The sequence below is a fragment of the Phodopus roborovskii genome, unplaced genomic scaffold (genome assembly GCF_943737965.1).
Source record: "Phodopus roborovskii unplaced genomic scaffold, PHOROB, whole genome shotgun sequence".
Taxonomy (NCBI): domain Eukaryota; kingdom Metazoa; phylum Chordata; class Mammalia; order Rodentia; family Cricetidae; genus Phodopus; species Phodopus roborovskii.
The window spans coordinates 15,731,587-15,803,675 of NW_026126511.1; the positions used below are offsets into that span (position 1 = coordinate 15,731,587).

General features: G+C 40.7%; 1 protein-coding gene across 1 annotated transcript; it reads left to right on the forward strand.

The window, feature by feature from the left end:
* Positions 1–16,811: 16,811 nt before the first annotated feature.
* Ednrb (endothelin receptor type B) lies at positions 16,812–42,339 on the forward strand. The gene is made up of 7 exons (XM_051195254.1): positions 16,812–17,554; positions 36,249–36,361; positions 36,493–36,697; positions 37,931–38,080; positions 38,927–39,060; positions 39,836–39,944; positions 41,786–42,339. Exons 1-7 carry the CDS (start codon positions 17,072–17,074, stop codon positions 41,918–41,920), a joined length of 1,329 nt encoding a protein of 442 aa, XP_051051211.1. The 5' UTR covers positions 16,812–17,071; the 3' UTR covers positions 41,921–42,339.
* Positions 42,340–72,089: the final 29,750 nt, after the last annotated feature.

Below are 72,089 nucleotides of genomic sequence, written 5' to 3' on the forward strand. Positions count from 1 at the left end.
ATTTTCAGGGGCTAGCAGAGCATCTACAACTCAGGGGTCAGTAAGTATGTCATGAGGAAATTAACAAACAATTGTCTGTAACAAGGACAAATAGCAATGCAGCGTACATTGCCAGAGAACATAGAGCTGCACATAAGAATTATAAGACCAATGCACTAGCGTAACATAAAAGTGTCTAAGGAATAGTGTTGTATGACTTTGTTTATGTATAAATAGATTAGCTACTCTATCACACTTAATCTGCACAGTATTTCTTAAAAGTGGGTATCTTGAAATACCTTTAATGCCCAAAATAGAATCATGCATTACTTCACTGAGTCTTCCCAAAAACTTGATGGAAAAGGGTACACACAGGACACCAAATATCAGAGAAGTTGGATAAGTTTGGTAATATATGAATTCAGGGAACCAATTTCATTTCTACTCACAAGAATAAATGTTTTCCAAGCTAAATATTAAACTCTACACTATCTGTGATATCGACAGGTATTTGGGTGATGAGCATGGGTTTTTAGTATTATACCATTGTTACAGAAACAAATAATTCCAAAAAAGGATATTTGAAGAGCTGTCAAAATAGGCCATGTCATCACCATTTCTTAAATATACATGGATGGTGCAAAAGGGATATTTGTATGCTTCACCATTTGGCAAAACATAAAGGCTTGTCTCTCTGGAGTGATGCGTCCTTTACTTGGTCTTGACAGATTTATGGCTACTGGTTGCCTTCCAAAGTTCCCTTTACTTCCTGGATTATTTGATTATTTTAATCATAAATAGAGCAAAACTATATTCAAAATTCATGCAACTAAAACACTGAAGTTGAGCTGTGTCTAAAAAAAAAAGGAGACAGAGAGAAAAAATGCAATTCACTTAGTATTTTTGGTCTGAGCTGTCATTATTGCCCTTCCACAAAGTCTGTCAAGGAAAGCAAAGAAGCTGAGGGTGGATGAGTTACGCTGTGTCATCTCAAGTCAGGTCAGAGCCCCTGAGAGAGTGAGATTGGAGGTGGATGGATGAGGTCTCAAGTTTCAGCTCTGCCTTTCATTACTTATGCACAGACTTACTTCCCTAAGACTCAATGGTCTCACCTTTAATGATATGTGAGCAAATACCAAATTTACATGGGTTTTATGGGGGTTTTTTTATCCATTTTTCATGTCAACAACAGTTTTCCCCTCCCTCCTCTCCTCTGTTCTCTCCCCACCCCACCCCCACCTCCTTTGTACACCCCCCCCAACCCCTCCACTCCTCAGAAAGGGGAAGGCCTCCAATAGGGGATTCAACAAAGCCTGGCATATCAAGTTGAGGCAGGATTAAACTCCCCCCACCCCTGCATCAAGGCTGAGCAACGCATCCCACCATAGGGAATAGGTTCAAAAAAGCCAGTTAATGCACCACGAACAAATCCTGGTCCCACGGCCAAGGTCCCCACAAACAGACCAAGCTACACAACTGTCACCCACTTACAGAAGTCCTAGGTGGGTCCCCTGCAGGCTCCCTAACTGTTGATCTAGAGTCCATGAGTTCCCATGAGCTCAGGTCAGCTGCCTCTGTGATTTTAATAAACTAGAACATCAAAGAGTTAATCTTGGCATGGGGGCTCACTACCATAATTCAGCACTTGGGAGATTGAGGTAGCGGCATTCCTATGAATTCAAGGCCAGTCTATTATACAGACTGTGTTGCAGCTCAGTCTTGGCTAAATTAAGTCCCTGCCCCAACAGAACAAAAGAGGCAAAAGTATAAGAAGTTAAGAGATGTAAACACTATTAAAATTCCACTCAGTATGTTGAGACTATTTGTATTATTTCTGTTATTGCTAAAATGGATTATCTTAAATAAATCACAGGAGTCGGTGTAGATTTGCTCTGATAGACTCAGTCACGGACAGACACTGCAATTCTGGAAAAGAGAAGCAACTACCTTAGGTTTCCTGTTTGCTCTGAACAGTCTCTGCATACCTTTGCTGCTATCATCCTGTCGTGTGTGAAGGTCTTCAGCCTTCCTCTTCAGAAGCAGTGTTTGGAGTGCTGCAGCCCCTCCCCCACCCCATTCCCACCCCTGATACTCTTGTGTGCATTCCCACCATGCCCTCCACTGACTTCTTCACTTTTTCTCTGATGATGTAACCCACCTAGAAAATTACACTTGAATCAAATTGATTTATGTCATGACTCTTATTTTATATATAAGAAACCGAACTGAATCTTCCGGGACACAGCTGCATAAAACACAGTTTATGAATTAATATCTCATGCTGCAGAAACCTATGAAAATTATTTCATAATATGAGCTACACTAGCCAATGTTTCTAACCAGAGAAAAGTATTAATATCGAGAGTCATACTCAACAATAGCATGAATAAATTCACTTTAAGTGGTCATAAGCAACGCATCTTACATTTTAAAGACAGAAATTCTGTATGGTCTATTTTCTTTTTCTTTTTTTTTTCTCTATATTTTAGAATATGGAATATATAGAAGATGCTCAGAAACATTACAAATTCCCAACAGGCATATACTTAGGATAAACACCAGCCATTTAAATAACCCACACCATCCAATAACAAAAACTGTGTGGTACTAAATTGCTCAGAAGTCTTAGAAGCTAAATCATTAACCATAGCAAAGATCTTACTCTAAGTATGTTCTGGGAGGGCCAATAAGCCAGCAAAATGATTGTCAGTCAGGGATAAAATCATGATTAGCTATGACTCAAAAGCTGGAATTACTTACTAGATTCCACATATTACACAGATAGTTATTTCATATAAGCTCATCTTATAGGAATATATACTATTCTGTGTTTTCTTCATTCAAATGTTTGGTTTTATTCAACTTTTATTAGCAAAGGGCAACTTACTGTTGTACTTTGTATCTGGAAAAATTCACTCTTTGTATACAGTGTCACAACACCTATATAATACATGTTGGGAATTCAAATTTGACTTGTCAGATAACAAGAGAATTGACATCTAAAAGTTGGTACAAACCTTTCTAGGAATTGTCACAGGTTCATGATGAAATGTTCCATCTTCCTGTAGACCAAATCTACACATGGTGATGTTTTCTATACTGAAATGTAGCACGCCAGGATTCCGTCTCCTCATTTTATCAGGCGCAGTACTGGTAGCCTCCAGCAGAAAGCACTGAATTCAGACTGGACAAGATTTCCATTGCAGGTAAAAAGAACAAAACAAGACAAACGAAATAGAACCTTCAAAGAAGAGAAGAAGGCTCTTGATCCCAAGTGTGAAACTAATTGCAATCACCCTAATTGATTCTCTTCAAGGTGGTTCTTTGTTTTCCTATCAGCATCTTAGAATAAACTATCAATTTATTCCTAGAGGAAAACACCCTCACATCTAACATGAAACCAAATCCTCCAGCCAACAGCAAGATACCAAAATCTTACTGCGTCATTGAAACTGGTAAGAACCAAGTGGCGTAGCAACCATCGGGGAAGCAGTCTGACACAACCCGTCAATGGAATTATGAGAAAACAGCTGAGAACACTTTAATTGACCTTTTCTGAGGTATGTGGACTATGTCTCCCACACTGTTTTAACCCGACCATGTTTGTGGATATTTTCAGTATGACCACTATACCTGTAAGTAATTCTAGGCTATGGGAAGAAATGGTCTGAGAATGAATGCATTCAGCCACTACTTACTAAGTGCAGGGTGATTACTCTGAAATGATGAGCACACCTGTATATATTTACTGGACCTGATGATCATTTAACCTTCTTGCTTTAATTGCTTCTTTATGTACCTATTGTACAACGTTGACTTATCTGTCATATTAATTTCATCTTATGGTCTCCTTACTATGCTGTTGTGCAAAAAACTTAAAACTAAGTAGAATCTTCTTGCAATTCATGGTATTTTCATATAGTGAATGACTTTGAAAAGGTCACTGTGAATAGTCTATCCTAGAGTAGATAGAGAGAACAATGTGACAGGGAAAGGAGTGAGGACAGTTTCACACCTATAGGTAAACTCTCAAAAGTCTCCTTATACATGAATGCATATGAAATTATGTGGAATTGAGCAATAATTTTACTAAGAACCTGAGCATCAAGGAAAATAAATATTACACAGAGCACATGACATGTGTTCTGTAAACCAGAAACCAACCACCATATACTATCTTTGATTCAGGGCCTGATGCCTCCAAGAGGGAAATTCTGAGAAAAAAGAAACTGAAGTTATTATGAAAACTCTCTCAAAAATCACAAAGAAAATCAGGCATTTATTCCTGCATAACAGAAACAGTTGGTCAGGGTAGAACTTTCCTTAAATTATAAAGGAACTTCATAACTTTCCTAGTAATTGATATATTGCCGTCGTTTACCTAATGCCTCTTCCTCTCACCCAAATCAGTGTCATTGCTAATTAACTTCTTCTTGTGACCCTGTTGGAGAAAGTGTCTTCATTTTCAATTTATCAAATAAGCACTGAGCTATAAATAGGTGGATATTTAAAAATGAAATAACATGGCTTCCTAATGCAAAAAAATCATTAATGTGTGATATATTTTTATTGTTTATGGAAAGTCAGACTTTAGTTTACATTTACTTTTAATTGTGTAATTTCTACTAGGATATCAAATATTTAGGAATCCATGTTTATACATGCATATACATGGGAGTACATATGTTATAAATATTTATATATGATTACGTAAAGAGCAAACCACTTTACAAAAACGGAGTGTCTTTTCTTTCGATCTAAGTTTGAATCAATTCAGTTTTGTAAACAATGGTCTGCAACAATGTTTCCAACTCTTTCAAGGATGTTAATGCTTATGATGTTAATATAGTTCATAACTTATATAATGTAACAGTAGTTTTCATTTCATATCATATATTGAGACCACACATGATGACACAAAGCTTCCATGAAGCCAGTACTTTAAAAATGGTTCTCTCGTTCCTTGTGAACATTTGTCTATGTGTATATATGTTCAGTCCAATTAAATTCTGATAGGTTTTTACTATTTATTTCAATAACTGTATCAGTTATGTATTTGTGCATAAAATTTACACAAAAAAAAGAATAATTTAAAATTTAGCAGACTTTTATCAAACACATTAGTCTCTCAGGTCACAATCAGAAGTCCTGTACCTGAGTGATCTGCCTCAGGGGTTGTCACTGACCTGTGGACTAGGAAATTAGTCATAGGAAGCTTGAGTCAGCCTTGAGGATTCGCTTCCAAGTCCACATTCATCATGGGCCCCTTCATCATTGGATTTTAGCCATAGGCTTTGGTTAGTCCTCAGAAATACCATCTCTTCAGGGATAGCCCTGATAGGACAGAAGAACACCCTCAGATTATGGTGTATGCAAAAAATGAAGAAGAAGAAGAAGAAGAAGAAGAAGAAGAAGAAGAAGAAGAAGAAGAAGAAGAAGAAGAAGAAGAAGAAGGGGGAGGAGGAAAGAGACAGGGATGGGAACAGAGAAAAGACAAGAGAGAAGATATAAAGTATCTTATGAGCAAAACCTGGTATCTGCCATGTCCCTTAGGGGCGTTTGTCTTAACAAAATGAGATAAAAACAATTTAAGAGAACTCTACAATTGTCTGAGTAAGAAAGAGTTACTGAAGAGGATTAGTAGTTAAGTAGGTTGTTAATTAATGAAGTTCTCATCCTTGCTTTCTGGACCAAACAGAAATTGCTTTGATTGCAATGTCTGTGAGAAGACCTACTGACAATAATCTGGAAAAGGGGAGGAGGAGAGAGAGGAGGAGGAAGTGGAGGAGGAGGAAGAGAAGAGGAAGAGGATGAAGAAGAAGGAGAAGGGGAAGAGAAGAAGAAATAACAATCTGGCTGTATGTGAGCTGTTAGGAAAACAAGCTGAAATTCTCTTCTCTAACATTAATGTGACATTGGCCAGCAAGTGTTTAGATGCTGCCTTTCAAAAACAGCATCTGGAGACTGGATTCCTATTTCTTTTTGGCTTGCAAAAATCGCATTTTGTTGCTAAATATAGGACTATGTATAATAGACATTTAGAGTTGGGTCTTTACCTTATAAGGTTAAAGTAGGTGTGGGACTGTCATAAAATAGATAGTGCTACAAATTCCACTGGCATCATTAACAAGATCCAGCTGTGCATCTTAGACGCCTCAAAGATCAACTTGTAGGCACTGTGTGCATTTAGCCAAGTCTCATTATTTCTGAGAACATTTCAGAATTGCTAACAGTTCTATTTTGGCATATAACAGATGTATCAACGAATGCTGAATTTTTAAAAATAACATTTTGAGAGTACGTTTGAAAATTCAGTGAGTTACAAGCTATTAAGGTTTGTGACATGATGCTGATCACAGGTCATCACTAAGAGATGCGTTATCAACAACACTCCAGAACTTTGTACCAGAAACCATTTGTTCATCCCAACACTGTAGTCTTTATGTTAAAAGAATAAGGGGATGAAATCCTGTTACATCGTATCTTTGACTGTTAGGTAAGGTTTGGTGCTGTGTATTTGGTTCCTTGGTTCATGTACTACAAATATTTCTATATATATATTACATCTTATTCATTTATCTCTCTCTGTGTGTATGCACACATGAGCACATGTAAATGCGTGTGTGCGGAGGACAGAGGACAAATTGTGGGAACCAATCCTCTCCTTCCACTATGTAGGTCCTGGGGATCAAACTCAGGTTGCAAGACCGGGATCAGACACCTTTACCTACTGAGCCATCTTGTCTCCCCTCCGTGAGTATTTTTAATCGTCAAAACAAGTCTCAGTTTGAGTCCGAAATACATTTCTTCATATTGCACCAATAAGACATTTGCAGGATTATTTCTGTTGTCAGTCACTTCCAGAAATTTGTTGTCAGGAGCAACATAACGACAAGGACAGGAAATAAATCATTGACCTCTTGACCTTCCTCAAGGTCCTAAAATTTAACATCAGATGCTCGGCTGAAATTGCCGATTCCTGAAGTACCAGTGTTACTTCCTGCCCTGCTTCAGCTTTCCTTAGTGGCCGAAACTTCCATGTATCTGACAACCATAGAAATTAAGTTGCGGTTTGGAAGATGGATTTTGTTATTGTCAAACTGAGCATTAGAAATATCTTAGGAAATACTCAGGAGTCTTAGATAATGTGATGAAAATGCTGCTGAGAAGTGACATTTTGCCTTCCCTTCCTATCCCTGGAACAAATTCATCGTCTCCCTGGGGTAAAGGTAAGAATAGCATTATTTTCAGACAAGGTTTTCTATTGACTGGGAGGAGCCTTGTTATGTCTGGAATTCCAGAAGAAAAGGACAGTTTTGGTTTTTAAGCAAATCTATTGGCATTTATATACTTTGGATTAAATAACTTAAATATGTTGTTTTTCAGAGCTAATTTTAAGCCAAACACGTTGTTGATGTTTCCAGTGACATCTTCAGGAAACACATTCTTCTTGAAAACAAAAGCTCTTAAAAAACAGCATGTGCTTCAACTAATTCTACACCAAAAAAATAAAAATAAAATAAACACCCCACCTCACTATTCACACACACACACACACACACATACATACATACAAACACACACACACATGAATAATAACCACCTTGTGATGAACTAAAGGAATTAAATGTGTCCATAGAATAAATGATCAGATCCTGTCACTGAAAATATAATAACAATACAGAAAAATATAACATTATATAACACATATACTGTAAGAATGACAATCATTTGAATTTTATAAAATATTAATTGCTTATATATTTGAAAGCATGAAAAAGGTTAAATGCACCTAAATAATAGTAATATTTTTCTAATACATGTATTACTACAAGATAAGAGTTATTTTTGAAAATACATTAGTAACACTTTCAATAATTATCTAAGAACTCATTTTCTAAAATATTTTCCATTTAACATGACAATAAGAAACTCAGTCTTACATGTTCAAACTTATAGTTATTATACTCACTTAAAAACATAAAGGCTAATCAAAGGATTAGGAGACATGAAGCTGTCAGTGTGTGGATGACTTCATCTCACACTTCCCGGCAGTGACGATCACTCACGTTTTCAACTAAATCGAAGTCAGAAAGTTAGAGAAAACATGGAAGACTGCTGTAAACATATCCATATCATGTTCCTAGTTACCAGGTTCACCTATTCTCCAGGTGTATTTTCACATCAAATAATTGTGGTTTAGTTTTTAAATTTTAAAAATTTTGTTAAAAGAGGGAATTTGTCTTAGATTGGTCTTGAGTACTCCCTCCCTGTCTGTCCGTGTCATGGTCACAGTCACTAAATAAGACTTCCTCAGTCTTCAGAATCCCAGATGGGTTTACTCAAACTCTCATGTAAAACCTGGTTTCTCTGAGACCTTAACGGAGAACAAAGCAGGGTAAAGTTCCATAGCTCAGCTACCAGCCTACCTCTACCATAGAATCTGAGCTTACTTTAGCTTCCAGATATGAAAATTCAGTGCACCTAGTGTTCTTCACCTTCTGACTTCTATATTCAGGAGCATAAAACTAAGTAATTGTGAACAGTCTTTTACAGACAATGGATAGATGATAGATAGGTAGATAGATAGATATTATATATACATAAAATCCATGTGAATGGATGGATCTCAGTGGATAGCTGAAAACATATGAAGTGATTAATTTTTAATATCCTATATATTATCTGCCATTTAAAAAAAGCCAACAATGATGTTCACCAAACCCTCACCCCAATTAAGCCTCTCATTCTGAATCCCTTCCTGTTGCCCCTGGCATTTTCCAAATTAGTTCTAGGAAACTGCAATCGATAATTTTTAGTTTTGCTGACCAAGGGGGACACCAATGGAAGTCCAGTACACATATGGGTGTGGGCCCTTTACCTTTCCTCACTTTAGGATAGTCAGAAGTGTTAGCTCTTAAGATTACCATAGTCACCAAAAGGTGATGAGATTCCCCCATCTAACTGCAACACAGCACCAAGCCATCTGCCAGCATCATGCATTCAACACTCATGCCTCCTACCCTCAAGCCAATGTTTATCAACACTACAGTAAAGGATGCAACACACTCAAAGATTCCTGTTTCCTGGACACTGCCTGTCATAGGAAATGGCATCCTAAGCCCACCACCTAGACTTCATGCTTACTTGTCTTCACCTGGTAATTGGAAATCAACCATCAGCTTTCATCCTACCCAGGGTCTTTCAAACCTCATCTCCCATGAGTCCCTTGACCCTGCTGATTCTCCTTGATCTCTTTTCAGTTTTTGTAGCATGTAGATGGGCACAACCCATGCTCATGTCCTCGGAATCACACCTACAACAATCTCTGAATATGTAGCTAGATCTACCAACATGCTCATTTCACAGAAAATGGGAGAGTAATGGGACCATGGATCTCCTATTCTCTTGCCTACCCAGAAGGAATCTAGATACGAGTTGTGAACTGCCCTATAGATAGCCCATGTGGTCAGAACATAGTACCTGGTGGTGAGGATAAGTGATGTTCCAGCAGTCGCCTTAGGAGCTCAAGCAGACTGCCTTAGTTTCTTTTCCTATTGCTGTGATACAATGCTGTGACCAAACCAACTTAAGGAAGAAAGGGTTTATTTCAGCTCACAGTTAGGGAGGCACAGTCCATAACAGCTGAAAAGTCAAGAAGCTTGAAGCAGGTGGTCATATGACATCTGCCACCAGAGAACTGTGAAGTCACTGTTGCTACTGCTTAGCTTGCAATCTCCATCTTACACCATTCAGAGAAATGGTCCCACATACAAATGAGACAGTTGACAACTGTCCAATGCAATCTAAAAATCTTCTCATAGCAACTCTCTTCCCAGGACTAAATTCTGTCAAGTTAGCAGCTACATTTAGCATCTCATGGGTCTGCTACACTCACACATCAAGAAGTCTGTAGTTGATTGTATCCTTAGAAAGATCACTAAAAAAAACAAAGCAAAAAACAAACAAACAAAAAACTTCAGTATTCTTGACCAAGGGGGATATAGGTTTACTTAACATTGTTAACTTTTGCAACCTCATTATAACTATCATCTGATTCTAGCCATCAATCATCTGCCCACCTGCCTGGCATCTGTTACCACCCTTCTGGTATCCCCAGATACTGAGTTTGGGTATCTCCAAATGCACAATCCCATCTTCACTTGAACAGTCTCTGCTAGAACCAGTGTCTACAGTGGAATCCATTTTTGTTGGCCCATTCCTACCCTGACAATTCTCCTCACCTACCCTCACCTGCCCTCAAGGGCCAGGATGAGCCCATTTGTTTCAAAGTGTGGAATTGCAGCCATAAGAAAACCAAGAGCAGAGATAGTGAGAGAAGAGGAGGGGATTAGGCTTCACAGCTGTCCTGCATCCTCAGCTCATCACAAAGTCAAGCACACTTTGCTGTGCACTGCAGTGTCCCTTCTCATTCAACCACCAGCTCCTTCCTTTCCTCGCCTGTTTGAGTTCCAAAGGGAAGGAACAACAAAGATTCATAGTAGTGTAATTTACATTATACTTTACTTAGTTGAAGTCGGTATTCTCCATTTCATTACGGAACTGAGGGAAGAGCAACAAATCAGTTTCTTAAACCCAAAACCATTTGGAGAGTTTTATGATTTGACTTTTTTGCACTTCCCTGTTGACGGTACTCTAAATTACTTAATTTCTAGAAAACAGTTTGGCTTGAGTATAAATAATGTGTCTTATTGCTGTGGCAAACTAATTGACAAAAGCAGCTTATGGAAAGAGGAGTTTATTTTGGCTTACGGTTTTGAAGGGACACGGTCGGTAGTATGAGGGAAAGGATGGAAGTAGGAATGTGAAGAGTCAGAGGATACGGAGTCTGCAATCCGAAAGGAGAGAAAAATGAAAGTCCATACTCAGCTCACTCTTTCTTTTTCTTTTATGTTCAATTCTTTTCACTTGCAGAGTGGCACCACCCACGTCCAGGTAAGGTAGGACTCTTCCTTTCTAAGTAAACATCTCTAGAAACTCTGGAGAACATTAGAGTGTGTCTCCAAGGTGACTCTAAATCCACACGCCAATTAACCATCACACAGTTTGACTGAAAAAAAAAAATGAATGATGCCATTACTTTTCATCATCAGTGTGCAATCATTGCACACCGTACCAGATTACATAAGGAGAGTTTCATACTTAGAATATACCACGCAGATATTCAAAGGTTTAGACACCCTCCGGATTCCCCATGGCCGAACCCTGCCTGCCTTCCTATGTATAGGCTACTTGGTACCTACCACCTCAGCAGCTTTCCTCTATGGCAGCCTTGTGTCCCCAGGCTGTGCTCAAAAGAAGTGGGTCTGTAGGTACTTCCCGGGAGATGGTAGTTTCATTTGGATAACCTAGGTGCCGATGAAGCCACTTCAGAATCACTTTCTTCACAGGCAATGCTAGCTCTTTTCTCCAGGCCAATTTCCTGGGCATGCACATTAAGGAGACCAAAAACAATCTAATGACTGGAACAGCTATGAAAGCGCCAGCAGTTCCTTCACCAAGACAAAGGTGTACCATTGCTCTGAACTACTCATTTTAGAGGGCTGTAGAGCTCACTCTTCATACAACGCACAGTTCATACAACGCACAGCCAGGAAAATCCGTGTTTCCCCTTAAATTTTGGTTCAAGTAGTTCTGTACCCCTAGAACTAACTCCAAACCATGAGCAGAAACCGTCGTAGTGGGGAAGCAGGCCTCAAACTCCCATTCCTCCTTCTTCAGTCCTCTGAGTGCCAAGATCACAGCATGCACCACCACTTCTGGCAGGAGGCAGACACTGAAGGCCAAGGCCTCCATTATTAGTGCTCATTGAAATGTCTAGCTGGCTAAATACAATTGGAATAAGGAAAATAAGCCTGCTGTGGAAATTCTACTTGATGTCTCCTAGGATACTCCATTCCGTACTGCAATGAGCTCTTCCTTTCTTTGGGGGAAAAAAAAAAAAAAAAAAAAAAAAAAAAACAGAGTTCTATTCACCGCTAGTTATTTACGCCGAGTCTCTCTATTTTTTTTTTTTTTTCCTAACGTCAAATGCTTCACACCTCTTCAACCACTTCTGATATCAGAAGAATGGAATGGGGAAAGTAAAAACAAAAGAAAATAACTTCAGATACTCATTGCAAATGGCACACTACGTGAAATAATGTCCCCTTGTTGGTGCTTTACTTGCCATTGAGTTGTTTGGACCTCAAATTACAACAGTGTTTTCTCTACAACTAAGTAATATAAAGTTTCATAGATGCCCTGTGCACGCACTCACACACACAGGAAGCTCGAATGCGCTCACACTGGAATTCTGGATGTTTTTAATATTGTGTGAAAGAGTTCTCCCAACAGTTTTAAGTCTATAAACCAAGTCATACATTACTTTCTTTTACTAAAATTTAGGCAAAAACATGGTACAGAAAAAAAAAAAACAAGAATTATTTAAATACTACAACAAATCATTATGTTCTAATTGAATTTACATTAGAGCCTAAAGTCGCTGAATTATAACGTATTTTAAATTATTTAAAAAACAAGTGTGGCTTTTCTGATTTTAATATTTCCTGGAAGAAGAAAAGAATAGATTGTGCTCTGCTCCCTGTAGTTAATAAGCCTGCCAAATCTTCATTATATTGGAAGCATAGACTGTAGCTAGCAACCGATTTCACTAACAAATTTTCAAATCTTATACCCTCTTATATACCTCTAATTACAAGCCATGTCCCAACTATAAAATCTGATTGTGTGTATAAAATAAATCAACAAGACAGAAACAATGCCATATGAATGACTTAACAAAAATAATGCCAAAACCCAAGGATTCAAATTTTGCCATTTGGCAAGAATACATACAATTTTAAAGGGGACACTAGAATGCATACCGTAATTGCAGCACTCAGGAGAACATGACGCCTGGTATACACACTTATAATTCCAGCACGCCATAGGAAAGATGGATGATCCCAGGCCGGAATACAGAGGGGGCAGTGCCCATGCCAGTTGGGCTATATACCAAGACCCACCTGGCAAAACGGATTAGTGTGTGTATGTTGGTGGCAGGGTGTACACATTTCTCAGCAGTCTTTAAATTGCCTGTAAGAAGGCTAAGTGAGTAAAAGCTCTTACCACTAAGACTGGGTGAACACTGAGCTCAAGCCCCGGGATCTATATGGTGGGAAGAGACAAATGATTCCTGGGTTTGTCCTCTGCATATGTGTCCACACATGTAAACATGCATAAAATTAAATTAAAACGTAATTAAAAAATATTCTTTAATTTGTGTACTTGTTCTCTCTGTTGTTCACAAACTGTACCTTAACTAACAATTAGACCAACACAGCTACAGAAACTTAATAGAAAAGAAAGGAAGGAAAGAATGGATAGTGATGCTTTTTGCTATTGGTTCATACAGTGACTTTAAATCTTTTTCCCCCCTTCTCTTACTGCAACTGCCATTTGATCATTGGCTCTGGCCCTCAGGGAATGTGTGAAGAAGCAATTGAGACAATACTGTCTGCTCTTTTCACACACCTTGTCCCTCAGCACCCATGACTTAGAGAGTTCAAAACTGGTTTCAAAGAGTACATCCATATCAAGAGGATGATATGAAGGCACTAGCTTTTTTGTGGCTAAAAGGTGTTTTCCTTTCTTCTCTCACCAGGGGAAAATGTTTGCCTTGAGCTAGCTCCCTGTGGCAAACCGCTTTGAAGAACAAATTCTGAAGAGCACGAAACCTTGTTTTCAGCTCCTACTAGCTGAAGCATTTAAAGGAGATATTGGGGCATTGCCCATCACTGACTTCCTGACTTTGGGAGGTTGTCTTAGCCTATGTGAATCTAGACAAACACCCTAGAAGACTGTCTTCATGAAAGAGACTGTAAAAAGATTTCACACAGAAGTAGTCTCCTAGAATGAATGAGTCTTCTTCCATAAACACGGCTGGATCAACTCCAAAAGTTTCAATAGTTATTCTTAAACTTTGGTATATTTCACTCAATATGCAAATGAAACTTTCACAGAACATGCAAGCTCACTGATAAAGTTAGTAAAAGATAGCATGTAACGATGCAAAGAACATAGTAACCCATGTCTGCAGCAGTGCAGTCCAATCCACGAGAAGAGGAAGATGGTGAGGAGGAGAAAGACACTTGGTAGACGTTTGTTCCTGCCAGTAGATTCCAATGCTCAGGGCCTCCCCTTTACTACCCTAACCTCATTTTAATTTGCAGTTTCTGGTAAATTCCATTCACTCTGCTGTTTAAAAATAATTCCCAAATTATTAAACGACAAATCCCAGAAAAAAGCCTCATCCAATAAAGCTAATATTCCCCTCCATTTTACACACTGAGAAACCAAGGTTTAATTTCTTGTGACTTTGTGATGATCATTCATGGGGATCAAATATTTAACCTTTACATTTCACATAATTACACTTGCACAATAAAGCTAAATATTTAAGGTTAAATTTCAATTAAACATTACCAATTCTATTAGTTTTCATTCTGATTATAAAACGCCCTGACCAAAAGCAGCTTAGGGGAGGACAGGGTTGTTTGGCTTTCAATTCCAGGCTCAAGGCCATCACTGAGGCAATGCCAAGGCGGTATCTCAAGCCGCCAATCATGCCACATCCCCACATCAGAAGCAGAGCTGTTTGCCTACTATAAGCATGCTTTCTGCCTGTGATCAACCAGCTTTCTTCATTGTGTGCAGTTCAGAGCTCAGCCCATGAAAGCAGGTGTACCCACATTCAGAGTGGCTCTTCCCAACCTCGATAAATACCTCAATGAGCTCCCCAATAACACGTCCACGGGCCAATCTAGGTATTCACTCATGCAGGGTTCCCACCCAAAGAGATTCTAGGTTGTGGCCAACTGACATCTCAAGTATCCAGGGTAACTATTAAATTACATTAGCAGTCCAGGAAAAGGGCTATAAAAACAGGGGATAGAACTCAGTGGGAACAGGAACATTCTCCGTTGCATGAAGGACACCGTGAACAGAGGTGCTGAGAAACAGAGAGAGGAGGAGACAGAGCCACCAGGTAGTCCTGAGCACAGGGACAAAGCCTCGGGTTCAAAACTGCCCTTTGTGGAGTGAGTTGGTCACATCCTCACCCACTCATGGAATCCCTTGTGTGATCAACACTGTGTCTTGTCACTAGAGTCCACTATGAAGGACGCCAACGTTGCCCTGTCATCACTGAGGCAGAGGAATAAAAATTTGTCTTCAAAACAGCCAAATTTGGGGTTAGCACTCACACCCAGACGATAGTTCTCTTTCCTTAAACCTCGCTCATAATCACCTTCTTAACTGTATTCCACTTTTAAAGTTAACCTCTTAAAATAGACACCCGTGTTCTGCGTCCAGCTTCACGGGAAAACATTTGATAGGAGCCAGCCATCCAAGATCTGGGTCCTAGCTGCACAGCGAACTAGCTGTGAAACAAAAACGGCCACTGGGAGAAGCCCCAGGTAACTAGCTGTGAAGTCCCTGGTCAGTAGGAGAAACTTCTAAATGGGATGGCTTCTTTTGCTGTTTACACGTTTACACTTCACAGGCGCTGCAGAATCTTGCTGACAGCATAGTAATGCACCCGCATCTCACCTGGTACCTTTGAGCAAACTTGCAGATCAGTAGCAACCCCTTCTGTGCCTTAAAGGCCGAGCTCAAGAGTGGGCAGGAAGAATGTGTTTCATTGCTGTCTGGTAAAATAAGCATCAGTTTGAATTTGCGAGTCTGCTTCCTGATTATTTTCCCGATCCCCTTCAGGCACAGCAGAAAGAGCCCCTGATGACACTTCAGTACCCAGGAACAGCAACACTTGCACACAATGAAGGAGGCCTTTCAAACCTCGCCCTGGGCAATCCCTCCAACCGAGGAGAAAGGACCCTGACCCTTTATGTTGATTTGAAACTACGGGACAAAACAAGGAACAAAAGGCAACTGCCCCAGATCAAACATTTCAAGTATCACTATGGGACATTTCGGTGAGAAGTCAGGGTATTCCGAGTCAGGTTAATACAAAGCCTTGCCCTAAACTCCAGTTCCCAGAGTGCCATGGGATACCTTAGGATCTCAGCTAAACGCCAAATAAACAGCTTCGTGTGGGACACAATTCCGAGCCAGGACTCCAGTGGGCAGCTGAGGCTGATACTGTCCAGGCATCGCCCAAGGGGGAAGGTTGTGGCAAGGTCGCTCAGAAAACTCGGGAGGAGTCTGGGGTGATTGATGCTGGGGAAGGGATGAATGAATAAAAAGTGTTTGTCTGGGGACAGCAGAGACCCCAGTGAGCTGCTGCTCTCAGCCTTCCGGGCAGAGCCAGAGCTGCCTACAGCTGAAGGAGCAGCTGGGATCCTGCTGCGAGCCTCAAGCCCCCTAGGCGGTTCGAGGACAGGGTAGGAGGTTCCCTGTTGGTGGTTGAGCCTGGGGCTTCCAATTCGTGCGAGGTAACTAACTGTTCTGGTTTAATGTTGAAATTAAAAAGTGTGAGATTGGACCTTGCTCTGAGGATTCCCGCTCAGTTTAATAGTTTGGGGACTTTAAAACAAGTAAAATTACGCACACCAGCGATTCACACTGAGATTGGGTTAGAAAGCGACTGAGTGAAGTCACTCGAAAAACACAGAAGTTGGTGCTGACATTCTTTCTCTCAGTTGGTGCTGAGCGCATTGGCGCTTGCCCTTGGCTGCTAGGTGCCTTCATTCTGGGTCCTGAAGCTTTGCTTCTTCCAGTGTTCTTTCCCTGGGACACCCAGCCTCCACTGTCTGGAACACCCCTGCCGGAATGCTCCGCCCCACCACGACTTGTCTACTGCAGGGCCAGGAGCTGGGGATTAAAACACAGCGAGCAGGGTCAGGAAGGAGACTGGATGCGGGCGAACGGGTGGCGCGCGCCCAAGTTCCCCATTGGCGCGCAAACTTAAGCTACTGCTACGCGGGTAGGGTAGTGGCGACAGGGCTAGTGAGTGTTTGCAGAGGCGTGGCCGGCGTAGCTGACAAAAGTGCCCTGTCTTCGTTTCCCTGTTGGTCTGCAGACTGAAAGCAGCGGAGCGGCTACCGGGACTCCCACTGGAGCAAGCTGTAACATGCATCCCCCGGCAAGTCAGTGCGGACGCGCCTTGGTGGCGCTGCTGCTGGCCTGTGGCTTGTTGGAAGTTTGGGGAGAGGAAAGAGGATTCCCACCTGCCCAAGCCACACCGTCTCTTCTGGGGACTAGAGAGGTAATGATGCCACCCACCAAGACCTCCTGGGCGAGGGGTTCCAACTCCAGTCTGACGCGTTCCTCAGCACCTGCGGAGGTGACCAAAGGAGGGAGGGTGGCTGGAGTCCCGCCAAGATCCTTCCCTCCTCCATGCCAGCGAAATACTGAGATCAGCAAGACTTTTAAATACATCAACACGATTGTGTCCTGCCTCGTGTTCGTGCTGGGCATCATCGGGAACTCCACGCTGCTGAGGATCATCTACAAGAACAAGTGTATGCGAAATGGTCCCAATATCCTGATCGCCAGTCTGGCTCTGGGAGACCTACTACACATCATCATCGACATCCCCATTAATGTCTACAAGGTAAGGCACCGGATCTGAAGGGCTGGAGGTGGGATGAGGTGGGGGGGGGGATGCGGCACCACCTTTAAATTATCAGGGAGGGCTTTCTGAAGGACACTACTCCTCTCTCTTCCTAGTGACTATTGAACCAGATTTTTGTTCTGGGCTTTTTCTTAGCCTCTGACGAGTGTAGCTTTCTGAGCAGTGACACTGTTATTATCATTGGAAAGAAGAATTGGGGTTCCAACCCCAGGCATCCTGAACCATGGACTCTGGAGAGTTGATACAGTTATGCATTTTAAAAAAACTCTTTCTGTGTAACTATGACAAAATTTAACGTTGGAAAAGTACAAGTCCCGATGTCAGCCTGGCTAGGTATAGCCTCCTTAAATTATGGTCCACAAACTGAGAGTTGGTCAAGAGTGCAAATCTTTTCCCCAAACAGATGATGTGCAATGATTCATGGGCAAGGTCATTGTAGAGAGCTTTGTTTTGAGGACCCAGAAAGTAGGGGTCCAGGCAGGGTTTAGGAAACAAACGGCTTCGATGAAAGTGGCCCAGACTGGTAAGGGAAATGCCAGATCCTTGCTGCATCCCTCTCCATGAAATAAATGGCCTGGGCCAAAAGCTGAATTACATGTGTTACTTCCTTTATCCACTTCAGCAACCCACAAATAGACAGTTGTTGCCATTTTATAGGTGACTAATAGAATGCTCAAGGCACACTCCACCCACCCACCCCCAGGTGGAGGTGGCACTCAGGGTCCAGGATGTCAGGTCCCCAAATGTAGGCCTCCTGACATTATCTCCGCCTAGTTCATGGACAAGACAGAGGAGAACTCTGTGATAAGGTTTATAAAACGTTCAGTCGTTGACATTGCTGCGATTTCCACAGTTATCGGAAGGAATGGGCTCAGAGAACACGGCAGGACATAAGTAAGCATCTAGCGCTGACTCTGGGTAGTTTTGGAAGTCAGGGCACATCCTAGTGCCCGGGGCTCTCATTTTCTTCCACTCCCCAGTAAGGCTTCTAGTGCCCACCTACAGGTGAATTTGTGATGCTAACAACAACTGTCTAGGTGAAAGGGCCAGAGACGCTAGAGTTGTGCAAACATGTATCAGTACTTCCCATTGTTAGCAATAGAAAGCCACCCATAAAGGCAACTGCAGCATACAGGAATGAGACTGTAGTTGGTGGACGTGCTGAAGGCCGGCCCTGGCCTCCACACATGGAAAGATAGTATTAGGTTGGAGAAATTCATGCAGTGTGCTACATGGGTCTCTGGGAAGCCTAACCCCAGTAGCCACATTTTAAGGGAATTCCAGGCATTTCTGAGGCTTAGAGATGGGACATAGATTAGGATCCAGCCCCTGAAGGGAAGTGCTAGTAGAAATACAAAGAGAAATGGCTAAAAAATCTGGGAGAGCAAATGCTTTTGACAAACTCTGAGGGTTTGTTTGCCTGGAGACACATAGCCTAAAAAGTTCCTTAGGTGTAGCCACTACTCCCGTGGGATCAGCAGCAACCCACTTACTTCTCACAGAGTGGCAAGCTAAGTCTTTCCATGGTGGCTGAGGGAAGCATTTCAGTTCAGCTCTTCAAAACGGAACTGAGATGCTTTACAGGGCAAAGTGTAGGAAATTTTAAATTGGCCGAATCAAGATTCCTCTCCAGAGAGGGCAGCATAATCTACTTCTGCTAGGTATGCACAGAAAGCCAATGGAAGTTCTTTTTGGAGCAGCCTCGATTGACCTACACGTTTAACCAAATCAGAAACCTCCTGACATCCACCAGCCATTGCATGGTTGTGTGGAAGGCAGGGTTGAGAACATTTTCTTCCCTTGTGTTGCCAACAGACCAGATATACATTGACTCTTCTTAGACCACTCTACTTTCGATCTGGTAAAATGACTAGTTCGATAGCCCTGAGAACATATGACTGGGCATGCAGGTTTCCTTCCAAGTCCCTCTATTATTTCCCTGGGAAGTCACATCCTTTACCCCGAAGCTAGTCAATGTACTAAAGCTGTGTTTTTACTTCTGAAACCAACTGATGAGTCATTATAAAACTAAACAGTTAGTCATCTAATTCTGTCTGAACCTTGGGTCCCACAGCTATGAGTGTCAACATGAACTCCTACAAAGCCTACCTTGTTGCCTTTGGTGTAGTTTGAGGCAAAAACAGTGGCCACTATTTGTTGGTCACTAATTAAATTACAGGATGGGTTGCTATCAACCCTGGTTTAAATCACTGATGAGGTGAAGAAGTAACTTGCCTGGTATCACACCATTAGAAAGTGATTACTCTGGACTTGAATCTAGCTTATCTGGTCTTAGAGCCTGTAAGCTTCCCTAATACACTATATCAAGAATGCTAAAACACAGCATGTCTTCCTCCAACCTGTGCTTCCTTAGGGTCTCAACCTGAGTGCACAGGTAGAGTTGTGACATTAAGTAAGACACAAGGCAAACATTTCCAGAATGCATTTGAAATGTCACAATTGTAGTCTGGGAGTCCTCATCGGATAGTCTATAATATACACTCCTAGTGGATGCTATTGTAAAGGCTATCTACCAAAACACTTAAGACAAGTTAAAAGTCATTATATTCCACTAAATAATTATGGAAGCATAGTAACTTTTTAAAAATATGTATTCAGAATTCCAGGTCACTTGGTATTATCATTCCTAAAGAATAACTTTAGTGAACCATGACTGCTGTTGTAAATGCTTCCCAAGGTGAGAGCTTTGAATTGCTAAACAAGTGGTCTTTTAGCTTTTGACAGGTTGTTAAAAACTCTTTGGAAATCCAATATATGCAATTTTGGAGGAGTCAGAGTCCCTCAGCCCTTTCATTGATATTTCCTAACAGCACAGAAGTGTCTTTCTGAATCTACTGCTTTCATCTGGAGGTCAATAAATACAGCGTAAGATAATGCTGACAAACCACAGATCACAGTTCTGTCAATCCTTGAAGTCATTCTAAAATGTGGGCAAGGTTTTGCATGAATTCTGGCAAGGAGCTGACAACCTTGGGAAATCTGCCTGCCTTGCTACACCCTGAATGCATCTCTACAGAACAGGGTTTCTAGAAACTTTTGGTTGGAACCATTCTGCTCTGTGGTGTCCTTTATCAAGAGGGCCCTGTGCTGAATAAGAGGGAAGAGTTTCAGGACACTGAGCAAGCTGAGACTATTAGAGACTTCAGCTGAGACTACGAAAGGCTTCAAACACTCATGTAAATTATGTGTGAAACAATAAGTCCTTTGAATCCTTCCCATTGAGATGCATGGGGTCTGTGCTTACATTCCAGAACACAAAACAGCTGAAAACATGGAAAATCCAATCATCCACAGTGTATATTTTTAAATGACACAAGGATAAGATAGCAAATGTCATATGAATTTGTAGATAAATAAGTAGACAGATAACATCTGGCCCTGGGTCTAGTGCATAGTAAGCAAACAACAAAAGCTATCAGAATGTTTGTGTTTGTATATTAAAATAGGAAGGGAAGTTGATGTTTGAAGTGTTCTTTTTTTTTCATCTTTTGTCATTATAAACATGACTATAAACATCACAATTCATACACTCAAGTTTGAACTCATGCATATGTGTGACGGCCTCTAAGGGTGCAACGTCTAAGTGAAAGAGTTATGTACTTGCAATCTTGATAGCCACTGTCACATTGTGTTATTACTGTACTCTTGGTTCTGATCACTACCTTAAATTATATCTCCAGGTTGATATGTATGTTACCATCTGTGATATGCTTATTAATCACCAAGCCCACAATGACATATATATATATATATATATATATACATATATATATGTATATCTGAACTAACAGCTACCCAATGTAAGGTTAATCTGTCCTTATTCACAACCTCCTACTACGTAATTTCTACTTATATTAAAACGATGGAGGTATCCACTTTGCTACATGAAGAACCTACTGTCTGACCACTACTACTGTAGTAGCCCAGGTATCAAAGCTATGTAGAAAGCAAGAGTTGAGAGTACTTCTGGATGCTAAGGTGATTTAATATTACTGGTTGGATGGTTCTTTGTTTTGATTTGGTTTGTCTTAGCAGTGATATTTTTAAAAGGATGGCTGGCTGGGAATAAACTTTAGGGTCTTGAGACAATAATGCGAATTTGCATTAATTCTGTAATTTACTTAAAATGTAGTTCTCTTTTGTATTGTACTTATAAGAATAACTGAATACATATAATTCTCAAACAACAGGTTCCTTTTTGCGTAAGCTTACATATTGGATTTCTGTGTTAACTACTGTGATAAGGATCTGAATGTAATCTGTGTGCAGTGGCGGTCAAGAGCTGAAAATTAACCTAGGAACACACTGCAGTACTGTTAGATGGCCTTGCTGTCAAGACTGGGTTTGCCTCCATAAATGAAAGAGAGAGAGAGAGAGAGAGAGAGAGAGAGAGAGAGAGAGAACTATGGAGGCATAGTCCTAACCGACATGTCTGATCTTTAACAGTTATGTTGGAGAACAGATAGCATTAAAATGCTGGCCTGTCAAAATGTAGGTAGGAGTCCTTCACTGAACCCTCAAATGAGCCAAGTGTGGCAGATAGTCAGGCATTTTTGTTTTGGTTTGGATTGCTTGTGGCACCATCAATTATCATTATGAACAAATTCACTTTTCTCATGAGCCTACACTGATTCCTTGTTGTTCTTACCAATCTTGAGTAAAATTAACCAATTGGAGAAGTAAACATTGAGGGACCAGCCTCAGAGTTAACTTTTGAAGTGACGGTTTTCCTCCTGGTAAAGATGAAGTATATGACACAGCAATGGAAGAGGGCTCAACGTCTCTGGGAGGGGAGTATCATCTTCCAAATTCAATAGCAATGCTCTCATTACCAGTCAAACAACGGAGATATTTCAGTTATACCCTTATGGCATTTAAAGATACTGTGATTGCAGAAGCACTTGGTGCCAAAAATGAAATCAAGATTATCTTTGAGATTCATTTATTTGAAGAAGAAGAAGAAGAAGAAGAAGAAGAAGAAGAAGAAGAAGAAGAAGAAGAAGAAGAAGAAGAAGAAGAAGGAGAAGAAGCCCCAAGTTAGCACATGAAAATTCTCTTTGGAGCTAATAATCGGGAACGCTATTGCCTCTGGGTGACTTGGAATCTACTAACAAATAGCTCTATGCATGTTCCATGTAGTGGCTCTGCCAGTCAGTAACAGATAATGAACGCCTGTGCCGAAGTAATGTCATGCAAAGGACATCAGATCAAGGGGCTTCTCCACTTACAGTTTTACAAATGTCTAACTAGAAAGAAGTGAGAACTCTTGATCCCTTCTGTTTGAGGGTGTTGGCCAAAGCAAATAACAGATCAATAGCAGATTCAAGTAACCCAGAAACTCAAGACGTCACATTCCCAGCCTACAGCTTCACATGTTGGCTGCAGATTCCTGTGACAAAATGCTTAGCAAACACCGGGGTCTTCACAGTGAAAGCTTATGCTTGCCTTTGATCTGACACTTGAACACCTTGTGAATCGAAGCTCCTAAAAATGCCCGGTGAAGTTTCTTTCCATATTGCAAGGCTTATTTATCAAAGACGTCACATTATTTTCTTTACTTGTTCACATAGAGTGAGCTGTTCAAAATTGAAAATGTTTTCATAGTTGTACTAAATGATGACATGGCCAAGCTCTTGTGTCAAGGCCAAGAAACTCTGTTCTTCACTTCACAAAGAAAACCATATAAGGTTATCTTTGTGTAGCCAATATGCTATAGTTGATTATTTTTAGCGAAACATGTCAAATGCTAATAAATGATTAAGTGATTTAAAGTGTGCTGACAGAGAAAGCTTGAGCTGAAACAAGACTTTAGCTGTAATTTATGATGTAAAACGGTCTCCTTCAGAACTTTGCAAAGTCTTCAAGAGACTGGCTGTGTTTGTAGACACATCCCACTGTGGTTGAGTACACCTTGGCCAAAACATGGCCGATTTCAGTTTTCTGTATTCTTGGTGACTTCTAGTGAGCTCTCACTTTTTCTAGGGAGACTCTCCAGTGAGAATGTGGAACAAGAAAAATGGCCGTAATGTGATGGAGAATGTGGGGAAGTGAATGGAGGGCAGGGACAGACAAGTCTGATAATGATCATTCTTGAGTCAAAAAATGCATCAGCCAAGTTGGCTGAAGCACTTTCCCAAGCCAGCCTCCCCACTTTGGGGCTCCTGCTCCACCTCCCTGCCAGTTCCTCTGTGGATTCCAGAAAGAAGGCAAACTAACCTAAATGTTTACACTGTACACAGCCTCTTCCCATCACCCAGTGATTTAAAGGGCTGCTGGTTCTGCAGAATTCAGACATCTGAGAGGAGATTATCAGCATCCCATGAGATATTACACAGACAGTACTTGGTCTAACTGTGGTATGAAATTACTTAAAAACCTCTGTTGCATTCACATCATCTATGCTTTACTCTGAGTCCTGTGGCGGTAAGGACCCCAATTCTCCAGTCTCTTTAGGCATTATGAGGGATCTTCTTAGGAGATTCAGCATAGATAAATGAACCTATTGGCTTTGTTATTTCCCTTAGGGTTTCTTAAGAATATATAATGAGTCAAGAAATCTTCTAGGCACAAACTCTGGATATGCTCTTAAGTTCAGATAATAGGATAGTAATAATCTTTATGTTTCTTATGTGGTGCTTAGGATGAAATCCAATGTCTTATACATTTATACATGCTAGATAATCTTGGCCTGTTACAGACTTAGAAATAAATTTCATTTTGATGGCGACAGTAGAATACATTTAAGGTAAACTTGAATTTCTCCTAAGAAACATTTTCAGTATTTTTACATCACTGATTTTCCTATAGATTTGTTACAAGCACTTTGTCACCACAACGCCAGCATCCACAGGGCTGGAGGTCGAGGGGGATGCTCTAATGTGTGAACAGACAAAACAGGCTCCTAGGGCTCCACTTTCCACAACTACAGGTGTCACTACTGTGGGATCTACGTAAGTGCTGTCCCTGTCGTAAGAGGCATTAGTTGATATTATTTCTGGCCTAATATTTCTAGCTTGCATTACTTAATGTTTAAGAGACTACTGTATTTTGATCTATGCTAAGAACTTTGCATGTATGCTTTGTTCCTGAGGACATGGGTACAAACCAAAAAGTTGGCATAAGTTCGCGCAGTGTATAAATAAAAGCAGCTAAGACATGGAAGCCCCAATCTCCCACCAAAATAAAACTTATCCGCTCAGGAACCTGAGATGTAAAAGAGGAAGAAGGAGAAGCAGAATTATTATTTCCTTTCCCAAAGTTTGGAAGTGTAACCATTAGCCCCCTGTTGTGGTTATACAGTAAGAGCTCTTCTCTAATGCCAGGCACTTCAAAGGCATGTCCCCAGCTCATGGGACAGGAGTAACTGGCTATTTCCTCTGTGCACTGCTCACCCACCCTTGTACTGATCATCTCTTACCACCTGTGTGGACCAGAATCTGAGGTCTCTCCAAGAACACAGATCTCCCCACACAGTGAGAAGCAGCAGGGTCTGCTTTGTGTCAGTCATTTCCCTGACAGGTCTTCTGTGGGAGAAGGATTGCCTATCACCTCTTCCTGTCAGCTGGGAATGCCGGAACTCAGCAAGACCTCAGCTCACCACTGAGCCTTCATTCCAGAGGTTCTGGCTCTATGTACAGAGGATCCGGCCAGCTAGGTAGAAGACACAAGAGCAAATGCTGGTTCTGCAGAATTCAGACATCTGAGAGGAGATGTCCTCTCCATTTGCTAAAAAAAAAAAAAACCCATCTATGGTATGAGGCCGCAAGCATTACGACAGGGCTTAGTATCAATTACTGTCTTATGGTCAAATTCAGTCAGGTGTTCACTCATTTTTAATCAACAAGCATTTATTTAATGAGTGACTGCTGTGTACCAGGCACAGTTCTGGTCACTCCGGGTGTCGTAAAGCATCCTTTGTCAGCAGACACTCCCGGTTTTAAAAAAATGTAAAAGGAAAGTGGTATGTGTGGTTAATGAGGTGAGCGAGCATTTCTTTGTGCAAGATGCTTAGCTTTGGCATTTCCTGCCTTTAAGGACTTGATTCCTTTTGGTATGAGCTGGGTGTTAGCAGGTTCCCTCACCCCCAGTTTAATTACTCAAGAATGTAATTTTTAATTAAAAAGAGAAATGAAAAATGTAAAGCTTGTTGGAGGAATTTTGTGTTTAATAGCCTTAAAGAAAGTATCCACTCCCTATTCATATTTCTTATCCTTTTAGAAAAATTTTATGGCTATGTAATATAAAAACAATTTTATAATACGATAGTAACTTATTTGGAAGTGGCCATTATTGAATATGATTCTTATAATCTGCCTGGTGGTGTCTATTCCCACCTATTACTGTTTATTTGTTTGCTTTTGTCTCCCAGAGGAGTCACTATAAGCAAGCTTAGGGGAAACAGGCCAATACAAACACAACATGTCAAATGAACACCACAGTGCAGTAGGACCCATCACTAACAAAGCTATTGAGTTAGATAAGACAAGTGAACTAGACACTAAGGTAACTTACAGAAGGTGCTGCTCACTGGCCCACCATAGTGACAATAAGATACTATGTACCTAAACTTAGTTTTTGCTGTTTTTTTAAGTTTCTGTAAGTTTAATTTCTGTAGAGAGAACACACTGACCCTCTTCTTTTTCTTGTGTGATGGGGACTGAACCCGGGACCTCACACCTTGCTAGGCTTGCATTCCTTCTACTGTAATAGCTTCAGACCAAGACTGTTCTGTTTTTTAAAATCACATTGGATTCATCGTCAACATAACGTCAGACCCTTAAATTATTCAGTTAAAGGGGTAAAGCCCAGCTGGACGGTGGTGGTGCATGCCTTTAATCCCAGCTCTGGGGAGGCAGATCTCTATGGTTTTGAAAGCACCCTGATCTACAGAGCGAGTTCCAGGACAGGCTCCAAAGCTACAGAGAAACACTCTCTCGAAAAAAAAAAAATGGGGGGGGGGTGTGAAGGGGAGGTAAAAGGGTAGCGATAAAAACAAAAATAAAAAATAAGAAATGTGTTGTTGCTGCATTTAAAATAAAGTTGCTACTTCCGCCACTAAAGTGACCAGTGTCCAAAGAGTAAAATTTCCACATATCATTAAAAATCCTAAAAGTATACACTCGGGAGGTTTTAAAACCGGGCTTGATTGAGAGTAGGTATCTGGCAAACACAGGTTTTCCATAACAACTCTAGCGTTAAAGAAGTGGTTGTCTCCACAATTTCAACAGGCCCCAAAGACTGACTTTCCTAGAGAAGACCACTAAAGACCATGTGACTACAGAGCTGAGCATCAGTAGTGGGCACGGATTCTGCCAGAGGGCAACAGACTTCGCTGGGTCTCCACAAAACCTCCTGACTTTACCTTTTTTGTTGGTTAGATAGCGTAAGGGTAATGTCTACGTAGCAAAGATGGGTCAAGCGTGTCATTTAAAAAGTCAGTTTGGGGCTTTGTAGAGGAAGAGCACCAGAGATCATCTGAAGTTTCTTCCTTACTACAGAATAATGGGAGCAGTGGCATGCACCCTGTCCTCCTCTTGGGCCGCTCAGAACAGCAGTTGCCAGTGTAGAATCGAAAGAGAGATACTGAAGCCTCGTGAAAATGAATGTGCTCTTCTCTGAATCCCCTTTCCCTTCAGATTGGAGACTGGAGACTAGTAATCACTCGGTTATGATTAGGCTTCTCGCTATCTCTCTGTTAAATGAGAACAGCACTGTTACAGTTTCAAGTTTATGTTTGCCTGTCTTCTGTGATAACATGGGTCAGAGGTTGTGCTGCAGGCCCTCCCAGTGGTATGAAGAGCAATAGTCCAATATCTCAGCTGAGCCAAAAATAATATCAAGCTAAAAGCAGATCCTAGATGCAGGACAGAGCTCATTTTCATTGGTCAGCGTGTTTCCTCTTTGTTGGCCTGAACACTCACACATCTTGATTCTTTTTATGACTGTACCCACCTACAAGGTGGCAGCATTAAAATATTTGGATACAGTTTGAGGAGGAAGGAAACATTTTAAAACACCCAAATGTTTGAATATGAATAAAACAGTTCGAGATTTAATTTAGATGATGCCCATTCACACTGCAGAAAGCAATCTACTTGAATCCAAAGATTCAAATGTTAATTTGGGGCCTGGGATACACCTCAGTTGTAAATGCTTACCTCACATGAGCCAAGCACTGGGTTTAATCCCTGATACCAAACATACCATTTTACTCAAAAATAAGGTGTGTGCCATGTGGTGATGATGCACACCTTTAATCTCAGGGTTGGGGAGGTAGAGGCAAGTCTGGTCTACAGAAAGAGTTCCAGGATAGAGTCTAAAGCTACACAGAGAAACCCTGTCTCATGATGATGATGATGTTGTTGGGTTAGTCCCCCACACTCCACAATGCCCACCAGTCAAATAGGTATTTAAAGTTAATCATCACTTTGGATAGTTAGGACACAGTCTTATGCTGCAGATAGATACTACACACACAGCTATGGGATTCATAACAGTTTTGTTTAATCGAAGCATGCATGCTCTTTCTGCAAGGCCAGCTTTTGTAAACACTGTTAGGCAGATATCACCATGATCATAAGCACAGACTCTAGGGATACACACTCGGGTGCAGACATGCATCTGTTACGTCAGTTGTTGACTAGATCCAGAGAGAGTTAAGACGAAGAACAAATCATCCTACAGTTTCAAGGTTTAGACAGTAACGCATACTTCGCTTCCACTCTGGAGCAGGGATTCAGGAGCGTCTCTGCTGGAAACCTCCAGTGTGAGTTCTTTCACAAGGGTATACTCAAAAGAGTGGATGGCTTTGCACTCCCTGAAAACCTTGACAATGCATTTGCTAGCTCAGATATCTGTCATTACCTTACGCCTCTGTTTTAGGAGATGACAAACCTTTGCCATGTTGGCCACCCAGAGAAAAGTTTGAATGTTCTTATAATACAGCAGCTGGCTTCTTCCGGATCAAGTGAATCCAGAGAGAGTGACAACGTTGTGATAGGTCTTTTATCAACTTTTCAGAAACAGAGTGACAACGTTGTGATAGGTCTTTTATCAACTTTTCAGAAACATGCATGCATTGCTGTTTGTCATGTTTTATTCATTAAAAATAGTTTATTAAGTCTAACCTCAACCAAGGCAAGGTTAGAAAAGAAAAACTTGAAGCTTGAGAAGGGAGATATATTATAAACTGTGTGGGTATGTATAAAATCATTGTAGCAAGCTAATAAATGTCTAAGTGCCTTAGACTTCCCTTCTGCAAAATGGGAAAATCAAACGTGTTCCTCAGGATAGCTTTGAAGACTCAATAATACAATAAATGTGATGTGTATCATAAAGTACCTGGCACCTTGCAGGTAACATGCAACTGCTAATATTGTTTCATTTTTTGATTCATCTGTGGCCAATGAGAATGATTAGATAGAGAATATTACTCTCTGAATTATTTATAGGAGATAGGGCCTGCCAGTGTCATTCTAGTCATTTGAGGTCTTTTTATTCAGGGGCAAGTAGCAATTCTTTTAGAACTGAGTTCATAGCTGGGTCCGAACTGAGGTGCCAGAGTTTCCTATCAATATGTTTTCACTATTCTCAAGAAAAGCTCCATGAACACCTCAGCTCTTACCATCCTGTGCCAAAAACTCATCAGAAATTCTTATTACATGAGAATGGTCTTAGAGAGATGGCCTAGTCCTTAGTTTCTTGAAACTCGTGAAAGGAAAGAGGCCAGATATCCCAATAAAAAAGTTCTCTCTGTTCTCCAGACATGTCCTCAACTCTAGGGTTCCTTCAAAATCCCTACAAACAAGTACCCAACTGAAATGCACAGTATGCTCCAACAGAGTATTTAAACTGAGCTCTGGGCTATAGGATTTAGATTTATATAGGCTTTACAGATTAGATCAAATAGGGGATCTATAATCACTGTGTTTTGAACATATGGTCAATGTTTATTTGATGTATTTGCTGGTAACCAAGATAAGCATCTAGAGTAGTTAGTTACCACCATAACAATTGTGCCATATTACACATGTGAGTACATCTTGCTTGGCAGTTTGGTGTTGTAATTCATAGACATCACTATTAGATAAGACAAGCATTCCATTTCTCCCCCACCTACATAACACCTTCCAGTATTTTGAAAGCTAGTCTGAAGGTAAGAGGGTTCCAGCTTAATTTTTCTTCAAATAGAGCCATGGTAATATATGACTTCAGAATAACTGACATTTAAGGGTTAAAAATGGGGGACTTTGAAACCTGAATATAGCAAATACTGAGTTCTCTATAGGTCAAACAAATAGGAGGGGCGCAATTAATTAATTTTCTTACCAAGTTTCCTGGAAAACAGGGCCAAGTAATATTGGTTTTGCCTTACACAAAATTTAGCTGAACTCCTACTGATAAAGAGAAATACAACCTTACTTTTTATTATAATACTAGATCAGGTTATGTCTATCCTCAGGGTCTTCTCCATAGAAGAGTTGAAAAGCATAGGGGGGGTGGATTCTGGAGCTAGAGAGTTGAGTCAACAGTTAAGAGCCCTTTCTGCTCTTTCAGAGGACTAAGGTTCTATTCCAGTACCCACAGCAGGCAGCTAACAATCCCATTGACTCCGTTTCAAAAGTAATATCTTCTGGCCTACACAACGACCATTGTACACACACATACACTCAAGCACACACACAAACATGGCACATAAAATAAATGACTAATTCTTTTAAAAAGTATGGACTTTTACATGGCCTCTTGGGTAGTTAACTTTATTTACCATGTTATTTTGGAGAGCCATATTATTCCATCATATACTTCAGGAAACTTAGGAACCATGGAAATTAGTTACAAGTAAAACCAAGAAGCTAGTATGGCCATGAACCAAAGAGGGATTTTGGATGACATATCCACAGTCAGTAAATTATCCTGCCTAGGCCAGGTTTTAGGAGATCCTGATCAAAGAGTCACCAATACAAATAAGTGCAAGACTGGGAAAGAAATAATGTAAATAGAAATCATATTGATTAGTTCCAAGGAGAATAGAAAACAAACTAAAAGGCCCCCAAGGGGAGTGGTGCTATTGGGAGCCATGGCCTTATTGGAGGAAGCATGTCACTTGGAGGGTGGGCTTTCAGATCTTTTTCTCAAGCTTCACTCACTGTGACAATCAGTTGACTTCCTGCTGGCTTCTGGTCAATACATAGCCACTACCACATCTGCCTGCATGCTGCCATGATCCCCATCATGATGATAATAGACTAAACCTCTGAAGCTGTAAGCCACCGCCCCAATGCAATGTTTTCTTTGTTAGAGTTGCCATAGTCATGGTGTCTCCACAGGAAAAAAAAAAAAAGAAAGAAAGAAAAGAAAAGAAAAAGAAACCTAAAACAGTAATAAAGAAGCTGAAATCATAGTCTTAGCACATTGCCTGTTGAAGAAATGCTCTTGAAGAGAAGTTTTAAGGGCCTGTGATCACATTGCTTGCCCACTTGTCATTGGTTGCTCAGTCAGATTGTGACTGGGTAAACCTGATTGGAGTGTGGCATATTCAAGGTTTAATCACTACATGTTTCAAATCCAAGTGGGCCATGAGCAGAGCATCCAAGCTTCTGCCCCGTTTTAAGGCTCTAAGGTAATTGTTCCTTTTAGGACTTGAGGGCTAAGTCTTCGATCCTCAAACTGTTAAGGAGATATGTTTATGGGAACAATTGGTTGGAAGCAAACTCATGAATAGAATATAGGACCTCATTAAAGAAATTTTTAAGGGTCTAAAATGATTGCCCAGTAGTTAAGAACATTTGCTGCTCTTATAGAGGACCTGTGTTCAGTTCCTAGCACCTACAATGGCTTATAGCCAACTGTAACTCCAGCTCAAGAAAACCCAATGCCCTCCAATATGTAGACAGGCAAACACATACATGTGCACACATGCTCTCCTGCCGCTACATATATGTGCATGCACACACATGCACACACTCACTCACACACACACACACACACACACACACACACACACACTAATAATAATGATAACAACAATTTAAGCTTTCCCTTCCTAGGGTCAGATCTCCCTCTCCCTCTCTCTGCTGGGGTAGCTGGTAGATTGGGTTCTCCCTGAAGTGTGTTATTTCCTGGCAACACGACTTTGAATAATTCCTCAGTTATTTAATCACAAAGCAATCCCTTTATCGCTCACATAGAAACCACCAAGTAAAGCTTGTAAAATTACAGGATGATGTGGAGGCTTGAGCTACTAGAGTGGTGATTGGGTGGGAGCTGATCCTGAGTAGAAGGGCCTGGACATAGTCAATGTACAATAACACATGTATAGGTATGTCAATGGGAGTGCCGTTACTTTGTACAATTAATATACAGCAAGGCTATACATTTAAAAAATAAGTAAAATGGAGGGAAAAGAAAGGAACTTCTTTCTAATTCTGTCCTTGATGATAGGACTTTTATCTTGTTTTTGCACTCTTGTGGCTTCGTAGGTTTAGGAGAGTCTTCAGTCCTCTGCCGCATGTCTTCCTCCTTTCTGTAAGGACACTGATTGTTACCTAAGGAACGGTCGTTTTTATCCATCCTCTCGGTTCTTGTCACAACCCTTTCCATTTTCCCTACAATAATCTGAGGGAGTGCCACTCCATTTTTGTTATTCTTCAACTCCTCCGCTAGACCTCTGCTATTATAAGCCTTTAGAGCAGCATCCAGTATGTGCGAGAAGTAAATTCTTAAAGTACCATTCGCTTTTTGTCATTTTATTTTGATCTCAGAAGCAGTTGGGCTAATGAAAGTCGAATGTAACTTATTTTTCTGGGACCACGAGATTGGAATCTCTCTTTACCACTGGTACGCCCAATAGCTGCATCTCAAAAATTCTGAGGGATACTCCCAATAATTGTATTTAATCTCCTATACTTGAAGATGCTTTGGTGTTCCTCCTGTTGAAGAGCCATCGATGGTTGTTGTATAATTTTAAAGGCACGGCAATCTACCACTATTTACATCTCACCTGGATTCTGCCCTAGGGAGCTCCAGCTGCCTGTGGTCTGGCAGGAGTGTTCTTGGGTCTGATATATGTGGGGGATATCCGTTTTTCTCTCTTGCTTTCTCCGGAACCACTGGGGTTATTTAGCTAATAAAATGTTTGCAAAAGCCTGAGTATTATCCCAAAGGAGTGATTTGATTTATAGTCAGGGCAGACCAATTGCCAGAACTATTTGGGAAAGTTGTGGTGACAGAGTACTGGTAAGTTTAGAGAATAAGTTATTTCTCCATCTTTCTCCAGTTTCGTGTGGGGAGGATAGGCAGGGATTGTTGCCCGCTGAAGCAAACCTGTGCATTTGCACCTATCAGGTTCTTCCTGATAAAGTAACATGAAGGCATCTACGCAAAGAACTCTTTCCCAATTTCCTTTTATCGTGTACAACAATTCTCATAGCTAAAGGGCATGGTGATCACTGAGGGCCCTGCTTCTCCGCCATTTTCCTCCAGAACATGAAGTGTACTAAAAGCAAGTAACTTCGCAAAGGAAGATCCTTTTCTTTCTTTTCATGGGCTCCTACGTGAAAGCAGTCCAACCCATAGCTGAAAGCTGCAAATCAGGACTAAACTGAAGTTGCTTAAGACATGGAGACAGACAGAACACACCACACAAAACACCAATCCTGCAGAAGAGGAACAAAAGAGTGAAACCAGTAATACCCCATAGTTCCTCAAAGCAAGAGGTCTTTGGTCAAATGGCCTTGAAGGTACCTGTGTTTGAAACCTAAGAAACCAAGAAAGAGAATTCTGGAAGTGTTGGGGTTGCTCATACAACCGGTTCAAATCAAAAGCACACTGAAGCTCAAAGTTCCACTACTCAAAAGGGTTTTGTGCCAAAGGTGCATACTCCCCTACCCCCCCCCACCCTGTCGCACCACTCGAGAAAAACTTGAGAAATCTCCAGAACAAAGAGACTTCAAGTATTTCGCTGGTGTCTGACCTGGTGTGATGTCCCAATCAACTCACCATGATCACAAAACTCCTGGTTGGTTCACAGTGTTTTTATACAAAAAACCATGGAAGAGCCAGATGTTTAATATGCCATACAAACTAAAAATGTAGAGAAATAGAAGCTCAGGGGAAGTAACAACTGGGAAGGTTGGGGACACAACCTCAAATCCCACTCCCCCAGGCAGGATTGGGGGTTATGTAAGGTGAAAGATCACAGGGATAAAACTGGTAGCCTCACAAGTTATAAGGAAATCAAGAGTTCCAGAATTCCCAACACCAGTGGACATCTGGTATACCATGTAGCAATGCACGATTCTGAAAACTAAGCTTGTAAATTACCTGTGACATGCTTTTATTTTCATATATATATGTGTGTGTGTGTGTGTGTGTGTGTGTGTGTGTGTGTGTGTGTGTGTATCACATCATTTTATTAATTTCACTATGAGGCATCTAATTGTCCAGTCCACTATCTCCTCGTACAGATCCTTCTTTTCTTGACCACATTCTGAGCAGCAAGTTGCCTTTTAAAAATAACATTACACCATTTTCCTGTTCAGAGCCTTGCAAGTAGATGCCGTTGAGCAAGCATTGGAACTTTTATGCCTTCAACTCCTACCCATTTGGCTGGTCACCTACTTCTGGCTTTGAAGGCTTCCTGCTATACTTCCAGTTCCCTAGGCCCATTTTGACCACAGGACCTTTGTGCTTATTCGTTTCTCTTCCTAGCATGCTCTGGGATGGTTTGCTCATACTTTAGCAACTACATACTTAAGTGTTATCTCTTCAGAGAGATCTCACTGGGAAGCTTATGGAGAAAACACCTCACACCCCACCGACTCTCGTAATTTGGCTTCTTTTGGATATCATATCAAGTGTTTTTATCTCCCTTATTATATGTAAGCTGTATAAGAGCCAGTAGTTTGCCTCGTACTTAGAATAATCTTTGTAGTGAATACTCCATAAACATTGGTTGAATGAATAACTAATCATAAGTTATTGACTATTACAGAAGCTATAATACATGTTGTAGAATCCATTTAGCTGATCGATATTATATAACACTGTCTTTTAAAATGTGAATTAATTGAAGTCTTTCATGCATAACACAACTTCATATAAAAATTGCAATTTCAGATTTTAGAAAACGAGTAATTTTTGTATTTGAGGTTTCTTAACAAATAGCACACGATGCTTATTAGACAGAGACTATCCCAGACCTCATCACTCCTTACAATCTTCCTGCCACCAGTGACTGGTTTGCACTGGCCTCCTTCACAGCTTTGTGAAGGTGCCCCCCGCAAGTTTCCAAACCCCTACATTAAGTACATATGTGGAAAGTCTCCCAACCTTTGTTCCATGTATCTGTGAAATTTTTCATGTCCAGTTTAGAAATTAAATCAGTCTTGTGTTCATTCTTCCAGTCCCAGTCATAATGAGACACACATACACTGGAGCTCGTGGTGCCATGCTAGTCTCAAACCAATCTCAAACCAATCCAGTGAGCTTGGCAAACTCACTGGAGTCTCCATTACCAGTAAAAGGGCAGAAATATCCAACTGTACTTCAGAATGCTTCTCATTTCTGTAAGGTTATTTTTTTAAAAAAATTTCAAAACCCATAGATTATAAATATTTTTCTTTGTTTTCAAAATATGAACATTAGACCCAGATGTCTACCTAAAGTGATTCATTTGCCGGTGAGGGGCACCCAGTGTCTAAGAAGGATAAAAGGCTACATTCAACAGTAGATGTATAAATATGGAAAAAGGGAGAGGCACGTCCTTCTGCTTGGTACCTATGTGCTTTAACAGCGTGAAAATTTGCCAAGCACCTGCTGTGTGTCAGACACCGTTGGAAGCAAGCACTTGAGGAACTCAAACTGTCTCACACTCCAGACAGTCAGACAGCAAAAAGCTAAACAAGCCATAAAGTAACTTTTATTTGAAATAAGAGTTAATAAGAACCATAATAAAAAAAAAAAGAAAGGGACGGAGAGGAGGATGAAGGATGGAGGGAGGCCTGGCCAGTGGCTGGAGGAGGGAGGAGCAGTGTGATCTAGGTAGGTCCTGTGGGGGAGAGGAGATCTGAAGAAGCTGAGAGAAGACACGTGCATCTGTAGTGAGAAGACTCTGCTGTGAAGAACGGCATACACCAAATACCCTGTAGCAGGCAGATACCTGGTGTGTTCAGGGAGCAGTGTGGGTGGCTACGCTGGCTGAGTTAGCTAACTAAACTGACTGCTGATAAGAATAAGACCTTGAGTACGCATGATGGTCCCTACAGAGTACTGTCCTGTGGGGACAGTCCAGGCTTCTCCACATACGGCTATTTATCTTTTTGTTTAATAAACTCATATTTTAACAGTGCCATGACTTGAGGCTTGAGACCTTATGAAATATGCATGTTCTGTTTTTTAAAGAGGCATTAAGCAACGGGGGCCATTGGCCTTGCAGATGAGTCCTTGACAAAGCCACCATCTACACACAATGGCCTTGCAAACTTGCTGCACTTGTGTTATTCTGAGCAGAGTCTCCTGTTTTATATAAGGAGACAGGTGCTTTCAAAGGGTAGCCCTTTGCTCTGCCTGGCATTCACCCGCACTAAGCAGTCAGCTCAAAGGCAGCCTTGGGAAAGCATCTCTAACAGAACTTTATGTCTCCTCTACACAGCTGCTTGCAGAAGATTGGCCATTTGGAGCTGAGATGTGTAAGCTGGTGCCCTTCATACAGAAGGCTTCTGTGGGAATCACTGTGCTAAGTCTATGTGCTCTAAGTATTGACAGGTAAGAGTCTATTCTTAGGCCAAGGAGATCCTAAACATCATATAACTGCTATGTTACTTAGTGGGTAAGCTTTGCAATTCAATAAAACCAAGCTCCATCTGCTTGAAAAACAACTCTGTTTACATCTTCAGATATCGAGCTGTTGCTTCTTGGAGTCGAATTAAAGGAATTGGGGTTCCAAAATGGACAGCAGTAGAAATTGTTTTAATTTGGGTTGTCTCTGTGGTTCTGGCTGTCCCTGAAGCCATAGGTTTTGATATGATTACGACAGACTACAAAGGAAAGTCTCTAAGGGTCTGCCTGCTTCATCCAGTTCAGAAAACAGCCTTCATGCAGGTAAGTTTACTTTGCTCTTTCTTTCTGCACTTTCCTTATAAATATTTAACTATTTTCCCTAGTTACCCACCTTGGTAAGTTATTGATTTATGACTACCTTTGGCATAAATTAAGAGTTTGGATCCCAAGACTGTGAGGTTAACCATTACTAATGACCCAACCTGCAAGAATCAGGATAATTACTTCTCTAAGAACACCCTAGATAGCAGGGATCCTGATAAATCAGGTTCCTACAACAATGACTGTGGGTTCAGAGATTTTGTATCTAAAGTCTCACAATGATAGATCACTATTGTATAACCTACAGAAGACAATCCAACATTGTCAGAGAAGGAGGTTGTTTAAACTATGTTTAAATAGAAGATACCTGATAATACTGATTTAGAATGGCAGCCTGTCCCTTCATCTCTTTGCGTGCACGCATGCTCCTATTAAGGAACTTTTGATTAGAAAATAGCAAACAATGGGGATATTAGTCTTTAAGAATAGATCCTAAGTATAAGAGTTTCCCCCTCCCCAACAGAATTGGCCAATACAAAGGGAGCTGGCCTAATTATCACCAAAGACTATTTTCTATTTTACATGGACAAAGTTGACATAAACTCTATGAACTGTGTATTCAATAATAAGTAAAAGAACAAAGGTGGACATCAAGAGAAATAGAGAATGAGGGTGTTGTTTACTAAAAAGAGGAGTACCACATTGGGGACATAAAATCCTTTCTAACATGGTTGTGTCTGGATTGATAATGTTTTTTTAAAGGTAACATCAATAAAGAACACAGGAAAGGTAAAACTCCCAAGAGTTTTCTAAATTGACATTACATGTATTACATTATGTAATTAATGGTCAGTAATTAATTACATTACAATACAGATCTCTTCACCCAAACACTGTGATGGCTTTACATACTTAACACTAATAATAGCTAAAATGTTAAATATTCGATTATTCGATGTCTTATTATCACATACAAATTTTGTTCAGTTGCTGAAATTTTACTATACTGGCCCCTAGAACTGAAATATATCCTGTAATGTTCATTTCATTTAATGCAGGCCTTTAGTTTTGTGCTCAGTCGATATGACCCAAGAAATTCTACGAAATACATGGGAGATCTATTAGAAAATGATTGTACCTTTATGAACATATTTTGTTTCCAGTTGACATTTGATACATGAAAAGGTTTTTCTACAGAAGATATTAACCATAAAAATTCTCTCTTCCCCATAGTTCTACAGGACAGCCAAAGATTGGTGGCTGTTCAGTTTCTACTTCTGCTTGCCACTAGCCATCACGGCAATCTTTTATACCTTGATGACCTGTGAGATGCTGAGGAAGAAGAGTGGCATGCAAATCGCTTTAAATGATCACTTAAAGCAGGTAAGAGAATGCAAAGGTCTGGTGGGTCCTGGCCATAATGATGGTCACAAAGATGAAATTCATGATGACAGGGATTATGATTAACATTAGCCACTAGAACATAGTTTCACTTTCTTTCTTCTTTCTGTTATTGCTGTAACAAAACAGACATTTTATATTACTTATTCAGAGACTACACATATTATCTAAAAGGATCCAGAGAGAACCACTGCCCTTTGCTGTTGTTTTATTTTAAGATAGAAGCTCGGGTAGCACAGGCTAGCCTTGAATTCAGGGATGACCTGGAACTTGAGATCTTTCTGCTTCTGCCTCTCAAATGATGGGATTACAGACCTGTGCCATCTTACCCAGTTTCATACACACACACACACACACACACACACACTCATACATATATACTCTCACACACATATATACATTCACACTCTCACACACACATAGTATGTATGTGTAATGTATAATTTTTAGACTGATTTCATGTTGGATGAATGTTTCACCTACTTGTATGTGCACCATACTCCTGGTACCCACAGAGCTCAGAAGGGGCATCAAATCCTCTAGAACTGGCATGATTGATAGATGTGAGCCACTATGTGAGTTCTTGGGATCAAGCCTACGTCCTTTGAAAAGCAACAAGTGCTCTATGCTGGGCAGCCATCCATCCATCCCCCAAACCCTTACTTTTTAAAGATGAATCCCTAGCGATATCAATTCTAATCCACGTTATCTAAACGAATGCTCGTTGCCCTGAGTCTTTGCTTTTGTAAATACTATTTCGTATCCTGTTTGAGGGGTGTGTGTGCTGTGACCACCAAAGGCTCATAAGTGCGTGTGGTCCTATTTCAGAGACGAGAAGTGGCCAAAACCGTGTTCTGCCTGGTCCTCGTTTTTGCTCTCTGTTGGCTTCCCCTACACCTCAGCAGGATTCTGAAGCTCACTCTTTATGACCAGAGTGACCCTCACAGATGTGAACTTTTGAGGTAAGAAAGGGAGGAGAACACAGTGGAACTGGAACCCTTGTGACGAGAAAGGGGAAGTGGTAACTATCGGAGGGAAGGGAAGCCAACAAGCAGAAGACTAAGGGTAGGGGTAGGCATTGAGGGAGATGAGGGAGAGGTGAATAAAAGCAGCATGAGCTGACATGCATGGACACCCCATGGCGACACTCACTCATCTGAACGCCAACTTAAAACTTTTTAAAAAGAAAAAACAAAATAATTATCTAATTGTCATTCAGATGTCGTCCCTCCGCCCCCCCCCCCCCATCGGTCCCACTAACAGGCAGAAAGAATACTATTTTCTTATCCGTAGAGGCCAATTAAGACTCACAATTTTACCTTCACTCCTGTTTTAGACAGATGAATGGAGGGGAGGGGTAAGAGAACCATGGGAACATAGGTTGTCAAAATGATGCATGAGTGGCGGCAAGATGGAAAGTCTCAGACCTGAGCACTCCTTATGCATGTAAATCCTTCCTTCCCTGAAAGCCTCGCCATTTCCAAACGAGAATTTTGATTTTAAAAGGAGGGCTGCATACGGAAGGTAAAGTTAGGAGAAGGGCAGTGTAGATGATGAAGACAGAATAAGAGAGCAGAGCAGGCAGAGGCGTCAAGACAGACACCTCTGCTGGCAAATCAGTGCTTAAATTCAAATCACTGGATGTGGGTGGTGCTGCTTTTCTTCGTGAAAACACAAAGGTGTGCGTTAAATGTACACTTGAAGAAACGTAACTTTTGCGTTTTGGGCTTCTTGCAGTTTTTTGTTGGTCTTGGACTACATTGGTATCAACATGGCTTCTTTGAATTCCTGCATTAACCCAATCGCTCTGTATTTGGTGAGCAAAAGATTCAAAAACTGCTTTAAGGTAAGAGAACAGTCCAAAATGACATGTTTCCTGTGATATGACGTCAAATATAGGCCCTCTGGACTACTAATATTTCTATCTAGAGAGAGCTGGAAAATTGCTAGTTTTCACTACATTGAAACATAGGATGTCTTAAAATACTACTTTTATATATAAAGCACTATATTAAATATCTGCTTGTAAATCCTTGTCGCTAACCACCCATGCCTTGGCCACTCACTAATGCCATTGGAATTGCTGAGATTAACAAAGTTACGTGCACTGTTGATCAATGCCATGGTAACCAATGAAACAACTGATGCACTCTTCCTCTGATTTTGGTAGTTTTTTTTTTTCATTGTTCAGCTACAATTTCTGCTATAAATAAGTTAATTGCTTTTTTATGGACTATGGGTATAAAGTCAAGGGCTAGGAGGTGCCTGAACAGGTAAGAGTGTTTGATTAACAGAAAGGTCTAAGTTCAAGTCCACAGAACCCATGTAAAAAGTCAGACATGCTATGCTTGGTGTGATGACATAACCTCTTAATCCCAGCACTTGGGAGGCAGATGCAGGCAGATCTCTGTGATTTCAAGGCGAGTCTTATTTACATACCAAAAACAGAAAGATATTAGACATAGCTGCTCACATGCCCATAGTTCTAGGGCTGGAGATAAGAGGGAAAAAAGGATTGCTGGAACTAAGATACTAGCTTAGGATACTAGCCTAGCTCCAGGTTAAGCAGGAGACCATGTCTTTAGGGAATTTGATGGAGGGGAAAGATTAGGGCACATAGACATAAACGCAGGCTCATGTGCAGTTGGAATGCTTGACTTTCACATGTCACACATTAAGAGTTTTTTAGTAAATAAGAAAAGGTATCAAAAGTGGCTTTGGGGGCTAACCAGACGATTCAGTGGGAAACAGCACTGGCTATGCAGGCTTGAAGATCTGAGTTCCAACCCACCGTGTAAAAAGCCAGACTCGTCTGCCTAGGCCTGTTCCACCAGCTTTACAGGAGGGAGAGAGAAATCCTAGAGACAACCTGAGCAGTCAGCTGGGAAGAGACAGTGAGCTTCAGGCTCTGTGAGATACCTTGTCTCAAGGGAATAAGGGAGAGAACTCTAGAGGAAAACAAGAGACATCTTCCTCAGGCCGGTTATTCAGTGTGCATGCATTTGTACATATATACACATGCATACATACACATTCATATACATATATTTTCACACACATAATACACATATTTACATACATATATACATGCATACACACATACATATGTACATATTCACACACACATATATACATACATGCATACATGCATACATATACATTTACACATATATACACATTCTTGGAGAATGTTAATTAATAATTTATTTTCCTCTTTGCACTTTTTAGTTGCAAAAAAACAAACCATGCCACCAATACAGTCATCTTTTCAGTTTTTAAAATTGTACTTATTACTATTGTGTGAATGTAATGTGTGCATGAACGCAGGTGTATGCATACCATGGTGCACAGGTTCTTCAGGGTGTGTGTGTGTGTGTGTGTGTGTGTGTGTGTGTGTGTGTGTGTGTGTGCATACGCATGTATGAACAGACAATGGTGTCTGTTCTCTTTCCACCATGAGTAATGGCACTCAAGCTCAGGTCATCATGCTAGCAAACAGTAAGTGCTTTTACCCACAGCGCCATCTTGCTGACCTTAATCACATCCTTTTTAAGGGGGAAAATGAGAGAATGTGGAAAGAAAGGGTCCAGTAAGCCCACACTTGCAAGGACAGCCAGAGCAGAGAGCGGGAAGAGCCGTGGCCTATGACTGAGTAAACACATAACCAGTTGTTCTGTTTTCGTCCAGTCCTGCTTGTGTTGCTGGTGCCAAACGTTTGAGGAAAAGCAGTCCTTGGAGGAAAAGCAGTCCTGTTTGAAGTTCAAAGCTAACGATCACGGATATGACAACTTCCGTTCCAGCAATAAATACAGCTCATCTTGAAGGAAAGAATATTCGCTTAATCTCATTATCCTTACTTTGAACAGATATCATTAGAACAAAACTGAAACCTTTGCCAAATCAAATGGAGAACTGTTTGCAGAAAGGCATGCAGAAATGTAAGAGGGATTATTTTTAACGGTTGTAACTTTTAACGCCTGATATTTCATGAGCTGTTTACAGCCTAAGAAAGCAATGAAAATGGATGAAGCCTCTGTGGGAAAGCACTTAGAGTTTAGCCAGCACTTCAACACAGCTCTTACAAGCTCCCACTGTATTTGTATGCCACTTACATTTAAAGAACAAGTTCACTGCAAACATCTGTTCAGGGATTTAGCATCCAGTCATATGAACCAGAGAAAAGTATGGCATTGAAAAAAAAAAGTTTAAAATAAACTTTCAATTACTCAATTTGAGACTTTTTTAAAAAATTCATTAATAAACATTTTATGTATGTATAATGCCACACCATTTAAATTGTAATGGCACGTGAAATGTGAAAGCAACGTGACTGGTGTACTCTTTGGGTCATCACAACCCCTAAATGATCCGAAGGGGATGTAAGTAGGAGAGAGCGAGCCTAGAAGTATGAAGATCATTATGCTCTTTACAGTCAAGTAAGAGATAATGTCACAGACCGGGGGATGGGGATGTGTGAGCTGCTGTCACTGACACTACTGAACTTCCCACCCACACGCACTACGGAATAACGCAGAACAGAACACTACCTAGGATTTTTCACGGTTCTTTCAACTACCATTAACACAGTAGAAGCTTAGTCTCTACTTCGTTAGCTTCATCATCTGTACATACTTAGCTATAAGTACCACATGTAGATGATTTAACAATGGGCAGGTCCCAGCGTTCATAGCTTTATGACAAGGAGATACCAGTCACCCGGTAAGAGGCAGAGATGTGATTGCCCGGTGCCGTGTCCACATGGCAGAGAAGCAAGGAGCATCCTTCCAGACGTGCTGTAGTTAAAATGGTCCACAGAACAGTGTGATAAATCTTTTAGAGTCGTAGAAATCAGTCACTGTAACCAGCTGTCTTGGAATTATATTGCTAATTGTTTTGTTATTTCTGGAAATAGCCAACAGCAAGGTGATCTGGTGCTCTTCTAAAACTTAGAGGCCAGACTGCTTTGGGGGGGGGGGCTGCAAATGCTCCGACACTCTGAAATCTTAATCTGCTTCCACCAAGTGCAGTAGGTTCACTCTAGATGAGCAGTGTGTGAAGAATGCCCAAGGGAAAACGGAGAGAGAGGAAACGAGGTGGGGTAGGAGGAAGCCCGAGGGGAAAGATTCCCATTCTTAGCCCGGGTGTTCGTCACTGCCGCGTCATATCGGAGCCAAAGGTCCTGGGTCGTCTCCAGCAAACCACAGTGCGGCGTTCTCAGAGTGACTGAGGAACAAATCAAGCCCAAGAGCTTTAACTCTGTCTTAAAATATAACAGAATTTCCTCTCCCCCCCCCCCCGAGTAACCCAGGCCACATGTTGAAAATGAGCTAAGAATGCCGTTTTCTGCCAAAATCCACTGTGACAGTACAATAAACCCAAATGTGACAATGAGGTCGAAGAGAAAGGACAATATAATGAACTGGCCTGCCACAAAGACTCTACTTAGGAGTCACCCACGGCTCCTCCTGATTAATTTTTACAAATACTTTTCATCATAAAAGATACCCCAGATTGTCCGTTTTATGTTAGTTATGGGCCCCCAGTACTTTCACGCTGCGAATGTATTTTCAATCCCTGTTAAGCTTTAGATCGATGTTGTTCCTGTGTACTAAGTCCTTGCATCTTACGTCCTTCTTGTTTAACCCAAATGCTCTTTCCCTTTAAATGTCAGACTCATGAGCAATAACCATCTTGCCAAATTATGAGACGGAATAAGTACTAGTCATATAGAATTTGCAATAAAATTGCATGCAGTGGATTTTTGATACGAAATTTTAGCACGCAGATAAAGGGTGATAAGAAACAAACATAATCTCTGCATAACTAAAAAAATCAAGATGAGAAAATGTGCCACCTTCTAACTTTAAAGCATATTTCCTGTTGTTCAAGTTGGTTAACATAGCAGTGCATAGAAATAGTGTTAACAAGGACATTATAGGCCAAAAGATTTGTAAGTGATTTTAACTTGTTTTTCTCCTCAATTACCACTGCTAATGTTGGTCTGTGTTCAAATCCTTTTCAGTATCAACAATGTACAATAGCCAAAGGAACACTGCTTTTTTCAAAACCTGGGTTTGTTGTGTCTAACATACAATGTAATATACCCATGTAAAATAATTGTGTTTTGTTCTGCCGTGGTCACTTAAAGTGGCAGCTGATGTAGTTACTAACTCCTTGTTTTGTGAACAAACCAATAAACATTCAAATAATTTTGAAGAACAGCTTATCTTCTACCATGTGGTCACTCATCAACTCATATTACCTAAATGGTTAAAGGAAATAAAGATGCTGTAAATGAACATTATTTATGTTAAACATAAAATTATCAAGGAATGAATGTGAAATTAAAATACCATGATTCTGACTTTTGCTATGTCTCATTGTACATATGTAGCCATCCTTCAAAACTGATTAGCTTCTTGACAATCACTAGGGATCTTTGCCTTTATCTGCAGAGGTTCTTTTGGAGGGTTCCCATCTCTGAGTCTTAATGTGTTACATTAAGGGTGAATTTCACAAGCAGCCTTTTAGTGTTGACTATGTGCATGGAAGAATGAAATTATTATTAGACTGAGGAACCTTCGTCAGAAAATATGGTCAGAAATACTCCAAAACCCCTAATTTTTTGAAAGTGGAAAACTATAACATAGTCAATGTACAAATACAACTAAAATGTTAAATAAAATGACCTAAATACAAAACAGGTAACTGCAAATCCAAAGGACCGGACCCTAGCATCCCAAAACTACTGTGTATAGTTGGTGATTGCCACACAGTCTTCTAAAAGACAAGTGACTTACTTTGGTAAAGACAGACAAATTATATGTAGAATTGTAGGCATGATCATGGGATCTATTCTTTTCCCAGAATTGAGGAAACATAACTCCATTGACAGTGAGATTTCCAGCCCTCACACTTTCTAGCAGTAACTAGGAGTTGGGTATAATTTGGGCAGGAGGATGAATTCTCTATTTGAAGAAAACAATCCTATCTGCAGATGCAAACATGGAAAGAAGGAGGGTTCTCACTGTGCACATTCATGGAATTTTTAAGTTGCCTCTTGGTGCCACATTTTAAATATGAATGAGTGTCAGAATTCCATGGGCATTTTGTGAAACTTTGTGGTGAAAGACAAAACTGATAACTAATGGGAAAATACAATGTGAGGAGGCTGAGCAAGCAAAGGGGAAAAGTCAACACAATTAGACTTAATTTTCCCAGAGTAATAAGACCAAGAAAGCAGAATCAAGGTGTTTAATGATTAAAAGAACACTGATACTGCTCTTGAAAACTAAAGATATGCTTGATGAGCTAAAAGACAAACGTAAAGAGCTCCGATGACCAACATTGACAGCAAATAGAACGTGAAGGGTCTCTACCAAACTGTGCTCACTAAGTTGGGCTCAGGAAGGAAATCAAGAAGGCCAGGAAACAGATGAATCCAACACAGGAAACCCAGTGACTGATGTCAGCATGGTGAAGTGACAAATACTTCAATTGTATAAGAAGAAATCAGTCCATTAGAAGCAGAAGAGTAGACAAAGGATAACTTGAAAAGAAAAAAAATTGAAAACAGAAAGATTGTGTGGTATATTTAATGACAGTCACAGCTGTCTGGCAACACCTGGCAATAAATGAATGTTTCCAAGAAAACACTGATATTAGATGGTTGTGAAGCAGTGGTTGTTCTTGCAGAGGACCTGAGTTCAGTTCCCAGCATCCACACTGTGACTCATAGCCATCTTGGACCTCCAGTTCCAAGGGATCTGATGCTATCTTTTGGCCTCCTTAGGCAACAGACATGCGTGTGGTGCACTGACATACGTAATACAGGCAAAACACCTGTACTCATAAAAAAAATAACAATAACTCTCTAAATATTAGTTTTAAAAAGGCAACTATTACTCTCCCTATAACTTTGTCCTTGTCTAGAAAGAGACATTTGCAGCTTCGTGGCTTTGATTTAAAAAAAAAAAAAAGTTATCTTGTAATAATAACAATGTTTTAATAAACTCTGTGATTTAAATAAATTAAAAATATCTGGACAGTAATGGGGTAGGAAACACATTCTCAATGTGTTTCAAAAAAATCATTTATCCACGTTGAGAAGTACTTGGGAATTAAAATAGGAAATAATTATTTAACCTAGGACCAGAAATATCCACTTATAGAGGATTTCTCATGAGATCATGATACAAGCACCAGACTGTTCACCAGGAGCAATATTTATTTCAGTCCCTTAATGAAAACAACTCAAACTCCAATAGCAATATTTTAAATTACTAGATCATATGGAATGCCAGTAAATGGAAAATAGAAGCTCTTCACGGTTGATCAAGCTTGTCATGATTAAAACGTTGATCCAGAAAATTGTCATGAGTGCTGTCCTATGTATGTAAGATGTGTGGCAGCCTACTCAGCCTCTGTCCATTAAACATCAGCAGCATCCTCCAATTGTGTGAGCCAATGCATTTCCAAACATCCTCAATCCAGAAGCCTCCTCTCCTCCTCCCTCCTCCTCTCTTTCTCCTCTTCCTCTCTTTCTCCTCCTCCTCTCTTTCTCCTCTCCTGTCTCTCCTCTCTCTCTCTCTCTCTCTCTCTCTCTCTCTGTCTCTCTCTCTCTCTCTGTGTGTGTGTGTGTGTGTGTGTGTGTAATTGTTTTCTTTATTTATTATTAGCCATAGAGAGGATGTAGGAACCAGGAATATAAATAGAGGGACACACAGGAAGGACTGTGGAGGGACTTAGAGATTCATGCTCCAGCCAACAGCACTGCTTGTAGGAACCGCAGAGGGAAGACTAGCACTCAGGACTCGCAGAAGGGACACTGAACTCGCCACTGATGGTGCTGTTGCATAAAAATGGAGACGTATTTTGATGAAATACCTTGGAAATTCTTAAGGAGAGAAGTGACATTTTTTAAAAAGTAAACAAAAAGAAATAATTGTCCCACATTAAGAATGGGAGGTAGACTCTATATACTTCTGCAGTGGATGGCTTAAAATGACAGGTAAGAATCAAAGAAGGGGTGACTGACTTAGCTGGGATTGACATGATGCCAATTATAAGTACTATTAATTTTGTAACTGATGTTTTATCCTTTAAAAAGTGGTTTTATAACTGTCGCTAAACATGAAAATTTGATTGATAAAATACAAGTTTTAGAAAGACTTTCTAGTCACAAGATACAAGCCTTACTTCGAAAGACTTACTGATGAAAGTAAGAAAAATACTCAGACACAGACAGAGGGATTTAGGAAAGAACCTACCACACCACTTCATGATGAACCTGAAGAGCGATAGCACATGGTTATTAGAAAAGCAGCCTTAGTTAATCCAGTTACTAATTAAGAACAACCAGCAAATGATAGGCACCCCTGAGGTTATATAGAAGCTGAACAGAATCCTATAGAAGTAATATGTTTGAAGAGATATAAAGAACTGGTCATTTCATATGGTATGCATTCACCCTATGTGAAGCAGATGTTAAATTCATTGACAACTCAAAATAGAACTATCCACCAATACTGTAAAGAGTTGGCAACAATATTGAAAGCTGGTTCTCAGTTACAATGGCAAACATGGTGGAAAGAGGAAGTTAGGGCCATAGGACAATGAAATAGGGCTAGAGGTATTGATATTTCCCAAGAGCAGTTTCTCGGTGAAGGTGTGGCAAAGACCAACATTGAACTAATGAATGCAGATCAGCAAGGAATAATCAAGGTAACCCTTTGCCAACAGGAAATGCCCAAATATCAAATAGAGTAATTAAAAGACTTAATAGCTGTTGTTAAAAACTGCACTACCTTAGATGTGACCAAGGACAAACCAGCTTCAGTAGATATAACAAAAATTTCAGGAGAGTCCAGAAAACAAGTCTTCTGGCAATCTGCTACAAATTATCAGAGATGAAAACTAAAAATACAATTAAGAGGCATTGATATTGTAAGTTTTTTGGACACAGGCACAGAAGTAGCAATAATTTCACCAAAATGTTGGCATCCAGATTGGCCTCTTCAAAAGGTAAGTATTCATCTTCTAGGGAGTGGAACTTTATCTCAGATAAAACAAAGTATAAGATGGCTTAGATGTATAGGGCCAGAAAGACAGATAAGAAAATTAAAGCCATATGTGGCTGACACAGCAATGTATTTACAGGGATGTGATTTGTTGCAACAATGGAAAACAGAGATTAACATTCCTCCAGTCTCAGAAACAAACCATAAGATAAAGGATACTTTGGAAAAAACATTAAAAGATATTATAAAGAACAGTCACAGACCTTACAGGTTGTACATGAGGGGGACACAACAGCCATTGGCCTTCCAAAGTTACCAACACCCTTATCTTTAAAACGGTTGACTGACACACTGAGGGCATGGAACACTGGGCTTTGACATCAGCAAAATTACAGGCCCTGGAACAGTAGCACCTAAATGCTCAACACACTGAAGAATCACCCAGTCCTTGGAATTCTCCAATGTTTGCCATTAAAAAGAAATATGGAAAATGGACAATGGTAAAAGATATGAGAGATGTTAATAAGATGATCCAGCCAATGGGCCCTTTACTGCCTGGAATTCATTTTCCTCCTTTATTACCTAAAGAATGGTATATTATAGTGATTGATTTAAAGGCTAATTTTTTTGTATACCTTTACAAGAACAGGATAAAGAAAAATATGCCTTCACAGTGCCCACTTATAATAATTCTCAACCTGTTAGAAGATACTAGTGGAAGGTCATACCATAAGGAATGTTAAACAGCCCCAATTTGTGTCAATATTTTTTCAACAGTCATTAGAAATAATTTATAATCATTTTTCTAGATCTCTAATTTACTCTTATATGGATGATACCTTACTGACAGATTCAGAAGCAGATACCTTAGAAAAAATATTGCTGAAGTAACAAGATTGTTGGTGATTACAAATTGCTCCTGAAAAAAATACAAAGAGGAGATTGTATTAATTACCTAGGATATAAGATAGGTTTACAAATGCTCTCATGAATCTTTGTATCACTAGGGCTTTGGAATAAGCTACTCAAACCTCTCCTGTGCTAAATTCTTTGTGAAGCCAGTCTCACTAGCTCCAAAGTATCTGTCCCTGATTTTTTAACATGTGGTTGTATGTAAGTATGCCCTCAAAATTATTTGTTAGTTGTTTATTCTCAGACAAAAGACAAATAGTGACAGATTTTTTTTTTTTTTTTTTTGCTTGAAGATGATTTTGATGAAGAGGCGAACAACATTTTATCAGCCCTACACGAAGAACTACGGCAACTAAGGATTGTTGAGAATGAAAGACATAGTCTTCCCCAGGGCAGAGAACACCAACTGGTTAGGCAATACCAAAAATATATACAGACTAGTAACATTATACAGACTGAACAGGTTATATTTAGGACTATATGTGTGTGTGTGTGTGTGTGTGTGTGTGTGTGTGTGTGTGTGTGTGTGTGTATGTGTGTGTATACATACATATATCAGCAATTAATGAAAAAAACAATTATTTAGTGATGGGGAATGTTCTTCTGTATATATGTTTCTCTTGTTGGTTAATGAATAAACCACTGATTGGCTGATTGGCCAGACAGGAAGTGATGTAGCTGGGAAGAAACTTGCCATTAGCTAACCATAGAAGTCTATATAGACCAACAGGAAGCGACATAGCTGGGCAGAATCGGTATATAAACAGGGACAAACAGGAAATCTCTTTCTTCTCTGCAGAGATGCTTAGCAGTCACCATGTGAGGTTAGAGGTCTGGATCCTTCTCCGGTAAGATAAGACCACATGGAAATACTTAGATTAATAGAGATGGGCTAATAATTAAGACAGACCTAGCCAATAAGAAACCCTAGCCAGCAGCCAACAGTTTTATAATTAATATGAGTCCTGTTGACACCCAGGGCCATGGTGATGTCTGGGCCTGGGCTCCTGCCAAGGGCAATGTCTGGCTTCACGGTCATGCCACAGCCTCGGTATGTGTTGATGTCTGTGACTCCTGTTATTACTGAAGACATTGAGGATAGAGCTGCACAGAGCTGGTCCTGCCCCTCACTGGCTGAAGCACTAAAGAGAACTTGACTTCACCTGCACCAACTGCAGCACCCTCAGTAGAGCGGGCCCTGCACCTCACCTGCAGCACAATGGAGCTGGGGTTTAGGTGAGCCTGCCCCGAAAGCACGAGAGTGGGAGAGGGGCACTGGCCCTCGCCAGCTGCAGCACTAAGGAGAGGAGGCCCTGCGCCTCCCCCAGACAACACAGTAGAGCTGACCCTGTTGTCAGGGTGCAGGTGAGATGGTCCTGAGGGTGCAGAGCATGAGAACTGGTCCTGCTCCTTGCTGCCTGCTGCAGTGGGTGAGCTAACCAGGGCAATGATGGAGAGCTCACCCTGTTGGTGTCAATGAGGGGAGGAAGCTGGCAGACTGACCAACCCAGTTACTCAGGCCCAGAACCATGACTGAGTTGACCCACCCCCAACATCCACATCATCTATGAACTGCTGAAGAGTGTAAAGGGGTTGGGCCTGCCAGGTCCAAAGCTGCAGGACCTCCAAGACACAAGGCAAAATAGGATAATCAAGAGAATTCCCAGTACTGAGAGCATAGCAGAAGCCAGGGTCCTCGGACCAGAACAATGACTCGTTGCAATGAACACTTACAAGATGCACGGACTAAAGAGCATACTGTGTATCAGTGTTTATCCCTAGTGTATGAATGGGACTTCGGGAGCCAATTCCACATAGCGGGATACTCTCTCAGCCTAGACAGGCCCTCCCCCAAGTGATATGACAGACTTTGAAGCCTCCCCATGGAAGGCCTCACCCTCCCTGGGGAGCAGAAAAGGGATGGGGTTTGGTGGGGGTGATACCAGAGGATGGGAGGGTGAGGGAACTGGGATTGACATGTAAAACAAGTTTATTTCAAATGAAGGGGGAAAAAAAAAAACCAGAATAAGCCAAATAAATGCTTCAATGCTTCCCTTCCCCCCCCAAAAAGGGCATACTGTGTGATTCCCTTTGCTGCCACACTATAGCTTCCATGCTGAGACACGTGTGTGTGTGTGTGTGTGTGTGTGTGTGTGTGTGTGTGTGTGTGTGTGTTAGTTTGGCTATTTTGGTTTTTGTTGTTATTTTTCTTTTGAATTTTGTTTGGTTTTGTGGGGGAGGTTGCAAGGCAGAGGGGATGTGTAGTGGGATATTCACTTTGTCTCCTTCTGTGGTACTGACCACACCCATTGTGGGTGGAGCCAGGGGCGGAAGCGACCTGGGGAACTAGGTCGGAGGAGGCGGGGAGAGCTCTCTTGCCAGCCACACAGGGACAGGAGGAGATCCAGAGGAATTCTTGGAAGCAGGAACCTGTTGGTGTTCACCTATGTTGTGAGTTATTTCTCCCTAAATAAACATCTGTTCGGCCTAATTGTTTATCCTGATCCTTATTAACTGCTATAGGGATGGGAGGATGGGGGGATGGGGGGGATGGGAGGATGGGGGGATGGGAGGATGGGAGGATGGGAGGATGGGAGGATGGGGGGATGGGAGGATGGGGGGATGGGAGATGGGGCATGGGGAGATAGATAGGAGGATGGGGGGGATGGGAAGATGGACGTCACTGGATGCATGATGTGAAGTCCACAAAGAATTAACAAAAAAAAAGGTAAATAAAATAAATGTGAATATTGTCAAGAAAGATACTGCTAGACTTTACCCTATGTGCACACCCAAAATATAGAGCAACAATTTTAAAAGTCAAAGCCCAGTTGAAATGTACTAGTTGTTGCACAATAAATAAGCCATATTGGAAATGAATTTTAAAAATTGTTGAGCACAAAAATATTAACTTCAAAAAATATATTTAGAATTATATATAGAGAGAAAGGATGGGTATATGGGAGGGCTTGTAGGGAGGAAAGAAAATAATGATGTCATCATATTATAATCTCAAAACAAAAAGAAAAATTCTAATACACAGATACACACACACAATATTCACTACTGCTAGGATTGTATTATATCCTAGTGCTGCTGTCTGGGGGTCTTGAGTTAGGTCTGTTGCCTCTACTGCTGCAAGAATTAACAGAAGGAAGTAAATTACAGTCACTCTAAGCAGATGTTTTATTGAACATGCAGGAGCTCCCAACATACACAACATGCAGAGTAAGACTTTCCACCAGTGAAGAGGGGATTTGGAAACTGAAAGCCATTTCTTCATGGAGGGCTGGGAGTGGGGAGGTTAAAAGTTTGGGTGGCATGAGAATGTCCCCCCTTCCCTCTTTTTGGATTGGTCAGCTTTTAGGCTCACAGCCCATGCAAGCTTGCATACAGGACCAGAGCCTGCCTAGGTCATATCTGGGCAGGCCAGCAAGAAGAGAGCTCATGGTAGGTGTGAAGGAGAAGAAGCACACCAAGCCTTGTCCTGGCGTTAAAAGGAGCCAGAAGTATTCCATCTTGCTGTTTGCTTATGGCCTTTTCCCTTTCCTGTCTGCCTGTCAGAGTCCTCTCTGCCTCCTATATTCTCTCACTAGGAGACTTCAAAGTGGGAGCTCAAAATGAAATCACAGCGGTCAATCAGACCTCTTCTCAAATACAAGTAAAAACAACATTTTTCTGCTTATAAAATTTGAAACTCAGATGCAGAGTCCGAGAGAAACAAACAGCAGTTATTTCCATGACTGATGAGTTAGAGGTGCTTTGGATAATTGAAAATATTCCTCACCCATCTGGATGTGATAATAACACCGTACTCATTGAGAGAGTAGCCTTTAGTGCTTCCAGATTTCCTTTGGTAAACTCTTACATCCAAAAATTGGCAGTGTGACGTACTTTAGTGAAGAGGAATGCATTGTTTACTCCCCGAATCTGTCTGGAAGACGGTCTCATTCTCTATGCTCGGAGGTTTGCTCTTTAAGTCAACAGCAGACTATGTAGGTCATAAGGTACCACTTAGAAGTGTGTCTTGCCTTCTGATTTCTACCTGTATTGTTGACTTGGGTGGTCTCAGCTCTTCAGTCCGGTTTTCCAAAATCAAGTGACACTAGGGGATACAGTTGAGATGTAGTGAGTATTAGGTCAAGTGACACCAGGAGATACAGGTGACTTGGTGAGTGTGAGATGCTAACTGAAGCTCATTCAAGTGAATGTTGCATTTGCCACTGTAAATCTCTGTTTCTCCATTAGAAAAAAAAATCATCCACACAACGACAGCCATTTGCATTTCTATGGACTTCTGAGATTTCACTTAATTAAGTTATCAAAAAGTATCTGAGAGGACATGGTCTATGGAGACTTTAAGCCCTCCAGTACCTTTGCTAGTCTGCTAGAGACTTTTTTTTTTTCATATTGAGAAGACAGATGGGGGATGAGGTTGTAGCAGTGTTATATTTTTGAATAGTTATTGCCTTGAGAATTTCCATATTAAAGGGCAATGCTGTCACAGAGGAAGACTGTGACCATAGATGGACTTATGGAACTTCCCCATGACAGAGAAATGACGTTCTGAAGGAATGTGACCCAGCATAGCCCGGTTATCCTAAATTCTACTTTCAGGACAGTGAATATGGAAAGACCTTTTTTTCTCATTCATGTTCATTTGTTTGCATAAACCTTAGAGTTTTACTACTCCTGGGTTATCAATCATCAAAAATTTGGTACCACTCTTTTCTGCCTGGCATGAACCCTGGAGAAGTCATGGAGTTCTACTTCCACTGACTTTATTTCCACTTGAAATTTGAGATAATGAGCCACAAGACTGTTGTCTAAAAATGTTGGTAGTTTAGATATAAAAATTATAAACAACCTGTTTTCCACACATCAGTATAGATCTGCACCTTTCCAGTGAATTTAGATGATTGGCTAAGAACAACTAGGATCATGTTTTACTATCAAAACCAAAATCCTCTGGATTTCACCAGTGACACAAAAGTTTTACCTATGAGAAATGTTTACATAGACCATTTTTAGAGGACATTGAGAAACATGGAGGACCAAACCTAAACACTCAAAGAACATGAACAGAGTAGGGGCTCTTCCAAGAGTGTTGTGTGCAAATTCTAGAAGTCAAGTTTCTGTACTTGACTTCTGTACTACCAATATTCTGAGTACCAGCTGTAATCATAGTTATCCACATGTATCCAGCCTCCAGAGAAGACGTGTGTACCCATATGGGTGTTTTAAATAATTACATGTTGAAAAAAGGCAACATTTTAAAATATATTTAGATTAACTGAAGATGGTGCATGCGCTAGATTTTATGTTTTAATTCTTCTCTCCATCAAGTCTTCCTGGAGATATGTTGACTTGTCATAGGAGGTAAGGAATATCAGCATCATTGGCTTGGGAATTCAGATGCTATTATCTTGTACACCTTAGCCTTGCCAGAATGGCATTTATTCAAACAAAAAAAGCAAGGCTCTGTTTGATTAGCCTACGTTAAACATAAAATGTAAGAAGAGAGATGGGAGGCTGCTGGTGTCAGAGATGCAGGAAGTACTCACAGAAAGGAAGAGTTCCCTCCCAGCATCCATTTCTCTGTAAAATGATTGTTGCCCCATTTCATAGCAAGTGTTAGTGTACAATAATTTTGATAGAAGCATGAGAATTGGGAAAATATTTTGTACTTGAAGGCCCATACGTTGTCTTAGCATGTAGATATTTATATTTTGTCTAGTCTTAAGTATAGTTGAGCCAAAATCTCCCCTGCCTCACTTCAGACAGTTGTTGAAATCCGCAGTGATAACAGGATATTACTTGGATTTTTTGAGCTAATACAGAAGAGTTCAATGAGAAATCAAAATTTGTTTGTGGTGTGCTGTGGACTTTAATTTCCTTTTGATTCTGCTTCAGGAAGTTACAAAAACCTTGGTTTTATTTTTGTAAAGCATGTTTTAGTTTCTCCGATGGGAAACTACCTGGAATAGTAGTGCAAGATGATAGCCGAATACCTATCTTTGCTCATAGACAGATATTCCTATAATGATGATCTTAAGCATCTAAAAAGCAAGATGTTCTATTCAGGGGGCACAAAGGAGGGCCATGAATGCCATGTCCAGCTGTTAGTCTAGTGTTTCAAAATAAGTCTTTCATAATGTACTTACACATCATGAGTACAAGTGCTTGAGAGGTACAAAACTTACACTAAAATTCCAGTTCCAATAACTGGCTCCACTTTTACCCATCCATAAGAGAAGCTTCTATGGATAACGACTAAAGGATTAAATGTGGCATCCATTCAGTATTGCTGCCCTTTAATATGGAGTACCTGCTCCACAAAATCAGAAATAATCTAGCTCCATGAAGGTGGCGATAACATTTCCACATATCTAAGAGTTGAGAGAAAACTGAGAACTGGCCCTGGCATCAACTGGCAAGTCCAGGTTACTTTTTGTGAGCCCCTTACCGTAGACATCCACACCACAGCCTGTTTACTTACCACTGGGTCTCTTTAATTTGGGTCAAGGGTCTACTCTGCATTTCCAGGCCTCCAGCAGAGCCACCATTAGTCCCTCTCCTCAAAAACCTCACTTCCCACAAATCCCAAACTAATTTTAACTTTTGCTCAGCCACTCACTCACACTACATATACCCACACACACAGCCTCTCTGTCAAGTGATTCATTCAAAGAAACAGTCATGGAGAATCCTCGAAGGACCACATTTCAGGATTTGTTCTATTTGCTACTTCTGTGCCAGCTCAGATCAGCAGCTGCTGGCCTTGACATCAGCACTGGAGTTGGTGGTTTCTTCCAGCTGTTCTTTGGAACACAGAGTATCAGCAGCTGCCTCCTTACAGCATTTTGTGTCAACATGCGAGGTTTTGTATGTGTGTCCGGGAGTACTTAGCTGTTTCCTAAGTCATCTCAAGGACCATGTCACTGTCACCACTGATGACTGGTCTAAGGATTAGTCACAGTGGAAGTCACAGTGGTATATGCCTCTTCTAGAGAAAGGATCCTAGTGCTTTGCTGCATTATTGCTCTTCCTAAGTTTTCCAGAAAAATTCCACTGACAGTAGATGAGAAAGGACATGTGACCTCCAAGGTTTTGACATATGACATAAAGTAGTACAAATTTAGGAAACTTTACAAGTACACATTTCTTTGATGCCTCATGGTTTAACTTTAAAAAAAACTGATATTTGAAATACATTGAATAATACATTTATGTTTTTCTTGATGAAGAATGAATAATTTTCCCCACCTTAAACCTTCAATCTCTTAATAATAATAACATTGCTAATAGAGGGATTCCGCTTTATTTTTTCAAATTTTCCTGCCTAAGAAACCTTTGTTTAACACTCCAAAAATGAAGATAAAGTTGAAGAGGAGGAGGCAACATCAATGCTACCAACAAAAAATAGCTTGCTTTCTCTCTCTTTCATTCTTTTTTCTTTTTTTCAATGTCTTGTTTTCCTTTCTTTTATACAGTCTTCCCTTTTTATTTTGTAGCACTGTGGATTGAACTTGGGGCTTCAGCAAGCACACTAACAGTCATCTAAACCCTATTTTGTACTAAGTAGGCCTTGACCTTGCCATCTTCCTACCTCAGTCTTCCGAGTAGCTGGGGTTAGAGTCATGGGCTACGTCTTACCAAGTGATCACTGGGAAAGTTTTGGCAAGCAATAGCTCATTCTTAAAACTACATTATCAGTTTGTACCAATAGTATCCTCATTTTATAGGTGAACCGAATGAGGTACAAAGATACCAAACAACTTGCCAGTCATACATTGTAATCTACAAATGTGAGGATTCACAGTATGACCCCTCTCGGTGGTAGGAACTATTCATTTGTTTTTCTTGTGCTTCATTGAGAAGAGGATCTAACAGATTCCTATGATGAATCCCAGTAGGGCGAGGCACCTAGAAACCAATTAACAGAGACCCTTCAGCAAGAGGCAAGCAAGATGCTACCAAGAAGGCTATTTAGAGACAAAACTGAAGGAACTAATTAATGCCTAAATAAACCTGTCTGTTCAATTCCTCTTCTGCTTTTATTTTTCAAGCCTTGGATGGAAGTTATTTCATAAATAAATTCTCTTTTTGATCCCCATGGAGCACATAGTCTATACCGGTTAAAACAGAACCCATGCTCCAAGACCCATGTCCTAGGAAGGTTTAGTGTCACACTTCCTGATGACAACTCAGCTCTGTCCTCTTCAGACCCTAAAGCAGAAGTCAACTCCTCGCTTCTCTTACGTCTCTGATGTAGCCTGTCCCTTTAAAGTTTCTCACCCTACTTTCATCAGCCTTCTCCGGGCAATCAATAAACTTCAAGTAACTAAGAAACTAAGCCAAATTTGGAGTACATCTTAATAAGTATCTCCTCCTAGGAAACGGAGGTACCTGTGCAAAGCAGAGCTTAGGAACACACAGAGCGACCCCTCTGTGAGCCACAGACTAGGTGTGAAAATTAACTGTAAGGATTAATTAGTTTAGACCTCATTTGGGTTAAGACTAAAAGGTCTTCTCTCAGGTCTTGGTTCTTTACAGAGACAGCAGCTGCTTTACTGACCTACTTCAAGTATGTAACATCTGTATTCACAACATGTCTTGGCAGGAAGCATTCACTTGAGCAGTATGCCAGTGTCTTTTGTAAGGCTTTGGCTGACACAGCAAGTCAGCATTCAAGATCTTACATGAAGGTCATCCCGGGAAATTTCCATTTAAAATCCGATTCCAAAAATATGTCATCTCTGAAGAATAGTTTTTGTATACTTCATTTGGAAAATGAGAACTACCTCACATGTTTCCCCTTTGCATTGCTTGCCAAGCGATTCTGGGCTCAGTCAAGTGCCCAGATGAGGGCATTTGTATTTCAGGTACTGGCTGCTGTCTTTTAATATCTCCTGTTGCTTCAGTAATAATCGAGACTTAATACACAACAGGTTCTTCTTCCGCTTCAAAAATACTTGACCTCTTCCATGGAGCCAGCCTAGATTTAAAGGCAACATATTTCAGATGATCTCCAAGGTGATTCAAATTAGAGCTGAGAATTGCTTGAGAACGATTTTGCTTTGTTTTTATTTCAGGTGTTTTATTAGTGCCTTAGCTTATTATATATACCAACTCACATTCTTTTAAAAGCCTCAATACATAAATATTTAAATCATCAACTTTACAGTAAAGACTAGTTATACTTTTAAAGAGTTTTTCTTGGCTTTGCCTATTGTTTATTGTCACACGGGGAGGAGTCCTGAAACTCAGTCTTTACCTTAAACCAATGGAGTCATAGTCACTAAGCTTAAGGTGGAAACACTGGCCATTTTTAAAGCTCATTGGCTGACTTCACTGTTCAACCAAAGTTACTTCCGCACTGCTATCTGGGCACAGTTCTAAACAGATCAAGCCTGGCTTGAGTTTCCTTCCAGCCAAAGCTCCTGTTGGTCATGGTTTGTACCTACAAGCTTAGCATTTGTGTCCCTCTTGATAGAACTCAAGCTGGCTCCAAAGGCAAGTGTCTTGCCTACTTCATCCTGGGTCTCCAACCATTCAGAGAATATTTCCCTAAGTACAGAAACTGCTATCTCCTCCAGTGTCTCAAAGCCTGACTGGTTGTTTATATGCAAGGAAACTTGAACACAAAAAGTTCTGCTTATTCTAATTAACCTCTACAAATGCTAACCCATTCAGTCCTCCTTTTCTCTTGTATTTTTCTTCTAAATTTGTATTTTCTGGGAAAAGTTCCTAAGTATCACTTTTGGCTGAGTGTGCTTTAATTGGCTAATCAGTTTTGCTATTCACTTCATTAGTTGGCATCTTTATGAGATGCTTACTCAAGGCTTCTAGTTTAATTGCCAAGCTCAGTGGCACACTTCTGTAATCTCAGATACTGGAGAGGCTAAGGCAAGAAAATCATGAGTCCAAGGCTAGCCCAGCTACTTAGCATGACATTGTCTCAAACATTTCTCTAAATTATTTACAACTGGGTATCAGATTCATATTATCAATAGCACCAGCAGGCAAAAGCACTTGTCACCGGAGTTCGATTCCCGGAACCCACAAGGTAAAAGAAAAGAACCACTCACCTCCACATACTCACTACACACATGCATGTGCACACAGGTGCACGCACACGAGCACGCACACGAGCACGCACGTGCACATACATGCACACGCACACACACACACACACACACAAAGTAAATAAATGAAGCAAAGAAATAAAAAGAAGAATTACATTGCATTTTATACTATGACTTATACATAAGACTTTTTTGTAATGTCAAACTACTGCAAGACACTTACCTAGAGCTAATTGCTCTGGTGATTTGTCTTACAGAAACGCACAGACTTGTACTTCCTTGCAGACAGGAAGGAAGTGGGAGCAAAGGAAAAGTGGGCGTGGCCATACAAGGACAACATGCAGTATCAGGATGAAAGAAAGAAGCAGTATTCTCCACCCTGACTACATCAGGGTTACTGTTTGGTTGAAATACTCACTACTGTTCTGTGAAAAATTCTGAGGGGCTTTACGGCAAACAGTTTCAAAATTAAACAATTAAAAAATGTTCTTTACAAATCTCTTCTTTACAAATCCCTGCCTGTACTGAGACCTGCTTCCCCCACATCTCACTTGGGACTTTCTTCTCTTTTCCTCTCTACATTCACACACAGCCCTTGTCCTAAGTCGGGGCATATTCATCTGCCAGCACAAAGACCTAAACGATTCATTTCTCCCTTTCACTTATTCCAAGAAGTCCCAAATCTTCTGTTCCCCGGACTACATACAGACTGACATTCCCCTGTTCTCCATATAAATAAATAACCCTCTTCAGGGAGACTCTCAGCCTTCTGTACTTCAGAAAGCCTTTCTCTACTGGGTAAAATCTCCAGCCCACCAGAGCTGGGGACAGGGACAGCGGCCATCTCTCTTAGAAAGATGCTTCTGCTTTGTGGTCAGGGTAGATATGTGGCCTCTCTTCTTCTCAGCTGACCTCGCCTGACACTCTCCATGCTGAGCAGCAATTACAGCTGGCTGGTTCAGAGCCTTCAACTCCCTTTCCCAAGTATCCTCTTCAAAAGCAGAATTAGGTATCTCTTTTCTTGCTCGCCTCTATTTTTCCCTCGGGGGCAGGGGTTTGTAGGGAGAGAATAAAAGAGAAAGAAAAGTGATATCTAAATAGAGGGAGGGAGCAGCCACTATAGGTTTAAAGAGAAATCTGGCACTAGGGAAATGTCCAGAGATCCACAAGGATGACCTCAACTAAAAATCTAAGCAATAGTGGAGAGGCTACCTGAAATACCCTTCCCCCAGAATGAGATTGATGACTACCTTATATGCCATCTTAGAGCCTTCATCTAGTAACTGATGGAAGTAGAAGCAGACACCCACAGCTAAACACTGAGCTGAACTCCTGGAATTCAGTTGCAGACAGGGAGGATTGATGAGCAAAGGGGTTAAGACCAGGCTGGAGAAACCCTCAGACCTGAACAAGGGGGAGCTCATGGACCCCAGACTAATAGCTGGGAAACTCAGCCCCCCTGAATGTGGGTGTCAGTTAGGAGCCCTGGGACTCTGGTAGTGGATCAGTATTTATCCCTAATATACAAATGGACTTTAGGAGCCCATTCCACATAGAGGGATACTCCCTCAGCCTAGACACATGGGGGAGGACCTAGGCCCTGCTCCAAATGATATGACAGACTTTGAAGATCCCCCATGGAAGGCCTCACCCTCCCTGGGGAGTGGATGGGTGGTTGGTGAGGGGCATGGGAGGAAGGGAGGGAGAGGGAACTGGGATTGATATGTAAAACAAGATTGTTTCTAATTTAAATTTTAAAAAAGAGAGGAAGAATAAAAAGAGGAGGTAAAAATGGTGATGCCCTGCCATTCCCAGGGCAGAAAGGACAGCAAGGGCACAGGGCTGGGGTAGAGGTAGAGGTGTTTGAAAGCAGTACTGTGTGTTCAGGGTTGTGTTGTGTTGTTTTTTCTGTACATAACCTGAGTGAAATTTCTACCACAGTTATCTGGAAAAGAGGACAATGCCAGATCCAATGCCCAAAATGCACTGCCATTACTAATACAGGGCATGAAGAAATGTGTCTTCATTTACTGGATCCTTTCATTCTGTTTCTGGATATCTTATTTTATTTACTGGATATCTGTTTACTTTAAATTAGGATTTACACCGGTGAGGATTATTTCTCAGGGGAGTGGACCTATGGTGCTCTTAACACTGCTATTATTGAAACCAATGACCTTAAACCGTCTAGATTCATTACAAAGATTGTTGACTGGATTTTCAGAAGAGAATTTACTTAATTTGCTTCCTTGAAGATCCTTAAACCCGTATAAAATTCCCCCCACAGTGCTGATTCTACATACCAAGAATAGAGGTCAAGTGCTCTTCGTCATATTAAAAGTAATTATGTCCTGTCTGACCTTTCCACAAAGAAATAATAGTGCCTTCACTCACTATATCACCTAACAAAAGTTTAAATTCTCTCCACAACAAATACTTGAGAATCTACTACTAGACATAAAACTGGCAGGGAATAATAAACTGCAGATTCTCTCCCTCCCTCCCTCCCTCCCTCCCTCCCTCCCCCCCCCTCTCTCTCTCTCTCTCTCTGTGTGTGTGTGTGTGTGTGTGTGTGTGTGTGTGTGTGTGTGTGTGTGTGTGTGTGTGTTTGGTTTGATTTTGGCTTTGGTTTTTCATGTTCTACAATTTTCATGTTCTTATCAGTTCTGCAATTATTTTGACCTTCCTTACCATGTTGACTAAATGTCCATCTAGAAAGTAAGTTCCATGGACACAGGAACATTTTTTGCTTCCAGAAAACAACAAACAATGTGCATATAGGATGTTCTCAATAAATATTAGGAGAATAAACAGACGTTGCTATAGTAAGAATTGCTATCAGCACATTGTATGGTTGCCTACTCTAAAAATATTTCACGAAGAAATGCTGTTAATGAATAGGTAATTTTAAAGTAGGTTTAAAACAAGGCTATCATAGGGGTGATAGAAACTGAGTATAAATTTAAAATCTCTGCCAGGGATCTACTGTCCCACCCTGGTGCCCACCCACACTATCTGACTCACCATGGTTCCTCTCCAGACAACAGCTAATGCCAAGATTGAAGTAAAACGCCCCATAACAAAAGCATGGGAAGAAAAGGGAACACTCATTCATTCACTTAAGTGATTGTTAAAGTCACTTTCTTCATTGCTATGGCAAAATACCTAACAAAAGCAAGGGAAGGTTCCTTTTGACTCACCATATAAGAAGGGATAATGGTGGAGAAGCCATGGCAACAGGAGCATGATGCTGTTGGCACTGGGTCCAATCAGGGAGCAGAGAGAGATGAGAGCAGGTGCTCACAGCTCTTGTCCTTCTCATTCAGTCTGCAACCCCAGTCCATGGAGCACTGCTGTCCAGAGTTCCCGTCCTGGTCAAGTCTTCTCTCTCTCCAAGTTAGCTGTTTATGGAAATGACTTCACATACACATCAAGGGATGTGTTTCCCTTTAAATCCAGTCAGGCTCCCAACCAAAGGGAATCTTTACTGTGCTAGTATAATCAGTCCATGGTGGACTGATCAGAAAAACTCACCTATGCTGACACCACCTGCAGACTGGATTCATTTTTCCTACAACGAGTTTCCTTTTTTGATCTATGCTTCAGTTCCTAGGCTTTGTATTGACCCAAAATTTCAGAACCGACATTATAGCAAGATTTGCTGCATGAATTCCTGCATGCAGATCATCCCTAGAGCCATTTACTTCTGTTTTTAGTCAACCGATTTCTTTAGGAACAAATAGCCTTGTTCTAAGGGCCTGATGCACGAAGTTACCAATATTGAACCTATGTTTCACTATTGCCACATTCTGTCTTCTGAGATTACAGCACGCCCTTTTGTTTAGGAATTATTAGGTTACTTTCTCAACACTGAGACTCAGCTGAGTCCCCAGAAAGTCCTTGACATGCATTGGAAGCAATATATATATCATCCCCAGGGTTATTTTTATGTGCTTATATTTCTTAGCATCTGAAAGATAGCGATTGGAAACATAAAAGAAAGTAATGAATATTAAAATATTAAACAAGTGGCATAACATAGTATTCACTTTTACTATTTAACTTATTTGCCTCTAGAAATGTTGATTTTTAAAGGGAAGGGAGAGAGGGAGAGAGGGAGGGAAGGACAGACGGAGGGAGGGAGAGAGGGAGGAAGAGAGAAAGGGAAGAAAGGGAGTAAAGGAGAGAGAGGGGAGAGACAGACAGACAGATATATGGAGGCTCTTAAGATGGTTGTTTAATAGAGTGAGAGGTAAAGAATGGAAACTATAAAGCTAAACTGGGGATGTGACAGGAAACACAAACCACATACGCCTCCTGTAGAATTCTTGCGATGATGCTTAAAATGCTGCAGAAATTACTTCAGTCATAACTTTTTCAAGGCTTACAATTTTTGTTTTCTTTCCCTAAGATATAATGATTTGGATTCTCCTCTTAAAACAAAGATGGTAGCAAGCAAGCTGTTAACATCAGATCAGTCCAATCTACCAGTGGATACTGCATATTTCACCTAGACAGGACCAAAAGCTAATGATTTTCCATAATACCAACTCAAACATTGGAAAGGCACTGATGGTGTTGTCAACTAATGTTAACTCCTAATAAGAAAATAGTAATTGAAAAAATATAAATAGGCATTAAAAGGTATAATAAAAATGACTTAGCACTTTAGAAGCCCCACAAATCACAGAGCAAAATCACAATGAAAATAGCAAGCAAAAACATTCTATGTAAAAATAAAAGGAGTCCAGTCCATCTTTTAAAGCCTTTGGCATATTTATGAAGCCTAACTTCTTACTGCTTTAATTAACTCTAAAATGTAAACAATTGTTTTTATAATTTATATTTCAAATATATATTGGTTATTTATATCCTCAAGCAATAAACAGATAGATGATAAAACTTGTAAATATTATTGAGAATTGCATCACAAAATTTGCTCTAAATAACTGAAATGATCCACCACTACATAGCATGTTGCTTATATTGAAGTGAGTTTTCCATTTGTCTGTTTATTCTAATAAGACTTTAGAATTTCAGTGAGCCAGGAAAAATAAGGAACAAAATAGTTTGGGGAGGAGGCGTAATAGAACTTGTTAAAAATACATTTGTTCCGATGGTAGATTCTACTGAAGTATCCCTCTGAAGACTATGCTCACACCCTGAAGGCAGACTCTGACCCATGTCCACCAAGTGTAAGCCCCTTTGTTACAACCCTCAATCCATTCTAGTCGGTCGTAAAGATACGTCTTAAAACAGATCTTCCAAATCGCATAACCATACCGTTTTATTCTAAGAAGCTATGAACATGCACAAGGGAAGAGAAACCCTTGCTGAAGTAATTAGTAACTGAGCTTGAGGGTAGAGCATGAAGCTCTGTGGTCAAGTGCCAGCCTAGCACATATGAGGCCTTGTGTCTGATTTCCAGAAAAATAGACAGGCTATTTCAACACTTCATGGACTTGTAGACTTGGAAGTTAACACATAAACTTTCAAATCACCTTACTTTATGTGACAAAAATCTATGGCTCTAAGCCTCTAATTGTCATTTACATATATTTATCTATCCATGGCACTCAAGGAAGTGAGCTATTGGACAAAGGAAACAAATTTAATATAAAAGCTTTTTAAAAATACCACATAAAAAATCACCTGATTATTTTTATAACATATGAAATATGCTGTAAAACCACTGGAGGATATTCACTCTCTGAGTCTCTGAATTTTCATCTAGTTTCATGTGCTGGGCATATGAAACCTTGGGGGATACATTTGAAGCATCTTCAAACACAAGACCTGCAATGGTATACCAAAGTCCCTTCTAGTACAGGATGCACAGGACATCAGACTCTCCACGGCATTTTTCACAAACTGTTTTTTAAAAATCTATTAGGTATTTTCGATGAAATGTAATATAACTAACTCCTTTCCTTCTGACAAGGGAAAATAAAATCAACTAGACCTTTCTATTCTACAAAGTTAACCATGATTTAACCATGCAAAGGGAAATTTAAGTGCTCATGTGTCGAAGACTGAAGGCCCAGTCCCTTTCCTTGAAGCTAGAGTCTAAGGGTCTATAAACAACTTCCTCTTTACCATCAAAGTCCTAAACAATTTGAGTATTAGATACAAGTGATATCTGGTGCTGTTCTCTTTAACGCAATTTTTTAAAATTGATTCTTTGGAAATTTCAGATCATGCACCCCAACCCAAACCCTGCTCTTTTTCCACTCTCTCCGTATCTGCCCCTCACCCCTGTAGCATCTCACGTAAAAGAAAAGTTTTAAACTATCAATTGAAAACCACTCCTCCATCCTGCCTCTCCAACACCTTCATTCCTCCTAGTGGCACTGGGGGCTGCGGTGTGTCACGCAGTCAGTGTACCCTTTTAACCCTCTGCTTTACTTGCCAATGCTCATTGTAATCAGTTGTTGGTCAGGTTCTGGCACACCATCAACACTGGATCCTCACTGAAACTCCTCCTGTATACATTGCCATTGCCCGGAATAATGAAGATCCCTAGCATGTCATGGATGGAGTACATGCTGGGGTAGACCAACAAAATGCCATGGTTATGGTTAATTTGGTCAGTCTGGCCTGCCGGGTCCACCCCACTCAGGCGAGGAACAGAGCCAGCTCTTCTACACCCATTCCATTCAGGGCTGGCTCTCCAACTCCTGTGGTGAAGGGTGGAGGCCATCTCTTCTGAGTGTGGGGCCTGCCCTGCCAGTGCCGGCTCAACATGGCCCTCAGAATTCAATACAGCACAGTTGCTATGTCACAGCCAGGGTCTGCGCTGATGTCCATGGTTCCTGTTCCAGCAGAAGGCAGCGCAGAGGCCCAGGGACTGGCCTGCCACCAGAGGCCATGTTGGTGTCTGAGGGTCATGTTGCAGGAGGGGCCATGCAGATTTTAGTGGCATGTACTGCCAACTGGGGCCATGGTGAAGTAGGGGCCCAAACTGCTGCCAAGGGCCATGTCAGGGTCTGTGGCCTGAGAGCAGCCAGGGTCTAAGTTGATGTCACGAAGATTCCTAAAGTGTCGGGACCATATCTGAAAACCATTCCATCTTGCTGGGAGTTCAGAGAGCTCAAAGCATTTCTATAATCCATAAGACATTTAGTTTACCAGCTACAGGATGCCTGGGCCTTGATGGTGAATGGCTCTTACCTAAATAACAATAGGTTTGGGCCCAGACAGCTTTGCCTCATCCTGAAGGCAGAGTGTGCATGCGTGGGTGCCTGTGGTTATGGAGTGCCTTCCAGATCAGGGGAAGTAATTGCTGCTTGCCCTTTATACATGATCATAGAAGTCCTCTATCATAGAAGTCTATAGACTCCTCCTTTGGATTACTTAAGTTTGGAGGTATTAAATAAACAGGGCATTCAGTATAGACTGAATCTGCTCTCCTGACGACTATCCTGACTCTTAATTCTATTAGCTAGCCTTTCCCTCATCCACACTTCCTGACTCAGGAATGGACCCGGGACCGCTCAGCTGGTTCCGATTGCAGTCCTGCAGAGACAGCTTCCAGCACTGAAGTCTGTCAGCTATCCAAGACCCTGTTGATGTCCGAGTGCCATGCAGCCAGTAAATACTGATCCAGATGGCCTGGGCTGCCGCTGGGTTCATGGTGACATCCAGACCCAAGGGCCTGCTGCAGCCGGGATCTGTGCTGATCTCTGTAGCCCCATTTGCCCCAGGAGACTATGGTGCTGTTATCTTATTGCTGCTCTTAGAGAATTGGGTGGTAGGGCTATCATCAGTTCAGTGGAAATTACAGGCAATGCAGATAAATATATAGCTGTCTCATTTTAAATCCCACCTCTCACTAGGATCCCAAGATTAAAACGGTTCACTCCAGAGAATCAAAGAAAAAGGAGTTGAGCTAGCTTCCTTCTGAATTTTATCTATTTCCTTCTCAGTACCAACTCAGTCTATCCAGGACCTGTGACCAATTTGTCTGGAGTCTTCAACAATAGGGTCTTACCATTAAGTTCTGTCACTCATCTACCCAACGTCTCCCCACCTTAAATTCTGTCTTCAATATTTCCTTTCCATCTTCTCACCGCTGTGTGCTACCATTCCCCTCTCTTAAGATCTTTCTTCTCCCACCACTGGTGAGAACTAATGGTCCCTTTCTAGCTTCTTAGGTTCTACCAACATTACAAATTAAACACATAAATTCAAAGATTCTATGCTAGGATTCACATATGGTGAGAACAGGAGACATTTGCCTTTCCTGATCTGGGTTACTTTACCCAGTACAGTGTTTCCAAGCTCCATCCATTGATCTGCAAATTCCATAATGTCATTTTTTTTTTTACAGCTGAATAAAATACTACTCTATATAGGTACCATATTTTTAATATTTGTTCAGCAGCTGATGAAACTCTAGATTTGTTTCCATGTCCTATGAACATTGGTGTGCATGTGTCTCTATAGAGGGAAATAGTTATTTGCATGTATGCCTAAGAGGGTTAGAGTTGCGTAACACGGTAGACCTGTTTCTAGTTCTCTAAGGAACTGTCGCATTGATTTTCACAGGGGCTATGCCAATTTTTATTCCTACCAACAGGACATGAAGGTTCCTTGTTCTCCATACCCCTGCCACCCCGCCCCCTGCCCCGCCTTGTCCTTTGCTTTCTTGATCTCAGCCATTTGCACGGGGCTAACATGAAATCTTAGTTTCAATGTGCATGCTCTTCACAGCTAAGGGTCACGAACCTTAAAATTATTTCTTAACCATTTTCCTGATGAGAGCTCTCTGTTCAGTCCCATAGCCCACTTTAATTTGCCGTGTGATATTTTGTTTGTGTTCTGACAAAGCTTGCCTGGGCATCAGAGGGTGGAACTAGTCATTAGTTAACCATAGAGGTCTGGAGATCTATACAGACAGGAGACAGGAAATGATAAGGCTGGGCAGGTGGAGAGAGGAGGTTATAAGGAAGAGCAAAGACAGGCTCTTACTGCTTTTGGTTGGAGAACTGAGAGAGGTAATAAGTCTCTGGTGGCTATCTGTTCTCTGTTTCAGCTTTTACCACCATATCTAACTCCAGGTTTTTACTGATTAAGATTAGTTAACACTTCACCTGGTGTCCAACTTTTGGGACATGAATTCACAAAAAAGCCACTAACCTGTGGCTTTGCAGCCACTGGCACACTCTGGAGCTACAGGCACAGCAGCTGATGTCAGAGTCATGGCTATGCTTGCTAGTTTTCCTGTTGTTATTTTTCCCCAAGCCCTCTGAGCAAGTCTGGGATTTTCCTGTTGCAGCCTCCTCTCTGCAGGCACTTGGGCTCCAAACACTGCTGGAGTTGGCCCCTCACCACCAGCCAGCTCTGCCTACAGAAGCCACACCTGCTTCTTGCCCCCATCCCCACCCCATCCCCTGTGTGTACTTTTCAGACAATGGGCTTCCTCCCAGTGTGATATGGGCTTTCCTTGGACGCCTCCTTGGGCTGTTGCCACACTAGGTAGCTGCCTTGACATCCACTCAGGCTTCTGCTGTTCCACACAGCAGCAGTCAGCCTCACACTTCACCATCATCTTCAGAGATTTGGTTAAATAATTGGGAATTATTAAAGAGGGAAATTAGTTAAAACAAAAATGAGAGGGAGTTTTTCCCACATTAAAAATGGGAAACACTGTTACTCTGGAGGGATTTAGGTTTCTGTGAGATCACATGGATAGTTTAAAAATGGAACAATTAGATGAAGATGTAATCAACTTAACTGGAACTGATATAATACTAGTTATCATTTTGATAAATATCATTTTATCCCTAAAAAAGTTGGTTGATTTGAATGCCAAGATACAAGTCTTAGAAAAACTTATTAAAGCAGATCATAGAGATATTCAGACCCAGACAGAGGAACATAAAGGAGGATCAACCTCACTACTATAAAATTAGAGAGAGGGACACCCAAGGTTATCAAACAACCAACCTTAGTTTATCTAGTCACCTTACAGGAACAACTGCCAAATGACAGGTATCCCCAAGGCTGTGCAGGCTGACTGGACTCCTGTGGACATGTTAGATTTGAGGAGATTTAAGGAAGAGATAATCTCATATGGTAAGTACTTACCTTTGTGAAGCAGAATTGTCCCACAAGACTGGAAAGACTTGGTTACAGCAATACTGGATCCTGATCCTCAATTGCAGTGGAGGACCTGATGGAAAGATGAGGTAGGACCATTGAACAACAAAGTAGGACTAAAGGTATTGAAATCCTCCAAGACCAACTTCCTGGAGAGGGTGATTATGCACAAAGACGGTCTCTATATGATGGTCACACCTTGGTTCTATGACTTGAAGCAGTTTTGAATGATTAGGGCAGAATTGTAGAAGTTGGAAAGAGAACCTAGTCACTTACTAAAGTTATACAGGGCCTAAAAGAGACCTTCACTGATCATTTTACAAAGACTGAATTTATCAGCAAATAGAATAGTACCAAATTCAGACACAAAAAACAACTGAATCTCTGTCTTTCAAAAATGCAAATTCACAATGCAAAAGGATAATTAGGCCTTTGAAGGCAAATTCAGAACCCATAGGGGAATGGATCTGAGATACAATCAATATTGAATGTCATAACCATGAAGATCATTAGATAGGAGAGGTGATTTCCAGAGGCTTAAGAAAAATCAAAATGTCAGGTGTTTAATTGTGACAAACAGGAATTCTAGACAGGGCATTCCTAGAAACAATGTTTCTTCTAATCTAAACAGAAGGCCTTGACTTCTAGATACAGAAGATACAGAAAAGGCTGACATTAGATCAATGAATAAAGATCAACAAGGTACAGACAAGGTAACCCTTTGGCATCAGTAAATGCCTTGGGAGGGCTCTCACAGGCCCCCATATCAAATATGGTTTATTCGTTCCCTATCACTGTGGGGAAATCTCAACCCCAGAGCAATTAAAGGGTCTAATGCCCATTGTAAAACACCATAATGCTGTGGATGATAGAACAGATTTAGAAGACAAGACAAGGCCAGGCATTGGTGGCACACGCCTTTAATCTCAAGCACTTGGGAGGCAGAGGCAGGCAAATCTCTGTGAGTTTGAGGCCAGCCTGGTTTACAGAGCTAGTTATATGACAGGCTCCAAAGCCACAGAGAAACCCTGTCTGGGGAAAAAAAAACTTAAAAAAAAGACAAAAATTTCAGAAAAAACCATAAAGAAGCAAATATTTTGGCAGACTTTTATAAACAATCAAAGACCAAAGATAAAGTTCTGACTAAAAAACATTGTACAGGAGAAGAGAAACTATGGATATCATCAAAATTGATAAAGATTAGATTTGAACAAGAGAGACCTCTTGATTAAAAGAGGTAATAGTTCATCAACCAGCATGAACATTCAGTCTAACTAACTTATAAGACTAACAAATGCTTTTGATCTGATCAGATATAACTTGCCAAAGGGGAACCTCCCTGAAGTTAGGGGTTTTTGTCTTTTCAGGAGAACGAAGGCATCGAGCTAATGAATCTGAAGACCACTGGACAAATGAGACATCTAAAGAAAAGGGATAAATCATCAAGAAAAGAAAATGTCTCAAGAAAAAGACTAAATTAGCCTATTGGTATATTACATATCCAAAAGGATAAAATTTCATACATCTTCCCAAATGTTGGTTTCTGCTGTTCTTTATAGACACATAATGCAAATAGTCTTTTTGTAGCCCCAGTCCAATTAAAAAATTAGTGAGCTCTGGAGTTGAGTGTGGCTCTCTGCTTCTCTAAACCCAAGCATACATGTTAAAGTCCAAAATCAATACCTAATGTCAGAAGAGTCACCTGATAAGAGACAGAAGAAAACAAAACTTAAAGGACTATTCTATTGCCACTAATCCCATAATTCTTTGGTCTTATTTTGACTCTTTAACACTCTTCTTAAGGTATAACATTACCTTAAAATTATAAAATTAATACATATATATTAAACCTTTTGTCATATTAATGGCCACATAGATACCAAGTATCAAAATAAATCTTTTTAATCATAGATTCTGTTCCAAGACAAAAATTGGAACAGGTTTGTTCCAAACTGTTAAGGCTCTGTCCTGAGAAGACAGGGAAAAGTAACAGGGGAAAGATCCCCAGGGCCAAATGGGACCAGAAGGAAAGCTGGCATCTGAGCAGGGACTTAGGGAGCCTGGAAGCCAGCACTGCCCTTCACAAGCCAGGGGACCCCTGCCCAAGTGCCCAGCCCTGGGAAAGGACCCTCTCAGGGAACCTAAAATTTCATTACAGAATATGACAGTTTTTGTATGGCTTAGCTTATCCAAATAGCTAAAGCTTAAAGTGAACAGAGATGAAGCTAGACAAATGTTACTGTGAACCTGAGTAAAGCTTAGGAATCTATAAATCTTATGTATCACATATATGTTACCCCTTATCTAAGTTCTCCAGAAGCTTGGTGTGGAACACTTAGCAGAGACATAGGTATAAATCTCTAAGTCAGCTTTTGTTAATCTGAATAGACCTTTATAATCTTATTTTTTTTTTACCACCATATAGAGTATATTCTAAACCAGAGTTGAATCACATACACAGTATGTTGTAACGTATATAAAACCTTACATTTCTATCATCACACAAAAGTCACACCAAACCAAAATATTTGAGACTTGTTGCTTCCTTGGTCTAAAAGGAGATACAATGAACAGAGAGCTACATGGTATGTACTCTTTAGCCTGAAAAAATGGTGTCAGCCATGTGGCCACCTGCATCCTGATGAGGTCACTAGCCAAGATGGAGGACAGCCATATGGTTGCCATTTAAAGCATGTTTTCCTAAACAATAGTTGAATCTAAGTTACATGCACATATCCACAGAGTTGAATCCAAGTTATATATACATATATGCAGAGTTAAATCCAGCTTACATTCACGAGTAAATAGAGTTAAATCCAAGTCACATATGTACACACACACACACACACACACACACACACACACACAGAG

Excerpts from the sequence above, each read along its gene's own strand:
- Ednrb (XM_051195254.1), top strand. The coding sequence starts at position 17,072 with ATGCATCCCCCGGCAAGTCAGTGCGGACGCGCCTTGGTGGCGCTGCTG. Across the intron at positions 36,362-36,492 it reads TGTGCTCTAAGTATTGACAG|ATATCGAGCTGTTGCTTCTT; the intron begins GTAAGAGTCTAT and ends TTACATCTTCAG. Across the intron at positions 39,061-39,835 it reads CACAGATGTGAACTTTTGAG|TTTTTTGTTGGTCTTGGACT; the intron begins GTAAGAAAGGGA and ends GGCTTCTTGCAG.